At 41.1% G+C, this 72,089-nt stretch overlaps 1 protein-coding gene across 1 annotated transcript; it reads left to right on the forward strand.

Moving 5' to 3' along the window:
• The first annotated feature begins 13,072 nt into the window (after window positions 1-13,072).
• Window positions 13,073-60,341, forward strand: zgc:171482 (zinc finger protein). The gene is made up of 8 exons (XM_019260848.2): window positions 13,073-13,852; window positions 26,837-26,953; window positions 29,808-29,900; window positions 35,543-35,720; window positions 38,150-38,215; window positions 38,577-38,834; window positions 45,516-45,612; window positions 56,715-60,341. Exons 1-8 carry the CDS (start codon window positions 13,808-13,810, stop codon window positions 56,734-56,736), a joined length of 876 nt encoding a protein of 291 aa, XP_019116393.1. The 5' UTR covers window positions 13,073-13,807; the 3' UTR covers window positions 56,737-60,341.
• Window positions 60,342-72,089: the final 11,748 nt, after the last annotated feature.

Below are 72,089 nucleotides of genomic sequence, written 5' to 3' on the forward strand. Positions count from 1 at the left end.
TACTATGTTAAATACTATGTTCAAGTACTATTTTATGGGGCTTTTATTGTGAAATACCATAGACACCCATACACCCACTTAGGCTCTTTTCACACGCTCTCACTTGGCTCTATATATATTCTTCCATCAAAAGCAGTGCAGCACTGATCATTAACATTCTTACATTGAAGGGCAGTTTTATCACTCCAACCACACGAAGCAGCCGCTCCCTTTGAAGTCGAGTTATAGTCAGCATCGGGTCTGTGTTCGTGCTAACTGCATGTCTATCTGCAGGATGTCTAACTACTGGTAATCTAATGAGAACTCCTTTCGCTGTGTGCAATGGGCTCGATCCAACAAGGATGAGCAAAAGTAGTTGAATCAGGCTGTTTGAGCGCAAAAGAGCCTCCGTGTATCTGCTATGATTTACACCCTGACTTCTGGATAAGTTCACTCATCAGGTCATACACATTCCTCAGATTCTTTGCTGAATGGGGAAAACCCACCGCATGAAGACTTCACACAACAAAAGGAGAATGTGCAAATATCGGTGACACCTACAAATACATAATACAAAATAAGACAGTAAATATAATGACTTTATCTAAAGAGGTACATGGGTGCCAGTCAGTATTTGTTTATCCTGCACATGACCGCCCTCTTCTGGTCTAAGTCCTTTTAAGGGATTTCTAAAGTGTATGATTTACTTTTGGATTTTTAAGCATTTAATCTCAAACCTCAAATCTCCTCAATTTATTATGATGATGCATGACGGTTACAATCCAGAGAAAGTAATTAATTCAATCATTTCTTGATCAGGATTTCATTATTTGACAGTTAAAGGGAAAGCCAGCCATGGCTTTGCTGTGATGAGGTGAGATGAAAGATTTGGGTTTTATGAGAGGGAGGGAAGAGCAGTTTTTTATTTATTTATTTATTTTTATCTTGCCTTAAACTGCAGCCCAGTGGCTCAAAAAGACTCCCAGCTCTTTAAGCTCTAAAAGGGAACAAGTGCTACTGCTCTGACTGCAGGGACTAGGTCAGGCATTCAAGTGACACCAGCCCAGAAATCCTATTTTTCACTGTAGCCACTACATGCAACAGTGCACTGGTGCGCTGCAGATCTGTGCTGTTGCTCCACTCCCAACAGGAAATGTTTTGAATTTTAAAATTGTACTCTCCTCCCTGCCATCAGAGGATACAGAACTGATTTGGTGATTATTAAGAAAAACATGATTTTTATTACAATAACACAGCTGTAGGCTACAGTGTTTTGGATTACTTAGGAAAACCCGGCGGTGTTACACAGATACTGTATATTTGAGGATGATGCAGGGCTGAACAGGCTGGTAACCTGTGCATGTCATAGATCACAGACACTTCAGGTGTACATAAAAGATCAAGTGCTATGAAAAACTGCTGCCCCTCTTGTGCACTCACTGGCCTTTGGCTTTCCTCCTCACCCCCTCCCTCCCTCATATGACTTCCTCCCCTCTCAGGTGCCTGCAGAAGGAGAGAGGGTCCCATGTGTTCGTTCATCTGTCCCTTGACACACATTCCCTAAACAAGCACTCTCCAAAACACTGCTGGTTGCCATGGCAGTGCTCCTGGCCTGAGTAAATAAGAGCAAGGGGAAATAATGTCCTTAGAGGAAGGGAGTTCTGAATGCGGTGGGGGGCAGGTGTGTGTGTGTGTGTGTGTGTGTGTGTGTGCGTCTCTTTGCCACTGTACTGCCGCCATGGGAGACCTGCCTGGCAGAATCATTACGGTCTGTGCAAACACATACTGACGTCTTAACTTAAGTCAGCCCTGCGGCCCCTGCCACACACAAGCATATGCACACACACACACTTTCATATATACATCAAGAAATGCATATGTACACACACATTTTCCTCATGTCCACCACAAATGTTCAGTTAGGTGGTGTCAGTGGTCTGCAGATGCTCACTACTCGCCACTGTAACCGAGCCACATGTGCTCATTACTCTAATTGCACGTTTCCTCATGTTTGTTTACAGAGTAGCAACTTGTAGATCTGAAATAAACCACATCTACTGTTTCTGACTGTTCATCTTGTTTAGTCTGACGTGCAAAGGTAAAGCACGTTTAGTCTGGTTTGTCATTTTCCTTTTAATTTCCTCCAAATGCTACACCGCTTAAAATAAAAGTAGCTTGGAGCGTCCAGTTGTCCAGAAACAGGTTGTGAGTCAGCATCGGGTAATCACTAATTATGATGCATCTAAACAAAGACACAGGCAGGCACACACGTTCACATTGCTAATCTAAGGCATGGATACTGAAATTTCAGATGATTCATTTGTTGGGAAATTATGTTGAGGGTAAAGTAGTGCAGCAGTAATCAGACAGGGACAAATCCATGTATACACAAACACACACTTATTTGTACTTCTATATCTGTGTGGTCCCCTATTAAGAAAGCTGTAAAGTCTCCACACTTTCCACACTCACTACAGACTTACACCACACTTCTTACAGTCCACAAAGACAGACATTAATGAACACACACACGCACACACACCTACACACAGCAGCACTGAAGCAGCTAAATGCCAATTAGACACCGATGAGAGACACGAATAGAGGAATGTAGGACTAAGTGAAAGTTTAGTCCGGATGTGTCCACTATGGGTTCCATCTTTCAGTCTTAGATTTGGAGAACTTACTGTAACCTGCGCACCCTCCTGCCACCCCTCACTCCCACTGGTTGCATATCACATAGTCCAGCACTAAATCTAGCTGGGGTTTCTTGATATATCCCTGTTTTAGTTGGCACTACTCTATGCGTGTACATGCACGTGCATTTATATTTATGCGTGCGTGTAAGTACAGTATGCTGCCGAACTGTGCACACAGTGTGTGTTTACAGTGCATACATCACATGAGCATACTATACAGTAATGTGGTCTCATGGCTTTGTTATTGCATACGGCATACAGTATAAACTAGTGATTGATGGAACTCAGCACTGCAAATGAAAAAAAAAAAAAACGTCTAGTCTTTTAGGGATTTTGCTCATTTGTGATGTTGCAGTATAAAAGCATTCTGCCAAATACTAAGGTTTCAGCCGAAATAATCTTTGATTTAACTTGGCCTCCGTTTCAAACTTTTTCGTTTTAGCTCTCTTAATCTCCTCAATTTTCTAAAGTCCCAGTTCTTATGCCAGCCATCCTTAAACTTACATGAATATCATATAATTTAAAAATGTCAGCTTCATCAACATACAGCGACGATGATAAAGAACACCTTTAAGAGATTTACGGCTCTTGCAAGCATATGTGAGCTGCATGTACAGTTTTCTTTTTATGTACGACGCATAAATGAGAAGATAAAAAAAAGGGCTAGAAATGAAGCTAACCAGTTCCTTGGTTACCGCAAGGTAACTTAAAAACAATCCATAAAACACACCTCAGTGCATTTTACAGACACATAAAGCATAGTCGGAACACCCAGTGGACCAATTCACTTGCATGGCAGAACTGCCCATTGCATCAACAACGCCATCCTGGTCTATCTAAATCATTTGACCTTGCCCAGCCCTCACTTCAAGCCCAGTGGGGGCCCCTGGGTAGACACTAGCCAATTCCAGTTGGTCCTCCATTACGTACCTAATCATCCGGGGTCCAAAGACCACATCTGGAGCTAACCAAGGCCTGCAGGCCTGAGGCAATCCAGAGTACAACCCGTCATGGTCAACACATGCTGCGGCAGAACAGCTAAAGCACCTGGGTTCTGGATACCAGATCCTAAAGCCTGCAGGCACAGGACACATCCTAACTGTTCTGATCAGGACTGGTAACATTTTCGTCATCCATCTGTGGCTAATAAATTAATTAAATATATTTCAACCCTCCCTCTCCCTGTCTGTTAATTTAAAAAGTGTTAGTGTTGTGTAGACAGAAGAATGGCAAGGCTGTCTTCTCTAAGTATTTGGGAAATAATGTGTTTCTATGTGTGTGTGGTCCAAGGCGAGTGTGTGAAAGCTGTATATTATAATATAATTTGCACATGCGTACCTTATGTATGCATTGGCCTGTGTATTGTATATGTGTGTATGTTGGGAGGTTCTTGGCTATAAGTGTTTATGGTTATTCTTTATCTGAAAGCCTACATGAGCATTAGCAACATGAGTAAGTCTTGTGTCAGTCTCAGCACCCCATAAATCTCCTCCCCACCCTGTCCCTGGCTGATGACACATGTCTCTGTCTCACTAAGCATCTTGTTCCAAAGCGTTACTTGTTCCAAATGCCACGTCAGTAAGGAACACATTTTCATTAACAGACCAGAACACACACGTAGCACTTTGCTTATATATACAGTATACCCACACAGAGGAACACACAGAACCATGTCCATGTGCTCATGACACACACGCAAGCATGAGAACACACAATACAGGGAAACAAAGCATAATAGGTAAAATCCGAAAATCCCTTCTTTATGTAATCAACTTCTTTTTTTTTTTTTTTACAGAAGTTACTACAGTAGTCCCACAGTTAGAGGAAACTTCAGGGTGGACAGACAAACAAGGCCTTCTGCTCTGTTATATAAAATGCACTGGGAACAGTCTCAGAGGGGCAGATGTGAAGCAACGGGAGACACAGGGCAGCAGCCAAACCCAGAGAGCTCATGTGACGGTGCGCTCTGCCGCATGATGGATCTCCAGGTGCAATTAAGCAAACAGCTCGTTATCAGCAGCTATGATGGATGTACAGTAGAGTAACAGGAAGGCAGGCCTTTCCCCTGGACACCTTAGGTCCACACTCACCTGAGAGACATCATTGAAGCATAACACACACACACAGAAATTACATTGCTGATCTCTGTATCATCTGACATTTTCCCCAGGATGCCTAAGTGTGTGTCCATGTGAGAGACATAAATCACTGACATCGGACCTATTGAGCTGGGGCCAAACACACAAACACACATCAGACAGACCTGCCTTGGCACAGCTGTCAATCTAGTCTTGGCAAAACACACCAGAACTGGAGGAGAAAACTGTAGGAAATGATGGATATTGAATTAGGGGAATAACAGTCTTCGCACTCACACAACCAGACAGGTACACACTCTTCACACAAAGTACACATACAGTGAGGTTAGCATATCCCTCACAGGTAACTCTGTTTGATGGCTTTAACAAGCCACCACTTCCATTTCTCTTAGACTGTCTGTTTAAACACTTGCGGTGTAATATTAAGTTTTCTGTTTGTTCAGGCCAAATTGGCCATTTGGCTGGCTAAAATATAGGAACAAGGTAAGAAGTATGCGCGGCCAATCCCAATGTGCAGAGCAGGGTGGAGCACTCCTCAGGAGTGATATTGTCAAATTTACAGTATGAATATTTGAGGAGTGATGGAAGAAGAAAGATTGAGCACTGGTTAAAATAAACTAAGAAAATTGTGCCTGCATGGATCTTTTGGTGTTATTACAGTAGTCCCTTTAGCACCTTCAATTCAGGGTTCAATAGTTAGTTGGTCCATGTGTCTAACAGATCTCTACATATCAAATTTCTTTTCATCAAGAACAAATTTTTGCTTCTTGTCCTAAAAAACTCTCATATCTCATGACCCACCCCAAAAAAAAGCCCATTAAATGTTTTATTTATTTTTATTGGAGGATAGAGACTGATTTGCAGCTAATAGTGCACTACTATGTCTTCATCAGAGCCAAATGAAGTCAAATCAATTGTGTGTGTGCTTTAGTCTTTTTCTTTTCTCTTGTAACTGATCTGAAAAACATCTGCATTGCTGAAAGACAAAGCTTTTTATCTCCAAAATTAATATTCTCCACTACTCCACAAAAACAAAGCACATTACATTCCTGCAATACCACCATTAAAACATTCATCTCATAGTTTTGACTGTTACTCTTGAACCGTTCCACAAAACACATTTTCCCACATGTGTCCAACATTCTGAATTTAGTCAAAAACACGTTTTGTTTTGTTTTTGTGTCCTAAACAATTAATTCAATCTACACCAGATGTGACAGGAAGCATCTTGTGGATCCAGCTTATCGATACACTTTGGATACTTTTTAAACTGGCTGACTTTTAAACTGCACACATGAACTTGGCACAAAGATAGAAAGAGGAAGTAAGCCATTAATCTGCAAAGGTGAGTGAGTGTAGAAACACAGTTTTTACCTGTGCGTTATGTTCTCCTTGATGCACTTTGCCTAAATATTATTGTTTGCAGCTGTATCTGCCAGTATGCTGTTCTTGGTTGTGAGCACAAGTTAGTGGGTGGCTTTGTAACATGAATTTATTGACTTTTTTTTTTTCCATTGTTTTGATTTAGATTACACAAGTTTCCCCCCTAACACACACACAAACACTATATACACATACACACTCTGCCCCTGGGAGCCCTGGTGTAGGACACAGGTAGATCCTAAAACCAGTACTGTAATCTTATCATCTACTGGACCGAGGGCCTTCTAGAGAGGAAATACTGAACACAGGTCAAAACCTCAGCCACACACACACACCCGTACCCTGCATACGGACATCCATGGACATACACACATGCACACATACATGGCTGTGACTACACAGACTCTGCAGGATACAGTCCCTGTAAATGTTTTCGTTCTGTTCCAACCGCAAGACCATGAGTTCAGTCTTGTTAGCTGGAAAGCCGAGTCCCTTTTGTTTAGAAGAAAGAGAATAATGGCTTGTTGGAAAAGGGTCACCCTGCTTTACTTTCATGCCGGTGGTTGTTACGGATTTCTGGGGATTTAGAATAAAGCCATTTGAGGATCATGTCATTGTTCAGAGCAGCATGGATACACAGGGAATGGAAATTCACAGAACTTAGGTAGAGCTTATAGTTCAAGATGTTTGGAAATAATGATGAAGTGATTAATATTTTAAGTCAAAGTCAACTGTTGGCATGCCGATGTTTTACCATGCAAATACATCTATTTCAGTGTGTGTGCGTGTGCATGTACGTGGGCATCTCTATAATCTGATCCTTGTGGGAAAATACATAGCCTCGATACAGTATTCCTGCTCAAGTATACCAAAAAGATCTTGATCCTCTGGAGCGAAGGGAAAATTTGGGAGAGTTCTTCGTTGAGTGGAAGGCTGGGATATGATTTGGTAGAAAGTGAGGTTTAAGGGATTAGGATGACCCCACCTTCCAGCAAGAGCCAGAGAAGGAGCTCAATTATGAGTCACAGAGTGTTGGCCCGGGAGCAAAGTGCCATTCATGGCTGAGAACATTAGTGACACAGTGTAAAACATGCTCAGCAACCAGCACGGAGAAACAGATATACCACAATGCACACAGAATGTAAATGCATGTATGTGCTGTAACATAATTAAATTCCTCCAGGCACACACACACACACACAAGCACATGAGGATGCAGCAAGTCAACACAAGTGTTTAAATTCCAGGGAGACATCTGTAATGAGGACTGAGTCATTTGGATCTAATTATGGGCAACCAAGTGTAAAAGATGGAGTAAATCAACTCAAAGTGATTTCAGGAAAGAAAACTCTATTCCAGTGTGTAAACTCAATTCGCCATAAATTTAATTAATGTTGGTTTAAATGGAAGCACTCAGTTGATTGTGTGTCATAAAACATCACCGAGGTTTCAACTTCATTCTCTCGCTCCTCTTATCTCAACCCACAAGCATGGAGTGAAATAGTGGTGCTCTAGTGCCATCTTGTGACGAGTTTTTACAAATGTTACAGTTATTTGTTATAGTTTATATTTAATTATAATGTTAAGTATGTTTTGATTATCCTAATGATAGTTATATTGATTAAATATCACAGTGTAATATGCCAATTAAATCCACAACTGTTTCCAGCTGGAGTAACCGGTATAAACACTGCAATGGGGCAAAATGAACACTCCTGTTCACTTCAGTTCTATGCAAGAGAAGTGAACAAAATATTTGCTTCCAATGGCAGAGCAGATTCACATCCTCTTCGCATGGATTTCAACTCTGGTGAACTTTGAGAAAGAGAGAGTTGCAGCCTCAACCAATAGCAAAGAAGTGTCTGTCGTTGACCCCACTCGCACTACCCACATTTAACACAAGACATGACGACCAGTGGTTCCCAACCTGCAGGTCAGGACCCCTTCAGGATGTCGTCAGGAGAGATAAATTTAACAGCTTATGTGATGATTAACAAGATTAACAAGATATTAAAGATGCTACACAATTCTGTTCTGTATTTTTTTAACTATGTTTTTCATAGGTTTTATTTTGACAGTGTCAGTAGAGAGAGATTGGGAAGGTGGGGGAAAAGGGCGGGATGACATAAAGTAAAGGGCACGGACCAGACGCAAGCCAATGCAGGCTGCTGCACTGCTGAGCTACCAGGGTGGCAGACTGCAAATTTTTTAAGGCTGTTCTAATCTTTTTTTTCTTTTACATCATTTAATCTCTTCTGGCCTCTAAAAAGAATTCATATCAGAGAGAAGAGTCATTTATAAATCATGTAACAGCTTGTATATGAGATATATAACCTGCAACAAGGGGTTAGAAGTAGACATAGCTTCCTTTTAGAGGGTTATTAGCTAATTAAGTTTGGGAACCATTGGTATGAGGCACTGGACATTGCACTGTGTTCATTTTTCCTCTAGATGGCCATAGCTACCAGCTTCACAATTGAGGAGCAGAGAAGGGAGGACGATATTTATAGCGCACCAGGATACATTTAAAATGCTCAGAGGTGAACAAAACAAAAGTCCTCACTCTCCAAAATCAGCTGATGAGGAAAGTAGAGCATTCAATGGTTGTGACTGCAGACTGGTCCCAATATTTGATGAAGGAAAAGAGAAAAACATTTATAAAACGAAGATATGTTACAGTGATACGCTAAATGTTGCCATGAAATGTGTAGAGTTTGAATTATAATCAAGTTGTGTTACAAAAATATTAAGATAGACATTCTTTCACAACTCTCCAAATAATTTGTTTCTCACACATCAACCACATACCGGATCTCATCTCATGCATATTCCAATTCTGCAGGTGTTGTTAGTGCAAAAAATACAGTCCCAGACATCTGATGACAAGTATCATGTTTGTACAGTGGGGCTGACATAGATCTGTCTGCAACCTCTCCATAAATCATGTTCACAGTAAAGCAGTCACACAAAGTCACTTTTGTCTACAATTTCTCGTTTTGTCATAATGAGGAAATGGAAAGGTTGAAAGTTAATGACTTCTGAAATGAATTAACAACCTGCAGTGTTAAATGTACTGACATTGTTTGCAGAATGAAATTGAGTTTAAGAAGAGCCGCTTGTGGATAGAAATGTCCCAGTGCATAAAGAACACAGATTTCATGCCATGTTGTAATAAAAATAATAGCAGGGCTTCATATTTGAGTTGTTTTAATAAGGTTTTGCTAAAAAAAAAAAAAAGGAAGGCATCAATCACATAGATGAATTAGTGTTTGAGACTCTGTAGATATCAATTACACTTCTGTCCTCGCTCGGTGTTCAGGGTGGTGACAAGATGACGTTCATTTTGATTTAGCTGCTTCTGTATGGTCTCAATGTCAGCTGTCCTCTATATGCGGCTGCTTGTAAGTGATCTGTGTTGTAAGTGTAAGAGTTGCTGATACTCCTGAAATCAAATCTTCATCTCCGGATTACCCCTCACCTGTTACTAATAAACACTTTATTGGAGAGAACATGGACCCATATTTGTCCGTATCCTCATGAGTCCATGTTCTCTCAACTCATTACACAAACATGTGCTTCACACATTCAGGCACTGTCTGTGTCCCAGTGGTCCAGGTCTATTTCTGTGTCTCTGATGTGTGATGGACAAACAAAGGCATATCAGTTTTGTAAATACTTTTGGGACCGTGATTCTTGGAGCTGGCTTTACTTTTTTTTTTTTTTTTTTTTTTATTATAACGTGGCAAACCACCCGCTTGGGCTAGCCACCCAACTGCCTCGCCAGCAGGCTGCCCCGGACCTTGGAGCACTATCAGCCGCCAGGCCAGTATCCCAGCAGCCAAAACCCAACCAGATGACCGATTGAAGACGACTCACAAAAAAAAAAAAATCAGGGGACTAACATTTGAAATGTTCTCCCTCACACATAAACACACACATATTCACATCTAAATATAAACACTTGCTCAGCTCGGGAGTTAGCGGATGAGTGGAAATAAAATCTGGTGTATTATTTTAATCTCTGCTGATTTCTCTTTGTCCTTGTAGTGTCTCTTTCTGCACGGCTTTACTTTCCATCCTTTGTAATGGAGCAGGTAGGGCTATACAGTACTGTACTAGATTTGGAAAGCCAGTAGTAGTAGTAAGTAGTAATATTATCATTATATTTAAAGTTTGCATTTGCAAAAAGCTGATATTTTATGCTGGCATTTGGAGGCGTAGCATGCTTTGTGTTTTATTAATAATTCAGTGCATCCTCAGGATTTTTTTTCCCTGTCAGCAGTGTGTTACACTTCGTTATTTTATATTTAAAAACAATTTTTTGGTGGATGAGCAGCTCTTAAAGTCATTGTGATCCAGATGACACTATTTCCTCAGCACTGAAAATCTGTACAAACTTATTCATGAAAATCAATTATTAATCTACAAAATAATCAATGCTTAAGTGAGTGAACCAAAGAGGATTAAAGGTCACTGCATCCTGTTTTTGCTGCAGCTGTCATCCAGAAAAACCCTCCATCACATCACATTCAATATTGGCTAATATATTACATAATACTGGCTTGTGCGACACATCTGTCACAGTCAAATATCAAGTTCAAATTAGATTTTTATATCTTTGTGTCTGTCTCCGTCTCTGCCTCGCCCCTAAAGACAAATAGTTTCAACACAACTGATAAATGCCATACTTACACAACTACATGCTGTGTTAACCCTATGAGATGTTCAGAGACAATATATACAAATGTTAGACACATTTTACTGTTGTTCTTTTTATCATTTAAGCACTGCTCTGTGGCTCTGTCATGCAGCTCTCTAATAGTGGATTAGTTTGGCCTTGTAAATGCTGTAAAGCTCTGAGAATGAACATTGATCTTTCAGTTTAATGAGAAACAATACGGGAATCCAGCACCATCTCTCCCCCTTTCTCTTTCGCTCGCCACCACTTTCTAACAAACCAACACACACACTCTTCTTTACACCAAAGCACCTGCCATAAAAACTATACATTTTCCTGTCGTTCAGCCACGTCAGCCAACATCAGCGTTGAAGGTAATGCTCTTTACTTGGGAAAATTACCTTAAGGCAAACATGCACGTTTTGTTAGGAGAAACAAATTAACTGTCAAGACAAAGTTAAAAAAATGTCATACACACACACACACACACACACACACACACACACACACACACACACACACACACACACACACACACACACACAAACAAACACAGAGCACATCCTGCCCTCTTTCTCCAGACCAGTGCTGGCACTATACGTCCTCAGGCCTGCCTCGGCTGGTGGTTTGATAAATTGGCCCTTTCATCTCGTCGATGTGCATTGTGTCAGTGGGTTTGTGTGCATTTGGATCTGCGAGTGCATGCTTGTGTGTGTGTGTGTGTGTGTGTGTGTGTGTGTGCGCGTCCGCCTGGGTACATTGTCTGAGCTGTGAAGTGTTTGGCTTCCTCACTGAAGGCTGCTGTCACAGCCTCTGAAAGCGTGTAATAGGCGCTCATTCTGCTGGAATGAATACACATCCATACACTGGCGAGAAAATGTGGCATTTCAAAAAGACTTGGGATAATCGAACAGAAAAATTATAAAAAGGGGCATGGCAAAGTCATTCTTTTCAGCTAAGCTCTAAATTTGGTGCATGTGATTGCTTTGAGAAGTGTTTGCGGACCACAGTGAATTAATGCCATTTTTAATTGATCAAGGGTGGTTACTGTTGGCTTATGGAAAGCAATTTGGCTCCAAACATGAGGTTTCTGTGAGTTGGACTCTGAATTGTGGCTGTGTAATGTTGTCTTGGTTTGATTGGGATTCAAAGGCAATTCTTTGTTTATTCAAATTCCTTAGAAATACATCTACCTCCTGAAATATGGGTTCATTTGCAGCAATTTGGTTTTGCTGAGATAACGATTTGTAGAATCTGCCGGTTTTAACAGGAGTGTGCTCTGCTCCTGTGGGTGTGTGGTTGGAATTAGACCTACAGCAATATACTGCAATCATCCTCATATTGTAGCTTGTCTGTTGACTAGTCAGCATCTTGCTGTCAGCCCCTGTGTACAACATCGACATGTCTGCAGAAGAAGTATGAAGAGGAAAAATTGAAGCCATAGGAAAAGTGAACTTTGCAAATGTTGGGTTGGCTGGGTACAATAAGCTGCTGCAACTAATGCTTATTTTATAAAATCTATAAAAAGTCAGGAAAAAGTGAAAAATGGCCAATCACAACTTCCCTGAGCCTAATGTGACACCTTGTCTGGCGAACTGTCCAAAGCCATTTGATGTACAGTGACATAAAACTGAGAAAATCAACCAGTTCTCACAATTTATAACTTATAAGCAGCAAAATGTTAAATCCATCATTCAAACACACAGTCACACACCCTACAAGGTGCTTGTCCTAACCACTGGGAGCAACTTTAGGACCAACAACTCTGCAATTACTGGACAACCTTTTCTACCTCTGGAGCTGCGATGATGAACACTTTAACAAAGTCTTAAAGATTAATTGTACTGTTGACCCAAATGTTGAAGAAAAACAATGCAGGATAATTCTTCATATAAATCCCTGTAGGAGTACTATAAGAGTCTCTGGCAACCTGTGCAGGTGTTTCCCTTCGTGGGTCTAATGTATGCTGGGGAAAAAGGTGGAGAAACGTACAATACCTCGACCAACGCATCCACAAGAAGTAAAGGGACAAGGGATTAACTATCGCAGTGTTTCCTAATCTTTATTTTAAAGGTCTGCAACCATTTTTAACTTGCCACACCTCATAACAGGCTGTATTATGTCTGCACCTTCCTGTTCATTTGAGCAGATGGAGCTAAGTGCATCACAAGAACAAAGATTGGAAAGAAAACATGATTTGTGTCTTCTTTACTCCCATTTTATCAACACTCTTGACACTCCTCAGATTTATGTGGATGACCGAACCATCATTTACAGCGTGGACATATAAGAGGAGAGCGTGACAAGGTGGCTGTAGCATACATGAGTTGCACAAACACTTGATCAGGCTACTACATCAATTATCACCACAATGAATTTGGCCGCTCTTTCCGTCTCTGTTCATTTTTTTTATGTAAGATGATATTCATGTGGGTGCACTGTGCGGAAACCTACTCACTCGACCAGTGCTCCCACTCACTCACTCACTCACTCACTCACTCACTGTGCAAATCCAGCATTCAGTGTGCACGCATGCACACGCACAGTGTGAGCAGATTTCTGTCTTTCATTCATCCTGGTGAAGGTTGCTCACACTTTCTTCTTCTTCTCTTCCTCCCTCCTTCCTCCTCCACGTCGGAATAAGCTCACTTTGTTGTTTTTTTCCCTCCCCTCCGCAGTGCCTTTCGGTCGGAGTAGTAGTGGATGATATCAACAGAGCTTCGTCCGTTTCTTCTTTTTACGGAGCAGAGAGGAGTCGCTAGAGGACACGCGCATCACGACGGAGAAGAAGCAGCGCGAGGGAGTTTTTTTTGTTGTTGTTGTTATTCTTGGAGGGGACGACGTGATTAAAAAAAATAAAATAAAGAAAGAAAATATCTGTTTTGATCAGCAGCGTTGCTGCCAAGACTCCACTTGAGGGATTTTACTGCACAGGTGCGTTAAAGGATTAAAAACCGGGCAGTTGGCGGATGGTTGTCGGTTTCGTGGAGAGGAGTCAGTGCCTCTGCGCAAAGGTGAGTGATGGACTCTGGAACTGGATGGGATATACTGACTGTCGAGTTTGTTCAACAGATGATTTATTGACATCGATATTATCGACCTCGTCATTTCACGTCTGGATCATTTTTCCTTCATCCTGAAAGTTTGGCCACCTTAAATCACTCAATATTTCTATGGGATTCCTGCTGGGACAGTGAGTGTCAGTAGAGTTTATACAAACTTTGTGGTAATATTTGTTATCTGTAGATAAATCGGGAGCATGGTATTGATCTTCATTTCCTTATGCACAGTATCTACCTGCTGCATGATATTCTAGTTTTCCTATAATGCTTATAATATCCTAATGGGCGTTTTATAGAACAATTACTTAAGTTATCTATTAGGTCAGTGCTAATTGTTTGGTTCATCAGATGTCAGAAAATAGTGGAAAATGTCCATTATAGTATCCCTGAGTCCAAGGTGAGGTTCCTAAATATGTTGTTCTGTCAACAGTGCAAGGATATTCAGTTTAACGTTACATTGATGCAAAAACAGAGAGCTTACTGGAAAAGGTGAAACCAGAGATTGGTTGGTGTTTCTGCTTATTAAATGACTTCAAAATAGATGCAGATTCATTTTATATTAAAATCAATTCAGCTCTAGTGTAGTATGCATGAATTTACAGAAAGTTGGCAACCTGCTATAGCGTGAAGTAGAGGCTGCGATGGTTTCCAAACTTTTCAAATCCACCTTCAATAATGACCCTCTGTGAAATATGAAAATGAGACACATGTCAGATAATATATGGATTAGCTCTGATACTTGCTGCGTCTAGTCTCTCTGGCTCCTCTCCATCTCTTTGAGAGCCTTCTCATTGCAAGTATTTGTCACTTTGGGAAGAATGTCCAGTCAGCTTCATACTGGACATCTGAGGCAGGATGATACCAGCTTAATGCCTTTATACAGCGCTCGCCTGCCTGTCACCAAGACTGACACCCACACCCACACACCCAGAGTGCAGGCTATCCCCAGATATCGCTCATTCATGTCATAAAGTTAAACAGTTCAATATGTCACACGTGCTGCCATCATTTCCGTCCTCTGAAAAGGACATTTTATTTACCCCGAGCTGCACTGGATGCAGGCATTTTATTTGAACTGGGTCTATTTTTCCACATGTAGCCAACCGTCTGAGCTGAGACTTCACGCTCTGTTTACATGCAGTTATTGATCAGCATACGCTGACTGCTACTGTACTTCAGGTCACTGCAGCAGGCAGGGCAGCATGATGTCTCAGAGCTAGTCTAGAATAGTTAATGCTCCTTACACACCATATTAGAACTGTAACATGATTATTTTCATTATTGTGAATCTGAACAATTGATAATTGTTTGGTCTATAAATTGGCAGAAATTAGTGACATGCAGGCAAGATGACCTTTTCAAAATGCTTGTTTTGTCCAGACAACAGCTTTAAACTAGAGCAACGTTGATTAATTGATTAAACAACAAAGAGAAAATTAATAATCTGTTTTGAAACTGAATGTCTTTGGGTATTTGGAGCGCAGTCATAGACAACAAAATATTTGAAGACTCGTTTTCTGACATTATCAAACAACTTGTCAAACAACATTAAATATTCGCACATTGATTAATAATGAAAATAATCATTGATGGCAGTCATATTCTGAACCTCAAAAATGGTTATGAAATCAAGAAATCATATTTAAAAGGCCTGAACCAGCGAACTTGGAACATTTTCTCTGAAAAATGACTATACAACCATTAAATTATTGTTGCTGGGTATGTATCAGTAGATCAACTGACTTGACACCATGTTCCATTAAGTTTTAATTGAATTTAATTGAACTGAATGAGTTTTGATTACACAATTTACTGTTATTATATTACCTATCAAACATACAATATTAGGTAAGGGCAACCCCATCATTGCAATGTATTAACACAGTAAAGGTAATGTTATAAACATAACTGTAGAGCTCACACCATAAGCAAAGATTTTAGAGTAAAAAAGGTAAGAAAGAATATAAAATAAACAAGTTCATTAGCATGTTCATAATGTGGAACATATGCAGTATAGGTCTTGGCAGGTCAGAGCTATCTAGAACTACAAGAGCCAATTTTATCGTCCGTCAAAACTGCATCTGGGGGAGAATCTGATTAACCGACTGCCATAATTTAGCCCGGTCCTAAAGGGATAAACAGAGGCGATTTTGTTCTTGAAAAGCGCCTGCTTTCTTTTTATATATACACAAATTAAGCATACACACACTCTCACACACACACTAAAAAAAAAAAAAGCACACTGACACACATGCACACAGTCTGAGGGCAGTAACTGAGGCAGTGATGCTGTTGCAAAGTAGCTGCAACCTTCTCAGGACAAGAATGGATTGGGAGTGCGTTCGTCGTGTGTGTATGTTTGCTCTACTTTCTTAAAGATTGATAGAGCGTCATGTGTAGGTGTGTGTCTTTGTGTGTGTGTGTGTGTGTGTACATTTTCTCTGTGCTCCTTAGCAACAGGCAACATATCCTCTTCAAATGTCTTTTTCTCACACACTGTATACTGTGACCTTTGTACTGACTGTGTGCATGCCAGTCTTTGCATGGATGCATCTGCCTCTATTAATGTGTGTGTGTGTGTGTGTGTGTGTGTGTGTGTGTGTACATCAGTGTGTGGGCCATTTGACCTTTCTTAGTGTACATTCATTAATAGCTGCATAATAACTAATATGGAACCGGCTGCTCTCTACATGATCAAGATATTGAATCTGTCTGTCTCATAGCAGCATCAGCCCAGTGCCAACCTTTTCCAAAGGGCTTTTTTGCCCTTCTTTTTCTCTCAAGCAAAGCAGATATCATAACAGTTGTGCAGTATTGATAATGCTTTGAACAAGTGGCAGTTTATCATTTTTACACTATTTCATGTATCTTTCTGCAGGAACAAGAGACACGAGACGTCTTTAATATATTTCTTGACACAGTTGTCGTGTTATGTTAATATCACTGCTAGACTAATAACTGGTTGCATATTTTATATCCGGGGATAGCAGACAGAGCTCTTTAGAAATCAATTTTGTTTTGCTCCATCACCATGTTCGGAAACTGGCCTGTTGCCAGATAGGGAGGGAATGACGGAAGGAGAGGGCGATATTGTGGGTGCATTAGTGAATGAGGGGGGAAAAATATGCTTATCAGATGCAGAATTCATATTTTTATGTCTTGAATTGGTCAAAATAAGTTATTGTCCTTCACCAAACTTCATAAAAGCCCCCCCCCCCCCCCTTCTTTTTCTGTCTATCTGTCTCTGTCACACACACACACACACACACCAAGGAATAGATGAAGAAGAAGAAGCAGCACAGGCACTTGATCATAGCTTCCTATTTATATAGGCTAGGAGCTGCAAGGTCATGCCCTATTTAGTCCATGCCTGTGCGTGTATGAGTGTGTGCATGTGTGATCCACTATCACAGCAGGCAGTCATATATATCAATAGCATATTCCTTTGTGCACGCATTTAGTCATAATTTACACAGCATGTGAACAAAGCACAGTATGAGGTATATGCTCGCATGCTATCTTTGGAGATGGGGGTAGTGTGTGTATGTGGAGACTATATAACTCGCATAACAAATAAGTAACCTCTCCATTGCAAGCTGTCGGCCTCTCTAGCTTTTCTTAGAAATATTTCTAGTAGAGAAAATAAACAAACACTACCTTCTCATTTTCAATTCCCTTATCAAACTCATACTCGTGTTTAAAAAACATTATTATGTTCTATGAGTCAAACGGCAAAGGAGGCATAGTTCATGTGACTGAAACAGGCAGTAATTTGTAGGGCGGTATGTCGGTGAATACTATTATTTGAAACTTCTACTAGCTCTGCATGTTGCGAGTACTTTCAGATGATTCTTTCTTGTTTGATCTGATTTGATTTAATGTAAGCGTAATAAAATAAAAACAGCTAAGAGTTTTAGTTACTTTTCTTCAACATGGACTTTATTGCCTTTGTTTGATCATTTCATCAAGTCAATTGCCATGATCAATACCTTCGACTGCTTCCTTGTTTGCTGGAAGCACTGTTCTCTAACACACACTCAAGGTCCAAGAAAGCTCTAACAGTCAAACCCAAAAGCTAAAATCAATCATTTGAATGTAAAAACACTCACACTGTCTGAGAGAACAGAGCTGCCGGCAAACTGAGAAAACAAAAATCTCTACAGTGCAATCAATGCTAAGGATCATGTGGTCAGTCCAGCATGACAACAACCAGAATTGTCCTGTAACATTGTTACAGTTGCTTTACTTTACCCTGAACCTGACCTGCGTAATTACTCCTGCACAGTTACAGTTGGTTATGCAGCTGCCGTATGTAAGCGTTCATAGAAACACTGAAAGGAAATATTTTACTCACACACCTGCAGAGAGACACACACATACACACACACACACACACCTCATACAAAAATTGCATTAACAAGCTGTTTTTTCCATACCTCTGGCTTATTGCGGGGATCCCTGCAGGCAAACTTACATTTACTCAAGCAAACGCACACACACACACACACACACACACACACACACACAGACACACATAACACACATATATAATCTAGGTGCCCTGTGATTGACAGTTTATCCTACAAGGATATTTGTGTACATGTCCCCTCAGGACCAAAATACATCATCAACTCCCAGCCGAATTGTGCTGAAACTGTTTATATGAATGCTTTCCAGTTAAACTACTACATCCTGTAAAATTCGTATTGCCCGAGCGTTTTGTTCCATAGAACAAGGAGTTTATTTTACTAATTAGTAAGAGGGAAACTGTCATATAGTTAATTAGCTGTTTGCAGTCCTATCAGTCTAATAATGAAGACAAAGGGAAAGCAAGTGAGAGAGGACTGAGAGATTTGGAGAGGAGAAAGTCATTACAAAGCATTATTTGGCTTGTGTCACTTCAGTTGTTCTACTTATTGCAATTTTATGCCTGATTTCTCTTACACTTCTTATTTTTCTTTTCATTATATTTTGAATGTATTATTTGTATGTCTCAGCTCGGTCTCTTGCTTTAGGTAATGCAGTCTTTCGTGTTGAGGATGATTGCTCTAATCTGCTGACACATATTGTACTTGGAAATACAGCATAATATTGCTCATGTGTGAGGCTTTTGTTTGCATCAGGGAAACATTAATGAAAATATTGAATTATAATCATATTTTTAGGTGCACTCCCTGCCTACCATAAGTGGTCTATATGTTTATTATACTGAGACGACTATGTGCTTCAAACAGCCTGAATCCTTGAAGCATTTGTGCTCAGTACAATGCAAAGTTTAAAGTCTCCCCTTTTTTTGGTCACATTGTTGGATACTCAAACCATGCTGTAACATCAGTGCAGTCGAATTCACTTTGTATTAAATCTGGGTTTTTAGTGCAAAAACCAAGACAGTGTTTAATCTATAATTGCTCTCTTGCTTTCAAGTGGAAAATATGGAGATGAAAACAGTGCCGGGAAAGTTATACTACACAACAAACAGGACAAAAACATTTGGACAAATTGTGCCAGAGTATAGAAACAGTGCAATTAGTTACTAATGGAACGGATAGACCCCAACAGTTTTGTTGCCATCCAGCATAGCATCCTCCATATGTTACAGTAACATAACGACCCCCATTCAAACTTCAGGTCGCCTTTTGTTTCCCACCATTAACTCGGTTTGCCTAAGAGTCTGTTACTAAACACACGTGCACGCACACACTCCGAGACATAGGAAGATGTGCTCGGTTAAACTGGGAAAACCTAACTCTGCCCGGGATAATAGTCTTCATTCACCCTCTAATGATTCCATATTGTGGCCTTAAGCGGTAGATCTGCTATTAATACCATTAACAAGTAATGGCCCAGAGAGAGAGATTCTCAGAGATAAAAGTACCACAGTACCCTCATGAATAAAAAGGTCTGTTAAAGGCGGAGAGGTTGTAAAGTCTACAGAGAGCACTAGCAGGGACCTCATGTTAAATTTCATCTGTCCTGGTGGACAAATGGTCTGCACTGTGGAAACTCAAAGAACCAAGAAAAAACTTGTTTCAATTTCATTTCATTTTTTTTTTTACTGCAGTAACAAAAGAAATGCTAGTCAAGGTTTCAGACAGAAAATGGTTTAGCTGAGGTTATAAGCAATTCAGACATGAATGTATTTCATCTCAATCAATCACTTCATTTGTTCTCAAGGATAATCGGTTGGGCAGCAGCAAGTTAGGTCTACAGTTATGTTATACCAGTTGGCAGTACAGCTGAATTTGATAGGAATGTCATTATTTTTATAGACATTTAGTCATAAACCAAAATATTGGACAAATTAACATGTATACCTGGTGAGATCAAAAGTCATATGATGAGCAAAGTTATCGCAATTCATCCTGAGTGGGACCTGAATTAGGGCTGAGTGATATATCAATATTTTAATCTATATAGATATATTTTAAAACACGATCTAGCACAAGACCATATCGTTAATATCGATATAGTTTATTTTGCGTTAAAATTACTATACATTTCTTCCCTTGAGCCGCCAATTCACTTTTATTTCTCCTCTCCCTCTGTCCAGGTCTCTGCTCGTTGACGTTGTCACGTCAGTGTCTCTAGTAACTCCAGAAAAAGTCGCTAGATTTGTCGCTAGTCGCTTTTTGGGAGAAAGAAAAAGTCGCTAAGATGTCAACACTGGACCACTGATTAGTGTGTAAACAACCGAAGCAGCGGGGTTAGAGGTGGTGCATAGGTATTGACCTGTGTGTCAGCTGTTCCAGTGCATTGTGGGATTTGTAGTATGAGTGGTGGGATTTACCCGCGGGTCATTAATAATAGACGTATGAAATTATCTGGCCATGAAAAAAATAGTATCGCCATTCAGCTAAAAAATATCGAGATGTGACCTTTGGTCCATATCGCCCAGCCCTAACCTGAATGCATGTACCAAAAATGCATATCAATCCATCCAATAGTTTTTAAGATATTTCAATCGAAATCCGCCTTTCAGAAGCAGAGCGTTTTGAAAGAAAGGAGAGCTGATTCTATCCTCGAGAGGAATGAGTGTCTCTTTTTTTGCAAGCTGATTCTATCCTCGAGAGGAATGAGTGTCTCTTTTTTTGCAATTTACTTCAGTAGAAAGGTGCTTAAAACAGTAGCTTATCTGCACTGCTTTCTCCCAACAGTAAATAAGTCTGTCTGCACCATCCGTTATGAATAATCCCTGCCCTCAAGGCCATATTTTCAGCATTTGGAAAAAAAGGAAGTAGAAAAGATTGGGAAAGAGGGACAGGGTAAAAAACAGGCACACATATTCACACTATGCTTTTCTATTTCTCTGTCAATAACAAGATGCTCCACACATAGCTCAGAGAGCAGAATTTGGTCCAAAATAGAATTTTGGGCAAAACAAGCTGGTAAGAGAAGGGAGAGAAAGAGTCATAAAAACACAGACACACATACACTGACTCAAGGGGAGGTGTGTGTGACCTGATCTCAGCATTAATTGTGTGTTTTTCTGGACCACACTGCTTGTCTCTTTCCAGGAAAATGTTCCCTCCTGGTTTGACTACGTTGAAATGTACAACGGAGAACAGACACTACCCTAATCACATATTTGTGTCACTCATTTTGGGATCTTTAGCTTTTACCTCTTGGTTTTATATTCCACAGTGAGACTGTTTGTACCCTGGCTGTATTTGAGCTTGTGTATGTTTGCAGTTCACAGTATTGAACAAAAATAGTACAAAGCGAGTCAAACTCGGGTTCCGGCTCCTTTAAAAACTTTATTCCCTTAGTCTCAGTCGACCTTTGATAGCTACTGTACAAAGGGGAGTGTTGTTAATCTTGGAGCGAGTTTGAGGGGGGTGGGGGTGGGGGTAAAGGGAAGGCCGTGTTCAGAAAGATTACATTACCAAGAGTGAAACAGGGAAAAAAAACTGTAGTGTGGAACATCAGAGTGACACGGCAGAGTGCCTTTGCGATATAGGGTTCCATATTATTAACCCGGCAACCTTTTCTCTTGTTATTCACGCTAGGGACTCATTAGGCAGGTCATTGGCTCACACGCTGATGTCAATATTTTATCATCTGTATGCATAATGTGACAGTTAAATTAGTGCAGTGCTTTATTTCAAATGAAATAGGGACTATAAAAAATTGAAGTGAAGAAAGGGGTAGATACAGTCCAGTTCACAGCGGACACCATCCTCATGGAGAACAAATGGAAAGACTGCAGAGGGAGGAAAAGGAAGGCAGAGACTTAAAAGAAGCACTGCTGCCCAAACCACCTGCTGTTCTCTCTCTTTATTCCTCCGTCTCTCTCTCTCTCGCTCTCTCTCTCTTTTGTCCTATATTAAGTGCGACACATTTTTCATCCTCTTGTTTCACATCTAGTGAACTTTCACCAGTTCATCTTCAGTATATATCTTACCAATAATGTGTGTGTTTTCAGACCATAAGAGAACTGGGAATGCGTTTGTAACAGAAGTGCTGTCTCTGAAGCTCCCCATTCGGGTAAAACATTACAATATATCTTTGTCTGTACAACAGGGCTTTCATTTAGTACAGCGCTATCTAGTTACAAGTAATATTACAAACTAATTAATATTCTAAGCCCAGGCGACAGAAAACAATCTAAGTGGTTGCATTTATTAGAAAGGAACAAGCCATATCCAATTCAATGACAGCTTTTTAATGAAAGGTAGGCCAGAGGCTGAGATTTGAGGGAGCGCTCACAGTTCACATCCACATTAAATACTTCATGTGGTCTTAAAAGGGAATCCCCTTAAGGTTCATTCTGGCTTCAGATGCCTCAGGCTTTCATGCTCTTGCTAAGACTTATCTACTTTTTTTTACTGGGTTTATGACAGCTTCTTCATTTTATATATATATATATATATATATATATATACACATTACACACCCACACACCCCACACACCAACACCACACACACACATATATACATATCTATAATAACCAATAAACAATCTAACCACACACACACACACACACAACACACACACATTACATACATACATACACACAGACACACGCACACACTACTACTACTACTCACTCCTCAGAAGAACATCCTTAATTATGATTTATTAAACTGGCATTTATTAACACTGGTGTTTAAAGACTATGCTAATCTGCGTCATGAAGACTGCGTGGGTGTAGTTTAATTTGATTGACAACGGCTTGGCCACATAAGCAGACAGCCCACCAACTGTCATCAGATTGTGAATCAAATATTGTGATTGGCGCTGTATGTAAAATTACCATTTTTTATTTTTCCAGGATCGACTGATGGGCACCAGCTGTGCGGTGAAGCATTCTTCACAATTGGTTCATGCACAGCTGTGTGGCTTGTAATGTCCAGTCATATTTATGAAGGCGTACAACATGGTCAATATAACCTGACACACTAACACCACCTGCTGCTGCTGTAGCTCCCCCCACCACCCATATGTGCGTATTTTTGGTATAACTGGCCATTTAATAGTCATGTATGTGTATTACGTGGAGAGGAGAAGCAGAATCCCAGATTGAAGTTTGGACTCTCAACACTGAATGCTCTGCTATTTTTCTTTTTTTTACGGACGTGAGCCTTGAAACACAGCATAGCTGTTCACTTGATGGAATCAGATGGACAGACAGTTATAGTGATCAAAAGTGAAAAGGTCCAATATTAATGTGATCAGAGCAGCAAAGCCCCCCTTCAATGGGTAAAAAAAATGGCATGTTACTGTACATTATAACCATAATTAGCATCACAAGTCTAAACCATTATTAAACTGTCTGTTGTGGAAAAAAGATCAAACTGTTTTCTTTTCTTTGTTTGATTAAAAAGATTTTCTTCATGACTGGGCTTCCATCGTTCATCTTCTAGTTTAACTCAGTGGCTCTGTTATAGTGCAGTTTAGACAAATCCAATGTATGCATGATGTGATGATGCCATGGCTGTGAGTCTATTACTGGCTGTAAATTCAGCACATGTACAAACTAGGAATAAAATCCAAGATTAAATAATAATGGATTAAATCCAAAGCCATAAGATAAAAGAGAATAAAAGATCTTCAAGAGATCCCTGAGGAAGCAGAACCATTTTCTGCCAAATCTAACTATCATCTTTGGTATAAATGGCCAACTCCTTGACGTAATCATCTCTGAATTTACTGTTCCAGCTTTGGCAGACTCATAGTAAAAAGCTGATTTAGAGAACAAGTTTTTCCAAACTTTGATCAGCCTCCACACACATTTTCTATATATAAACTCCCTTCACTTGTTACATGCTTCCGTCATCATTGATTACATAGTTTCCAGTGACCTCCAAGTGCATGTGAGTGAAAAATAAGATGCAAATTATACTGTAACTCTAGAATGCTGAGCTATAATGAAGGAATCGAAAGATGAACTGAAGTTAAACTGTCCGCTGAATACTAAATATAACTCTGCTTATCTGTGGTTCCTGCTGGCATTGAAATTGATGCCAAAGTTGCAATAAATTAGATTTTCATGAAACATAACATACGGAAAGAGTCGATTGCTGTGGTCTGATACGGTGGGAATGAAAATACTTTTCTATTAAACCCAAGTAACATCAAAATATCATGTTCAGTGCACCAATTATAAATCTCCCCCTCACTCCACACCCTCTCCTTTTTCCTGTCTCCTTCCCTCTTTCATTATTTTTCGCCACTATCTGTCTCTCCATCTTTTTGCTTCGTTGGGCCTGCCATTCCATTAATCTCACCAACAGATTGCCTCTATTAATTAGCCTACATCTCTCATCTTGCATATAATAATCAGAGGTAATAGAGATATTAGGAAGATAAGGATATTTCTGCAGTCAGAATCACTTTTAATTAGCCTGAAGATTAAAAGATAGACTCGCTACTGCCTGGCTGACATCCAGACTGATAGCGCAAGGTCTTTTTCTTGCCACAAAAGTCCAGGAGGAGCAAATCTAATGTGTGAGCTTGCAAAATCTGCTCCATTGTGCCGTGCCTCTAGACAAAACAAGTTTCCAGCTTGTCACCAATGACATTTGAATATTATACCTCACAGACACGAATAAATTACCATAGTCATAATCTACATTAAATGTACCTGCAATGCCACTTCATTTTAATGTTTGAGGTCATACTGTAAATTCAATTAGATAATGGCACAACTACATTTAGATAATTAGTAAATGTGAAGGTCCAGCTTTCACGAAACAGACAAGGAGAACAGACAGGAGTAATTACCAGACTTGTGTTAAAGTGTGTGTAAACACAGGCATTGAACATGCATGCAAGCGCACTGGGTAAAGGTAATTACAGCCTGGATGTGAAATAAACAATACCAATTCCTGTCACTGCTTTTCCCTGTGGGGTAGACTGTGTTTGATCTCGCTAATCTTGCTATACTTAGGAAATCAAGCTGGACAAAAGTTATTAGAGCTGACCTCTGCAGCATCCATGTGTCTTGAACTATGAAACACTTGGCCCCTACAAGCACCATGTCTCCTGTCACTTCCTTAGAGCAAGATGCTCATCCAGTTTAATGGCTGATGTTCCTGGGCCATTCCCTGGAGACCCCTTACTCATCCTAGCCCTGTCAAAGCGGTACCTACAGAGCACACATAATGAAGAGAATAGAAAATTGAACACAAGACCCCAGAGCACATCATTAAACCATTTTTTATTACAGTACTCAGTATAAAAGTGAAAGAAAACACTGCTGCCAGGTTGTTAAGAACCTGGAGCCACAGCTCCCAGTGGGATGCTTAGGTCTCTATGGTTTTACTGGTTGGGCAATCCCAGCACCGACAAGGTTTTAAGACACTGTTTCTCACCAGGGAATCTTGCTGTAGACCTTTTAACAGTTTACTTCAGAGACTGTAATCCTCACTAAGTTGGCTCTTGGCTATGCTGTTTGCTTTCCTGCCAGTGTTCAGAAAGTTTATGTGAAGTTTTAGAAAGGTTCCTGCTCAAGTATTTCTTAGCTTAGAAAGGTGAATGTCAATATTCAGATCTTCAGATTTTGGTTACTAACTAGTTACGAGTGGACCCACAGAGTAGAGATACCAACAGTTTGGAGTAGAAGAGATGAATATGTTTAGCACAAAGAAGGGAAAACGAAAAAATACAACCTGTTTTATTCACTTATGTTGAGAATAATTTCAGTACATGCAATGGGTGTAAAAAAAGACAAGGAAAACTAATACTTCAACTGCTCCTGTCTATTTCCAACTTTCAAAGGATAGCAGCAGCTGATGAAGTTGGCTGATGATATTTGGTTTTATAAGTTGTCCAGAAAGCTAAATAAAGATGGCTGATAATGTTTGGTCTTAAAATCCAAGTCTCCTAAATATTCCTAAACTTTCAAACAACGTTTCTGCACTTGAACTTATTACTGAAGGTGTAATGTTTTAAACGTCTTGCGTAACATTATATATTTTTTTACTTTACAGCACAGTACATACAGTTACACTAATTATTATTACAAATTATGATTTTACATATCAAACATATACACTGCTGAAAAGTGATGTATTCCAATTAATAAAACTCCCAGTGGTGCATTATATAGTTAAGATTAGGACCACCTTGAAAAACTACAGTAATCCTTATGTATCCATCTGCATGTTGATAGATAGTTGCACATCTGCAAATATATATCTTTAACGGTTCATTGCCAAGTAAAATGCAGCTACTTCAGACAGAGCTGGGAGATAGGAGATAGGAGTCAAAATAATCTATAAGAGGATGTTCTGACAGAGAAGATCAACATATTGTGGGCTGATCTGTCATGATGAATCCATCAGTCAGAAGGAATACATTTTCTAAAATGAGATGAGATACATGCATGCTCATGCAGCTCTAACAAACACTGTGAGGTTCACTGACATTTTATTCGGTTCTGCATTTTAATCATATTCATATTTGCGTATGTTTGGGGGTATGTGTTTGTGTAGTCTCAGATGAAGATGAAGTCGGCGGGCGTCGTGGATGGAGGCTTGTTCACAGAGAGCTATTGTAACATCTGCAATGCCCAGCTCATCTCCGAGTCCCAGCGCACCGCTCACTATGAGGTGAGTCTGTCTCTGCTCACACAGGAATGTTGGCACAAAACAAAAGAACAGAAAAAAATGTTCCGACGCTACGCTCACTCCTCTGACAAGCAGATCCCTGCACTGTACACTTTGCATCAGCCTTATTTGTACCAATTTGTGCTTGTGCCGTTCAAAACAGTGCTCATCCATTATACATAGACTTAATGCAGCATGGTAATGCTACTCACTTGCACACAAACAAACACACATTACTCCCTGAGAGTAATTTGATGAATGGCCATTAAATAATCAGCCTTGTGCATTATTTAACTAGAATGTGTGTGCATGTGTGTGCACAAGCACATATGCATGTGCTGCACTGAGGTCGTCTTTGATTACAAGGCACAATTGGGATTAACAAGTAGACTAATGAGGACAAGGGCCTTATCTGAAGAGAATCAAGCAAGGACAACAACAGTGTGTGTCTGCATGCAATGTATGCCAACTACATCCACTTGAAAGTAATCTATTTCTGTCTCGCAGTCTGACAAAAAACACACAGCCTTGAGTTGTGCAGACAAACGGGCAAGTTGATTCACAGCGTGTCCTGACTGTCACCCTTTACAAAAGGTCTCTGTAGAAGTCAGTAGATCAAGAAGACAAGAAAAATAAGTTGGAGTCAGGCTGTTTTTATGTGGTAGATTCAATAAGGATAGAAGATAAGAAAAGGCAACTTAACTTGTGTATTCACACTTGTATTAACCTAAAGGGGCTTTTACATAAGACACAAAGATGACAACAACAGGCTAAAGAAAGGAGTATTATTATAGGGATGAATTATTAAGGAGTCCAGAGTTAAAAGGGGTGGTCCACAGATTTATTACAGCTTCATGTACACTTTGTGTTTACACATATATGCATCTAGATCACAAATCGGATCGGAAACACCTTTCTAACTATCCATAAAAACATGGATGACTGGATATAGGTTGATTACGAGCAAGACAAAAGTTTTAGCCTTCCCAAATTGTTCAGGGATCAGTTCAGGTAAACGCGGTTTACACCGCACCCCCATCGACAGTCACTGCACAGCACAAAGTAGCAGTTGCAACAAAGTAGTGAGTTTGCCTGTCAAGGATGTAAATCTGAGCACTTGCGAGTGAGATACATTTTGCACATATACACACAAGGATGATGTGGCGGGCAGTTTGGTGGGCAGTCTTCCTCTGCTCTGTCTGTAACTTGATTTGATGCTGGGCAAAAAAAAAAAACAGAGAAAGAAGAGACATGTATAGTCCATTAGAGCAGGGTGAGCACTGAGGGTCAGTGCAGGGTAACCATGGTGACACAAGGTTCTGCTTTTAGCCCATATCCCCGAGCCAATCTACTGCATGACCATTTAGACACCTATAAACACAAATATACACTGAGACACAAATACGCGCGCACACACAAGCACTGACAAAATGCATTAAAGTAGTCTGACAAGTGAGGAGGCATGTGAGGTAGAGGGACGGAGCTGAGGGGGGGGTCTTGTCCCAGGGGCAGAGGATCCAATCTAAGCACTGGAGCAGCAAGTACAGTGTCTTGTCAGAGTCTCCTATTCACTCTCGTTTTGTCTTGTTGAGCAGCAATGATGGAGACTCAAACTTACAAGTACATTTTCATCTACAAAATGAAAAGTCATATGGATTAAAAAGTAAAGTGATTCCTTTCTCCACAGAGAATACTGGAAAGAGACACCTGAACACATTTCACAAATAGTCTCACTCTAATTCAATCACCTCCATCTCTCATCACCCAACATTTTCCTACCATGATGCTTTTCACAATCACAAGTTTGACTCGCAACCCCCGAATTCTCTATTGTCGTACAATTGCATGTATTTGACTGCATATATGGCAGTAAAGATTCAGACCGTCAACACTTTCCTCTGGGAAATTGCAGCAGCAGTTAAATTTATAGACAATAATAGATATTGTGTAGTAGGAAGGAGTGAAGGTCAGAGAATGGCAATAAATTGCCTTGTGTTGAACACATAGTCTGTCTAAACACATACACATGCACTAATCTTTACTCTCCGGCATGTCCACTGACTTTTATTGTGCTCCATTAAAGTGACTGTTAGCAGCTTCCAAGGACAGCCCACTGTCATATAAACAATATTGTATATGTCTGCTTATTATAGCTTAGTCAGAGGGAGTGACAACAATACAACAACAACAAATGAGAAAACAGCACAAAAACATTACATTATGTTACATGAGCCTTTGTTTTTCCAAAAGCATTACATATTATGCAGATGAATCCCAATCTATTATCTGATTTTTTTGATAATATATTAATATCTAATTTTATTAATGGCAGCACGATAGTGTGGTGGTTAGCACTAGGCCCTTTCTGTAGCTGGAGCTGGTACCTTTCTGTGTTGAGTTTGCATATTTTCCCAGAGTCTATGGGAGTGTGGGTTATCACCTGACACCTTAATCCCACAAAAAAACTAAGGAACCAGGATATCATCATTACAGTCTTACTTGAGCCAAACCAAATGATTCCCTCATTATTGCTTTAGTGCTTTACGATACCAGTGTGTACAAATTAAGTTAAGCCTTTAACCCTGCACCACTTCCCCAGCCTAACATCTTACTCTGGGCTTCCAGAAAGCTTGCCCAGACCATTAGTCACCTAGCCGAGGGCAAAATGTCTTCTAGCATCATCAGCTGAAACAGAGATAAGAGCTTGGAGCAAGTTGCCATGTAGAGTGACAGTCATTGATTTTTTTTCCTCCACTTGGCTCACTTGATAAAATAAAACTCACTTGCTGACACTCTTACTTTCTCTTTCTCTCTCTGTCTCTCTCTCTGTCTGTCTCTCTCTCTGTCTCTCTCTCAGAGTAAGAAACATGCCAACAAGGTACGTCTGTTCTACATGCTTCACCCTGAAGATGGAGGACCTCCTTCCAAGAGACTGAGGCCAGATAACCCAGTATGCTCTCACTGTGTGCGCATGTGCGTGCGTGTGTGTATATGTGTGTGTGTGTGTGTGTGTGTGTGTGTGTGTGTGTGTGTGTGTGTTAGTGTGTGTGTGTGTGTGAATCTTGAAATGTGTAAATTTGCAGAGAGTTGTTTTTATGCCAGTTGATGACTGAAAAACCTGAGTTGGCTTGCCTCAGTCTAATCTTTTATTAGGCCTGTCCACTCACGGCTTGGCCATTGCACTGCTCATGGGAATATATGTTTTGATCTGTTGTGTGCAGCTGTTGGGCTATAATTGTGGCTTAGCTGTGGTGTTTCTGGTAAGATAGACACCACCAAGCAGCTCTATATCTGACTATTGCAGGCCATGGTTAGAGAGTTTAGGACATTATAAATGTGTGTGTCTCTCTGTATGTGTATGCCATAGTTGGCCCATTGTGTCTGTATATCTACATGTTTTGCATTTGTAGCAAATGCTGCAGTTGCATTTGCATCCAGAGCGAATTGTTGGGCTTCGAACATGAACCACAGCTATTTTGCTGCTGATTAAATTTTCTCTTTGTGTTTGTGGGTCATGTGTGTGTGTGTTGTTGTGTTCTCTGTCTTTGTGCACGTGCGTCTATGAAAAGAAATGCAAATGTAACTATTGTGAAGGGTGAGTAGTACATCGTATGCCCCATTCATCCAGCAAAATCTATAGGTTCCACATGGGACAATACAAACACGCACAGAGAATACATACAGAGCACACTCAAGGACACAGCTGGTGGAAAAATAAAGCCTATCAAACTAACTGACAAATCTAGCTGTGCCAGAGAGAGCGAGAGAGAGAGAGGACAGAGAAGGAGGAGAAGAGGTGGAGAGGCTCCAAAAACAGTGTAGTGTCACAGCCAAGACCCTGATACGTAGTGCAGAGCCAATTAGCTCTGTACGGCAATAACCCTCTGTCCTCCACTGACAAAAAATTCTCAATGAAAATAAAGGAAGTGAACTTTTTCACAAGTCCCCGGTGTATTTGGTTCCAGGTTACACTTGATGAATGAGCAATGCAAAGTTTAAAACCCTGAAAAAAAATGAAAAAATAAATGTCTGGGGCAGAGAGCAAACATCTTCAACAGACTATAGATCAATCATAGCTCATGTTTGGACAGCCCTGAAAATTATTTATAGTGATGCACTTCTTTGTACACATCAAATATGACAGAAATAGTTGCGTAGATGACCAAAGAAGAACAGCTTGAGAATGAGACTGGGCATTCGTGGGTTAAGTTGGTGTGAATGTTGAATTGTTGAATGTTTCTTTATGCAAAGCTGTAGGGTACAATGTTAAAAGGTGATAAATGTGCATCACACTGCAGACACTCAGGAAATACTGTAGGTATGTCATGGTCGAATGGGTTTGCAAACACGCTCACACATACTGCAGAAATATACACACCTGCGTCTCCATCTGTCTCGCTAAGTGAATAAGACGTGACTCAGCCCCTACTGGCTTTCGCGTCATGTGGGACACTGAATACACACAAGGAGGCCGTGCACACGCACTCACCTCATCTGTCGTACTGTGAACGCCACAGCTCGCACTTAGTTCATAACCTTTTACACAGAGATGTGACATTGATTATCTGACAATGCTGAAAAAACGTACTGAAGATAGGAGAATTTCTCCAGAGATGAAATTCTCACCATTCAATTTGAGATAAACTTTGTTTCTTTCATATCTTTGATTTTCTTTTTGTCTCTCAGGGGAAGTTTTGCTCGTCTTTTCTCTGCATTTCATCGTAGTGTTTTTTTGCCCGTCTGTGCTCGTACTGATTGACATGGTTTAGTCCAATGGGAACAGCAGAGAAGGTTTTTCACAAAGTGAATCACATGCCAGTGTCTGCTCATTGTAAAATGCCATGCCTTGAGGTTTGTCTATTTGTGTGTAGGTGAAAGTGTTTGTCACAGAACAAACATAGTGAAAGTAGGTCGAAAAGGTGCTCCCAGATGAAAGGGAGGGGGGGCTTTATCCTTTATTCTCCACCCTGCTCTTTCTCTCCGTCTGAGCAGTTTTCTGCACAAAGGGTTAGAGATAACAAAACGGTTTTTTTCCCACTTGCCTTTTATTCTCCTCTAATGTTATATTTGCACCGTTGCTCCTTTCAATTTACATTTTCAGCATTTCTTCAAACTCCAAATGAGAGTATCTGTTTCTGTGTGCTGCTTCATGTGTATATTTAGCAATGTTTCCCACAGCGCCTTGACACAGAGCAGTAGGAGAGGTAAGGAGGAGCGGAGAGAAAAGCAAAACAGAAGGAGAGAAAGATTAACACAGCTAATTAGGAGTCTATTGTTAGGTGCATGAGCAGAATGAAGCCACCAAAACACAAAATATTCCGCGATACAGACGTCATTGTCAGGCCCACATGCAGCACGTGCACACACAGAAACAGAAACACTCACTACAATTAGGTCGCATGTAAATCGATTCTGAACAGCTGTGTGAGGATCGACGGGGTAGAGACGGTGAGGGATAAAACACCAGACTGAAATGAGCGACAAATCTAGGAATCAAAAGCGAAGAAACAGAAAGGTTGCTGACTTTCAGCGGAGACAGACGATGGAGGAAGGCAGTGAGTTAGAAATGCTGTTTATTGTTTAAGGTGGTTCAGTAGAGTGGCAGCTGTAATGAGCTGACAGTTATTCATATGTCAGATACCCACACACAAATACACTCGAGACTGTATAAAAACTTTCCCTGCGCTGTCACTAAATCCCCAGTGAAACGTGTCAGTGAGGGACAGGATTTGCCTTCCTCTTTGAAGTATACGCTTCTTTGTGTTTCAGTCCCATTTCTGTCAACTGCTTCCTTTACTTTCCGGTGTGTTTTGACAGGTGAGACCACGACTAAGCTTGCCACAGAGAGTCATCCCAGCCCTCTTGTCCTTAGTCAAAAACCACACAGCCGTAGGAGATTGGCTCAATGCGGTTGATCTTCCTCATCTTGGTACAACAAGGTTTGGGTAGAACAAGATCTCAGCAGCGCTACCCATAGGGAGGAAAGACGCAGACAAAGTAGGCGAGGCGGGAAGCGGAGGGAAAGAACAATGAGGATGAGTAGTGGAGGAGACGAGAGGAGGAGCAGCAAGTACACATTAGGGAGGACCAGAATGAGAAGAGGTGGTAATGAGGGAGCAGGGGAAATGTAGGTAAGAGGGATGGACGGAGGAGTGGAAGGGAGACTTGTCCGTGTTCCAATGTGTCTCCTGTGACACAATCATGAATAATGATCATGTGATAAATATAAATAAGCCGTGGCTGCTTTACACAAAACACACACACAAATATGGACACTTCCATTTCTCATCCTTTGGCAACACGAGACTTCATGCACTAATGAAGTTCAAGAAGGAGAAGGAGGTAAGTTACTGTTGGAGATGGAGATGGAGGGGGGGGTATGGACAGTTCAGAGAAAGCCGTTAACATGATCACAGCAGGGACAGACACGGGGGAGGAGTGGAGGCGAGGCGATAGAGGAGGAGGAGGAGAACGGGTGGCGTGGGCCTGCCAATACAGATAAATATTTCATCCTACAACACACACGCAGTCACTGAGACTGGTGCCCAGAGGGGGGAGGGAGGAAGAGTAAAAGGCTGAGAGTGAAGGCAAGGGAAAAATACAAAAAGCAAGAGAGGGAGAGGGGGAGAGAGAGAGAGAGAAAGAGAGAGAGAGAGAGAGAGAGAGAGAGAGAGAGAGAGAGAGAGAGAGATGGGACAGCTGAGAGACAAAGCTAAGCCTGGAAGGTAAAGGTGTCCTTAACTCTCACATCCACTGTCTGTGATGCTAACCAGGGTTGACACAAGACACACACACACACACACACACACACACACACACATATCCACAGAGAAACACAGCACACGCCCACACTCTCAGATATGGTGTCGCAGACACTTTTCTATTATTGTCCTCCCTCTCGCAGAGATGGAGGTTTCTATCCTCCAGCTCGACTTGACACCTGGACTACAGAGAGCTCTGGTGTGAAGAGAAAAGAAAGAAAGAAAGAAAGAAAGAAAGAAAGAAAGAAAGAGAGGAGATGTGCGACACAAGTAGAAAGAGAGTTCAGAAGAGGGAGGGGAAGAGAGAATAAAAGTGTGGATGAACAGACAGTGCGAAGGTGGAGGTTCACTGTGAGCAGTGAGTGGAAGAAAGAAACTAGGGACAAAGTTGTGAAAGTGTAGAATTTACAGCTGCACTGAAAGCATAAAATATTACTGCTCTTAGACGACACTGAAACATATTTGATCTATTTAAATACCCATATGATTGAATAAGATCTCACTACAAAACTATAGACAGTAATACACTGCTATAACAGTCTTCTCTCTTCTGGCAAGCCTGTCCACAAACCTGGATACAGGAATTTGATCGCATTCAGTTTCAAGAGCATTAGTGAGGTCAGGGGCTGATGTTTCATGATACTGTAAGGCTTGGCTCACAGTCCAACTTCACCCCAAACGTGTTGGAGGGTGCTGAGGTCAGGTTTTTGTGCGGCCTTACCAAACTCATAAAAAGCATGTGTTTCTAACTTGCTCCGTTTGCACTGTTGAAACTGTATAAAACATGGGCATAGAATACGTGATAGGTTTCTGATGAGTTGTTGTGAATCTCAGAGCGGCTACCGTCATCTTGGCAGTTCTGCCTCTGCCGGATACCCACTTATCCAAAAATGGGCAAAGACGTGGATCGTAGGTGGTGCCGATGCGGGCTGAATGAAACCTTGGGTGCCCAAACAAGCCACGCGTGACGGGGTTTATTTTTACTGTGAAGTTGGACATTTTAATATGGGGGCTTGTAGAGACTGGCTCATTCTGTAGCCGGCCTCAAGTGGCCACTCAATTAACTGCAGTTTTTGGCATGTTTCTGCTGGCTTTACTTCACAGCCATGGAGGTTGCTGCTTGGCTGTTGCCACAATGTTGAAAGCAGACAATATATTACTGCAGCAAAGACACTAAAGTATGTGGGGACACTTACAGTGGTTCAGTACCACAATCTCACCAACCATTACTACAATTCTGGATGTTTTCTAAAACTGGATTGAAGTCATTTTTCTGACATGCAGGCTACAGTGTTTTTTAGTTTTTCCTTTAGTTATTTGTCCCATACTCATGGGCACAAACAAACATAAACACGCTGTGAAGAAGGAGTAATATTGTTTGTATTCTGTGTGCGTGTGTGTGTGCATGTATGTGTGTGATTGTGTATCTTGTGTGTGTGTGTGTGTTTATACATTTGTGTCAATCAGGCGGTTGGTCTTTTTGTTTGTGTTCCCTCTCTCCCGTGGGGAGCAACTCTCCCTCATCATTAGTAATGAACCAGCAGTGGTGAAAGGGCCAAGCCACAGTCTCAGCCCAGAGACAGATGAATATTTGATCAGCCCTCTCTTTGCTTCTGTGTGTCTGTGAGTGTGTGTGTGTGAGAGAGATCATCATCTTATCTCCCTCTGCCTCTCTCCTCCTCTTTTCTCACCTTCACCTCTCTCTGCCTCTCTTTTCTTTTTCACATCCCTTACCCTCTCCTCCCCTGTGATCTATTTTTTTCTCTCACAACACCTCTCCTCTCCCATCGACTACTCTCTTTTACCATCTGTCCTTCCTCTCCCCCTGTAGGACTGTGCAGAGACAGAGGTGGACCGGAACAAGTGCTGTACCTTGTGTAACATGTTCTTCACCTCCGCCATTGTGGCCCAGTCGCACTACCAGGGCAAAACCCACGCTAAGAGAGTCCGTCTGGTGCTGGGGGAGCCGCCCAACTTACCCACAGCCATGACCAGCCCGACAAACACAGGTATCTCTCACCTTGAGTGCATGGCTCACTATCTGGCTTTGATTTTAGCAGATCAAACTCACACATCCAAACATACACTGCTGGAGCCATGTGTCTCACAATACTGCAATGTTTTGATGGCAGACAGCTAAAGAAGTCAAAGGAGTAACTGAGTGCTAACAAAGAGAATAAAGTATTCAACTGATTCTTTCAGATAGCTGGTCTGTCTTCAGTTTCAGACTTGAAAGTGAAAGCTTGACAAATCCATTATATCAGTTTTCTAACCATGAACTGGTACTCTGGTAATCAGCCCTTTCAGCCCCAGCTGATTGATACCTCTATTGGATTTCAATCTTAATGCTTGCGCAGAGAGCCTGTCCTCACTAAAGTCTAAGGTAATTAACTTGGTTGTAAATCCATACTCTCACCTCTGCTCCAACGCGCCCACATCATCCAGACATCCACTTTTTCGAAACATGTATTACTGAACTGAGACTTATTTTTAGTTCAAAGCATATATTTTTTATCTGAAGTGGATTTGGAAAGCTTTAGTCATGCTTCAATCAAAACGTCTAGTCTGGATGTCAGAGAGGAAAATTTGCAAATTGATTTTTGTTTGTGCCCATGATTGTTTAAGATGAGCATTTGTCAGTGCCGCTATGTGGTCTCCATGGGAGCTTTACATAATGTGATTCAAATTGAATTCAACGTGAAAATTCAAAAAGAGCCGTAAACACACAATCGCTGCAAAATGTCTTATAATCAAACCCCTGGTGTGACTTTTGCTAAACTTTTGGCCTACTTTGGAAAAGTGTCGCTTCTGTACAGCCCTTACTGTTGAATTTCCGCGGTTTTGTGACAGTGGGACCTGGAGGAAAGGAAACAAGTGAACAAGAGCGAGCGAGATCAAAGAGTGACCTGGGAGAGAAGAAGAAGATTTCAGGAGAGATTAAAGTCAAAAGTAGCCTTCATGATCACTCTGAGATGAGTGCTCCGCAGAAGATGCACATCCAAGCTGACAAGCTTGAGCGCACATGCACACACAATCATCAGAAGTACACATAGGCACAGTGACTGATGCCTGCATGTTCGTGTTAGACATTCACTGGCATCTGAAGACACATACATATACATACAGAAACACACTCACACGAACCGCAGAGTGAGGACAGAGAAACCAAAGGCCATGTGTGTTGGTAAAGCCCTTGAGAGGTGGAGAGCAGACCTGTGTTCCCTCCCCTTTCTCACATCACATCCCAACACACTCCAAACTACCACCACCACCACCACCACCACCACCGTCTCCTCCTCCTCCTGCATATACACCATCACACACACTCCCTGTTCCCCATTCCGTGAAAAACACTTACTTCTGCTCCAGTGTGCAGAGATCACAGTCATAAAAAAAGAAAAGGGTGGGAGAACAAGGGACTGAGAGAAAAAACACATCTGAGGATCTCTCCCTGTTGCTGCCCTCCTTCCACAGAGCCTTCAGAGCCCAGGAGTTTCACTCATGCACAGCCGCACGCAAAGAGACACACGCACCTACACACAAATGGTACACCAGAGATTACACGATGGCCTTATCTTTGAGATTAATGGCAGCAGAACAGGGTTGCGTTTTGTAAGTCATATGATAGTGTGGCGAAGGCGAACGCAGGCGAAGAGAATATGAGTGGGTGTGGTTGGTGAGATGAGCGGAGACACAGCCTTAGATACAGTAACTATGTGAACAGAGCCCGAAGACACATAAAGGTACGAGCAGCCAATCAGCTCACGGGGTCTAGTGTCGAGTCACAGGCGCACACACGAAAAAACACACATGAACTAAGACACTTCACTGCTATGGTCATCGGTCACTTCATGCACACTATCATTTGAGTTGTTGTGAAAGAAGTGAGATGACTCATTCTGGCTTAAAAGCATGCGTGAGTGGGCTTTTGTTCGTGATGAAATGTTTTAAACGTGCGGCATTGTGGCTGTGTAGTCGTAGTCGGTATAACTCTAGAGTCATTGACACATTGTAGATGGCGAACCGGCACATTTGGACATGCCATCTGGCATTAGAAGCTTTCTCGCGCAATTTGGCTGCGGATCTAACACCTCCTCCCTGTGTTCAAATAAACAGTTCGAGCAGAGATGATTTATCTGCACCTTGTACGCACACAGGCACGCAGCCTATTCTGGAGCTTCATTCATGCACACACATAAACGTGGATTATACATTCAACCTGCCACCCAAACACCCATATGCGCACACACACACACAGACACACATGTAGCCACACGCAGTCTTCGCAGCATGAGCCACAACCGCGTCCTGTGGACATGTCAGTGGCTGTTGGCTATTAATGGGCAATCACCATGGTAACCAATGTCATGTCACGAGTAGCAGGTCACCTGGAAGTCTGCCATTTCTTTTTTTTTTTTGTTTTTTTCATGTCCCTCAGAGGAGAGAAGAGGAGAAGAGGAGAAGAGGGATGAAGGGGGAGGAAAGATGAGAGGAGAAGATTTAGGTAAATATGATAAAGGTTCAGGAGCACAGTAGATGTGAGTAGAAAGCTAGTTTCTAACACCTGCTGACTGGTCCCTTGAGTGCTGAACGGCTTCTTCCTGACCCTCATCTATGCTCCACAGATGTGGCCGAAAGCAATCTAAATCTGGAGCTGTGTGTGTGTGTGTGTGTGTGTGTGTGTGTGTGTGACATCTGTGTCTGTGAGAAAGACAGTTTTATGTTAATGTAATTTTAGGAAAATATTTTCAGTTCAAGTCATTTTCACCTCAAAGCTCCATTTGCATTTGGAATTATGTTAATAAGCTTCCTGACTCTACTGTCTGTAATCCCACGCCTCTGCTCCTGTCCACTTCTTCCCCCAGATTCCTCCCCTTCCACCCCAGTTCCTGCAGACCCCGCTGCGTGCCCCCCTCCTCCCCCTGCCCTGCCCTGGCCTATGGCGGTGGTCGGCGGAAACGGCGGAAGAGAGGCAGGGAAGTACTGCTGCCTGTGCGGAGCCTGGTTCAACAACCCGCTGATGGCCCAGCAGCACTATGAAGGCAAGAAACACCGCAGGAACGCAGCCAGGGCACGCCTCCTGGAGCAGCTAGCGGGCAGTCTGGATGCCACGGAGAGCACAGGTCAGCTTCTTGGCGCCGAGCCCCACAGAAGTGACAAGTGAAGGGCAGCGGGGGTGTTACGACTTTGTACGAGGAAAGACGATAAGGGGGAGATCACATTCAAGACCTGTGGCAGTGAGGGTGGACTTCTGAAATGCTCATATGCCTTTCAATGCGGTGTGCATTTCACAGATATTATATTGAAGTAAGCTACACCAGTTAATCACGGATAAAATTAGCCCCATCAGCCTGTTACTGTTTAGATCGGCTTATTCACATTCGCCTTAGATGTTGACACAAATGTGGGCTCTACTGACTGTCTACCTGTTTCTTTGAAGCATACATGTTTCCATTTAATCTGAATCAACCCCCTGTACTGCTTAAATATACAGTAAACAACTCATGCTCCACAGATAGTAGGAATACCTTCTTTTAAGATCCAGAATTATAAAGTTTTATAGTTCTGCAGGAGAGCTACGATGACTTAAACTATCCTGAATTAAAGGGTCACTTCACCACTTTTATGTGCCAAAGCCCGTCCATAAGGTCAGCCTGTTAAACCAGTTGTTTAATGTCATTTGTTGCTTTAAAAGAAGTGTTGTCAAGTGTGAGAAAATACACACATATCAGCTGGTAGGCTACAGATTTTAAATTAGAAGTCCTATGTTACAAACTGGGGTGTTAAGCTATCCAGTTGCATTATTTTAACAGCAGCAGAGAGTGTTTTTGGAGCTTGACCCACAGCAGAGACACTAAGGACTAAATCTAGGTGTCTCTGCTGATTCAGCTCTGACCATTGCTTTTTCTAAATCAGTCCCCAAATTTATGGTGACGTAAACTAAATCACCACAGCACTCTTTCAAAAGTGTTTACTGGGTGAAAAAATTTAAGGGTAAGACTTCAAGACAGTAAAAGACTAAGCTCATTCATCATCCAAAGCAAATGTTTGTCTCTCAGTCTCTCACTAATTAACTGTGTATCTCAAGCCCAAGTGAAATCTTGACACATCGTATTCATCACCTGTTTGCCACAGTCTAACCTTTCCATGTCAGTTTGTCCGAGGTCACAGCCTCCTCGTGTTACAGCATAGCTTTAACACTTGTTAGTGCAAGCATTGCGATGTGTAAAACTGTCAAACAAAAGTAATAGGACCTCTGTTGGCATGCTGCATGTAGCATACTAAAGAGAAAATTACACAGTGCAGGAGCTCAGGCAGCTTAATAACAACACGTTGTATGATAACATTTCTGCTGAGGGTTGAAACTTAAGTCCCACTCAGACTAAGGGGTGAATCAAGAACTTAAGAAACATACTATGTATTATTAATTGGTAAAAGTGAGATAAAATTACTGCCTGGGTAATTACTACGCGTTTCTCGCCCCTTTTATTCCTCCCCTCTCCCACGCAAACACTTTCATGCACAAATGTAGCAGTAAGAGGACACTGATTCACATGCTTGCACACACATTTTTGCCAGAAGGGTATTCTAATAAAATTATTAATAGTATTTGGCACGCAAAGTGTTTTCTGGCTCCTATGAGTGATATAGTCCAACATCATCCCACCAGCATGGACACGAGTGTCACACAACACCTCTACCGTACAAATACACACACATGCGAATCCTCTAGAGCCGAAGCCGTGCCATTCACCTTGTGCTCCAGGTGCCATGACACAAACCATCATCTCAAGAAGCCAATCATATTAAAAGCATGAGTCATGTTGCAGCCTACACTGGCTCAGAGGCTTTAGGAGGTGTCATGTTAGATATTGTCCTGCATCCACACACTGTGACCTAGATCCCACAACATCAGCTTTTTTGGGGAGATTTGGACTATATATATATATATATATATATATATATTTGATTTTCCTTTTGTTCAAAGTAAATTACAGTGCAGTCACGCTCTACTGCAAAATCTATTACCCGCCTTTTCTTCAAGGGCAACTGGTATACGTTTTCTAAGTGAGCTCGTAGCTGACGTGATCTATTATATGTGCCATCAATCAAGTGTTTGTTCCAATGCCTTCAGAAACACTTTGTTCATGACAATACCACTCCATTGTCACAAGTGTGTTTGCTCCTCATTTAGACACATTTCTATTGGTGCAAGTTTCTCACATTTGATTGGTTTTTATCACCACTTCAGGTGTGAAGTCACAGGTGTACCAGGTGTAATCTCAGAGGGAGGATCGAACACGAGGCGGCAGCTGAGAGGAAGAGAGAAAAATAAGGAATTAAGTCTCAGCCAAGTGCAGATTAATCTCTGCCTTTTGTCCTTATTTCAGCTTTGTGGAACAGTTTCCTCTTTACATTCTTTTTATCTTTTCTAACCCCCCTTCCCACCGCTGTACTCTGTCTTGTATCCTTGTTTGTTGTTGCTCTGGTTGTTTTGTGTGTAAATGTGTGTGAGCGTACACCACCAGGGGCTCTGATTTCTCGTCATGTCTCATCTGTCATCCTTATTAGCTCCCCATGAGGCACAGGTGAATTATTTACACACCAATATTCCCTCTCTCTCTCCAAACTATGGCCACACAGTCTCCCTTTTGTGTATTGTCTGGTCCTCTTGATGATACTGACCTTTGCTTGTTCTTGCATATTTTCTCTTAGTTACTACCTCTTACTGCCCCCACTTTTACACTCTCAATACCAAAACATATCACAGAATCCTCCTGACATTTATATCACCACCGTTTCTTACTCTTGGATTATTCTAGTGTAATTGTGCAGACAGGGCACAGGGGAAAATGTCGTTATTTTCCAAAGCTAGGTGCCAGACAAAACCCTCAGAGATGGATTACAGAGGTGGACAAGGGAGTTGCAGTGGGGGTGGCTACTGACATGGGATGGAGCCTGCCTGACTCAGCTTTAGTCTTTACATAAATCACAACAGGGTTAGAAACCCCTCAAGACAGAGCCGCCGCGCTGTCTCTTCTCCCTGGAAACTCTTTAGGGAATTAGAGCCAATGAGATAAGTGTCTAGGACTGGAGTTTGTGTGTATGTATGTGTGTGTCTGTCTGTGTGAAGACCCAAGAGAGGGTGAAGTACCAAAGCAGAGAAAATTGTGTGTAATTGATGACTGTGCCTGTGTTGGTAGACAGAGCTGACCTCCTCTCGCATGAGACAGCACACTGTGACACAGTCACACAAGCAAGCTTATATTATATACTGTGTATGCACTCATAAACAAGATATACTCTAGGCACTGTTGATCCACATATGTAGTACCAACATAAGAACTAAATACTGAAAAGTGTCAAGAAAATGTCTTTCTCATTCTTAGGCTAGTATTTAGTCTTTGATCAGATATTTCCTGATTTAAAAACATCAGTTATGAATATTTGCTCCAGGAATTGAGAATATTGTCGTCGTCAGGCTGGTCAGAAATAAGTAGAAATCATTGTTAATGTTGCATTGTGTCTGCTACATGTTTTAATAAGAAACGGTTTGCGAACAATTTGACTTTTCTTACATCTATTTTTGTGTTTACACCTTGTTTATGTGGCCACCGAGTTTTATTGAAAGGTTTTTTATGAGTTCTGAAAGGTATTATTTTGCCACTGATATCAAATGTTCAAACAATACCCAGCCTGAATATCAATGCATTATAAATTACGGTTCATTTACATAATTGAGACATAAGACAGAGAAGACAGAGAACAGAAAGCACAAACTAATGAGCCGAGCTATAGAAAAAAAAAAAGCAAAATAATCAACATTTTATTTAAAAACGATATTTCCAAAAGATATTCTGTTTCCTGTGTGTGATTATTCTTCGTCTAAAACAGATGGTCTTTCCAATTACTGTCGCATTCACTGCAGCACTAATTAGTCTCTTTATAAGTCCTTCAAAGTGTGTTGCTTGGAAAAATTCAACTTGGATTCAATCTGACTCTCACCCAGTGCTCAACCCCTCTCTGCTATGGTATTTGTGATATATTCCTGAGAGACTTACTGTCAAGCCTTTGCTGCAGACTTTTGGTTTGATTGCATCTCAATGGGCTTCTTTTTGGATCCAGTTCCTTTTTAATCTTGCGAAGCGCATGATAAACTAATGGTGTACTACTGCACAAAGGCTCTGGGGTAGTAAGAGCTCTGTAAACTATTATCCTGCCTCCATGGTGAATACAATTATAGATGAATACCGTACAGTGAGATTCTCAGTTGCAGTCGTCCCATAGGAAGGTACTGGAAAATAGGGGAAACTCTACCTTGAAATGATCCATAAGTAACCTGATGTTCAGCGGTGGTTGTACAGCATGCTTATGGCTCATTTCCTATGCATCTTAAAACCATCCGACTGTGTAACCAACAGTGCTCATGCAACACTAGACTTAGCAATCTTCAGCACTGACCACTACCTGCAATTCCTTGGAGGCTCACAAATAAAAGAAGTTGCAGTTAGAGCTTGGCAGAGCGTCGTAATAGAACGAGCCACGAGCATTACGCTCCAAATGGGTCATGAAATATCGCTTTAACTGAGCCCAAGTTAAAATATATCAGACTTTGAAACTGCAGGAAGATGTTAAATGCTCCTGAAAAGAACATAATTTTCTCTCTCATTACATTTCTGACAAGCATTTAGGCGTTTCCATACCAGGGGTGCCAGCAACACCAGAAGACTCTGTGCATTAAACGACAGCCACAAACAGCTCCCCACCCACTGCCTTAGCTCATCTCACCCCCTCTTTTCTCTCTCCCTGGCATATCTTCTTGTGTAATTAACAAGGCTTAGAACACCCTCACAAATACTGCTCATGCTCACAAAACACATTCACAACCCTTAGCTGCATGCTGTCACTCACATTGCACATGCACTTTCCCTGCATGTAATTAACATGGATTAGGGAAAAGTGTTGTGTCTTGTGCCAGAACTGCTTTATTACCAAAACAGTGTGTGTGCATGCGACCATGTGCGTGTACATTTATGTGTGTGTATGTGTGTGTGTGTTTGAAAGAACATTTTCTGGCACGGGCACAAACTGCAGCATACTGTGCATGAGTGCTACTCGGCCAGGCAGTTGGGAGGTAACATCAATCAGGCGAAAAACAGGGAAGATGCCTTTGTGTGCGTGCACATACACGCATGCACAAAAAACACACTTAATCGTGTACACAAGAAAAGACTTTTTTGTGTAATCCTTGCGGCAGTATAGAATTATGAGGATGAGAAAAGGGAAGGAGAATGAGAGACTTATCATTTCTTTCTTTTCCAAATTATCTCCTCTCCAATTAATAGCCTTTTCATTAACGGAGAACAGAAGTAATGACATTTTGGCAGAAGAGGATGTACTGTATCTCTTTTTCTCTCTTTTTCACACAGACATAGTTATTAGCGCCTAATAGATGCAAAACATCAACATTTAATCCAAGACAGTGCTTACTCCAGGCAACTAATTCAGTCATGGCTTTCTTGTAAATGACTGCTTGTCCTTAATCACCCCTGAAGCAGACAGAGCGACTGTGAGACAACGGGGAGTAGATATGCCACATTATGCAGCTCTAGCCCAGTATAAATGACCTCCCACCACTCCTAACTATATTACAACTTCATCTCACAACATACTTCACCAATTACCGCCACAGAAGGTCAAAAGGTGATGGAAAACACAGACAACTCATAAATCTCAAGGACAGTAATGACAGCAAAGAAAAGGCCACCCACACACAAGCAAGCATCAAATGATTTTAGTCACCACTCCCAGAATTATACATGGTTTGACAAAATATGAAAATGAAATAAAATCACAGACATGGAGGGGAAGAGCATGGACAGGCTTGGGTGGATGGGCGGGGGGGCGGGCAAATGAATTCATTTTTGACTGTTTTGTCATGCAACCCTGAAGCGTCAAGGTTGTTCATCTCAGTTCTGCAGTGACAGCTCTGCAGTGTGCGAAATGTGAAAAAATAAAAATAGCATTTCATTGCATCACTGACAGAGAATACACAGCCAATTATGTCATGCTGCTGAATTCTCTATCCTTCTCGACACAGAGAGCATTTCCTCCGCCCTCGTGAAAGAAAGAAGATTTTTAAAAATCAGTGCTGCCGTGCCGTTAGTTACCACACGTGTAAGAGCCTCTTCACCCCACTCTGTCAGTATCTCCATCCTCATCCATCTATTTTTGGGTGTTCATCTCGACCACCTGCAAACCCTCTAATTAGTTAACATCTGTGTCTGAGCCCCACCATCTCAAGCATGCATTCACCAGTACAATACAAATGTGCACGCGTGCACTGCCATCCACAGTACTACACATGTACACACTGTTCTTTTCTTACATGTCGTGTCACAATTCTTCTCACACTGTTCATGTTCATGTTTTAAAAGGCACCTACACACACACACACACACACACACACACACACACACACACACACACACACACACTAGAAGAAAGAAAGAAGAAGGCAGGGATCTAAAGATCTAAAAATGTAACTGGCTTTCCTGCTAATGATTCGTCTAATCAAATCTTTTTTCCAGATGCACTCTAATTAGGAAAATTACCCTGCACTTCAGAGTATAAAACAAGACAGTTACTTGGTGTCAGTTCAAATTTTTATTGTTGCTCATGCCGGCCTTTGCTGCTGCTGCTGCCGCCAACGATAATGGCAGCTTTAAAGGATTTTTATGAACCTTACTTATGGAGAGTGTCCTCACAGGAACCTCTGTATCTGTGTGTTTGTGTCTCTCCAGGTTTGCGAAGCAGTTACTCCTGCAGTGTCTGCAGTGTGGTCCTCAACTCCATCGAGCAGTACCATGCACACCTCCAGGGCTCCAAGCACCAGAACAAGTGAGTACAACAACTTTGCATTTCCTAAAATTCGAAAAAAAAGAAAAACTAAGCGACTAACTTCCTCAAACAGACAATTCGACAGCCACTTCATTCAGCGATTGGCCAGGTGTGTGGAGGTGTGAGAGTAGGCAGGTTTTCTTTTCTTTCATTTAAACACATAAACTCATGTTCACAAATGAGTGCAGCGCCATAAATACTGTATCCCCACTTGTACAAATGTTGCATTGAGACTATAAAGACACACAAAGGCAAGCACTCTCTGTGAGATAGATAAGGGAGGCAGTGTGGTGCAGGAAGGAGGTGGCTATGACAACAGACAGATATTTTTTTGGCCTTTTTGAGCTTTATTTGACAGAGACAGATGAAGAGTGACAGGAATGTGGGGAGAGAGAGATGGGGAATGACATGCGGGAAAGAGCCACAGGTTGGATTTCAACCCTGGGCTTTCCTATAAAGGTGATGTATATGATGTAGAAGTCCCCACTATCATTGTCCGCCAGTGTGTGTTGCCTTGCAATCAACTGCACAAACAGGTTGAGCAAGAATGAAAGTCTAAGTCTAAGACACAGCATCAATAAGATGATCCAGGTGGCGTTGGCTAAGCATTTTTATTTGGTGGATGTTACCAAAAGAAGAAGACTAATTGACAACGCCACTGGCAATTTACAGAAGATAATGTTTGTATATTAATGTGTTGGATGTATAGGGGATTTAAAATTTTAAATAACCGGCTGTGTGAAATGGCACAGGCGACATACGCTGGATGAAATTAATTTATAATGCACATATAAGCCATGCAAAGCTATGTAGAGCAGACTGAGACGGTTTAATGGAAACAGAGTTATTTATGGTAAAGTATGACAATCCTACACTGAGGTTTGGTCATTTCCATTACTGCTTTTAGGAGATCTAATCAAATGTGAGGGAAATTACCAGCAGGAAGTGAGTGTGATATGGAAGAGATACATTGCATGCCTTTACCATGAGATGGCTGTAAGCATGGCTATAGGCGGTGTGGGTGAGTGTGTGTGTGTCTTTGTATTTAAAGCACTGTAATGGAAATTAAGTGTGTTTTGAATGGAGTATTTGTAAGATAAAACGTTGCTTTAGGATATCACTTTGTTGTTGCGGCTGTTTTTACTTTCCCTTTTTTTTTTAGAGAGAGAGAGAGAGAAACTTCAGCTGAAATGTCTGTATTTATCCACCCTAGAGCATATCTTGTCTGGGCTGCACACACCAAACTTCTGCAAACAAGTTAACTCTTAGACAGAAAGTGGTGGGTGTAGTGAGAAAAACAATGGCAATAACAAGGATGAGAAAGGCAGCGAGAGAAGGAGGACGAGACAAAAACAGAATGTAAATAATAGGAAAGATTTTCTTTTGGCCAAGGGTAAATTCATGCTTATATCCAGTAGTGACTCTAAAAAGTAGAAGATATTTCTATTATTTTCATGGGAATCCTCATGTATGCTGTGTAAGCTATACAGACTATACAGTGTGTGCAGTATGGACACTAGTTACAATTGTCCTGTTTCACCTATGTAGCACTCTCATCTAAGCAATTAATTAATAATTAAGTACTACACAAGCAGCCATCAAACAAGACACCCGTCATATAGTCAGTTTCAATGGTTACTGTTAATAAAACAAGAAGGTCACTATCTTGATTTTTATTGGAAATAAAAATTATATTGTAAATCTAATTATCTCGTTGGTCAAGTTTACTTTCTCTTCTAACAGCATTTGTGGGATTCATGTAGATTAACATTTAGCATTTTTTGACATACATCCTTTATTTCAGACTCATTGAGATTAAAAGCTCTTTTTTAAAGAGTGACCTGGCCAAGAGAGCAGCATAAACATTGTTAAAACGATAAACCCAAACAATACAAACATACAAATTGAACTGTCTCACACTGCAAATGACTGAACACAATTTCCAGTTAATATGCAATACAACGCCAAGGACAAAAAAAACAAAAAAACAGTTGCTCATGTATCACATTGTCCACGAGTATTATGAAAAATGGTTTGTTTAAAGACAATTCCTGATATTTAAAGGGCCAGTGAGTAGGATTAAGTGGCATCTAGTGGTGTAGGTCATGACTGTAACCTGCTCACCACACCATCCCCCTTTTTAATGTGAAAGAACACTACAGTGGCTGCAAACATGCAAACAATTTGAAAGGTCTTGTGTAGAGCCAGTGTTTAGTTTGTCCCTTCTTGGCTACTATAGAAACACGATGGTTTAATATGCAGTGTCTGTAAACATAGAAGGCTCATTCTAAAAACCATGACTCTTCTTATTTTAAAAGGTCAAAAGCTGATGTAAGTTGTTTTTCCTTCTTAGTTTGGTAGAAAAATTTTAACAAAACTTTTAGTTTAGGATTTACTATAAGCAACTGCAACATACATTTGCAATGACATGTCGTTTAGTGAGAGGAAAATATGTTTTATTGTGTTTTTGGATGAGACAAGAAGGCCATTAACTACTACATGCCACTAAGCAAGATACTGAAGGCCTAAATACAGCTCTTCACTCACTCTAAGTCAGCCTGGATGGAAGCATCAGCTAAGCTCCTAAAAGTGTCATTGCTGAGATGTATATCATCTACAGAAGCTGTAAATCATTGGAAAATGGCGGCTCATAACTCTCTCTTTCTGTCAGTTTTTCTGTTGTAAAGCGGAAAAGAGGGCAGGCACACTGAGAGAGTCGTCTTTATGAGAGAGAGAAAGAGAGAGCAGCGAGCCAGACTGATCGACACAAGAGGCAGCAATGCAGACACAGAGAGACAGATGGGAAGAGAGATGTAGAGAGACAGAAAGACATATCGTGGATGAGACACAAGCAAAACAAATAACAAAGGGCATAGAGATGTCAAAAGACAGGGTTGAAATTGATAATAAGAGACGGGAGGAGTGGATGTGGAGAAAATATGTAATACGGACAGAAATGGTGCACACTGGAGAGAGAAAGGTGCAAAGAGCAGAAGAGGGTAAGACAAAATTAGAGAAAAAAAAATCACCTTGAACTGAACTCAAAGGTGGAGCCAGCGAGATAAGGAGCAGATTTGGCGTTTACACTGAGGTCAACCCAGTGTTGCTGACAGCTGCAGGGCTTCACTGCTGAGGATTGACAGGGTATCCATGGACAGAGGGCAGTGAGAGGCAGACTTAGAGAGAGCTACCGGGGGAGATTTACAGGGGTAGTACTGATAAGTCACTGGATAGAAGGGGAGAAAGTACCTCATCCACCTTATCAGACAGGCTTACGGGAAGTGGTCTGAAGTGGAGGAAGTTTGGAGGTGGAGCGTGCAGATCTGGGCTTGTTGTATTTCAGTTGAATTTACCCAGGATTGTTTACGGGGTTGTCAACAGAAGGAGAGGAACAGTTATTTGATGTATAACAGAAGAGTTTGATGTCATTTTTTATGAGATACATAAAGTAAGGTTTATAAACAGATTTCATGATACCTCTGTAAAAAGTAAAAAGGTAAAATATGTTATTAAATGGCTTCCTGAAGAGAGAGGACTGCAGGATTGTCAACTTTGTAATGAATTTGACAAGTCCACCCTAAGCTCTAAACCCTGAAGCCTCACAAGCGTCTCTAAAATTCAAATTTCTAAAGCGCTCATAGAATAACTGCTACTAATAAATATTCTATTTTTAATGCTACAATGCGGTGGATTGCAGTAAATTCCCTTAAGTGGCAGCTGCAGGACTGCAGTGGGAAGAGGGGAAAAGTTCGTGAGAGAGACCTCAAAGCATGAGCGTTTTTACAGTGCGACAGCTCTGAGCCCTCGCAGACTTATTGCGGACGCACACTGAATTCCGTGAGAGTGAACACTGGTACTGGAAATAAGTCTTGCCAGCTCTGTTGCCCTGCTGTATCGATCCTCTGGGAAACATTGAACAAGACCAAAGGTTCCACCTCATCGACCTCACTTCCTCTGCCTTCAGTCAGTCAACTCAGGTGAAACACAATACGTGTACATGAACGTGTCTTAGAAACCACTTTAGACCAAGTCTCTCTCCCTCACTCGCCACATCCAACATCAGCGTGTATTATATTTTAGCCTTTGCGACACTAACTGGCATGGGGGCATGATATGATAGCAAATAATGTCCCTGTCACATTGTGTTGGGCAGCACATTCTGCAAAGTGTCACTTTTCTGCTGACATGGGAGTGTAAACACTCTCATGCACACACACACACACTATGGCTGCAGCACAAATATGAGTCTAGACGACCTCTAAGGCACAGCAAGTTTAGAAATAAGAGGACATAAGGGCCAATGAATGGGGGCTATGTGTTTGTGTGTGTGTTATCTGTGTGTGTGTGTGTGTGCTCCCAAATTAGCCTTGGTTTATTTTTGCAGCACATGGCATGAGTACAAACATTTTTTACCCAATCTACTTCCTTTAAAAACAAGCTGTCTGATTATGGTATTTATATTTGTGTATAGCTGTGTGTGTGTGTGTGTGTGTGTGTGTGTGTGTGTGTGTGTAAGTGAGGCTACTGAGATCTGTTCATATCTCAGGATCATTTACAGTGTGGACAGGACTGTGCCAAAGTGACGTCTTCCAACCTAACTTTGAGTGTGTGTGTGTGTGTGTGTGTGTGTGTGTGTGTGTGTGTATATTTTTCTGGGTCATGTGTGTGTTCTTTCACACACAGGATGAGCTTTGGCTTGTGTAAGGAGCTTTCAGGAGGAGACGAAAGCATGGCTGACAGCGGCAGGGGATTAGCCCTCACCGAAAAAAATATCCATGAAAACTGTGTATGTGTATCTATGTCTATTTGTGTGCATGTGTGCGTGATGTTTGGCATTAGAAATGTGTCATCATAAAACAACAACAGATTTTTCTGTTCTTTAAACAGCTGGATGCATCTATCTGCCAGCTCTCCTTATCTGCTCATACATCTGCTGTATACACAGTCAGCTGCAGGTCATTTGAAACGCTGCAGACCGGCTGCTATAATTGGACCTGTACAGGAAGATACCAGCACAGATATAACTAGAAAAACTTGGCAGGAGGTTTTCACTGTTTACATTGCATTGCAATTAAGTCAATGCACTTAGCTGGCCAGCAGACAGGGACACAAGTGGGCAGCAACTGACTTCAGAGCTCGTCTGGTCTGAATAGTATTGTCAGGTGATCCATCAAGTACAACAGTATTATATTCTCACAACTCACAGTCAGCATCACTCCTTCAGCCGCACAGTAAATGCCACATACTAGAAAAGTGGCGAATATAAAACCATAATTATTGATGACAGATTACGATAACTGCAATTAAAACGCCCCTCTCCCATTGTTTCGGCTATATTAACCCAGGCTCTAAAGTTTATTAACACTTTATTTTAGTAAAAATACATCTGCAACGATTGTGAGTAAGTTACTAGGTTAACCTACGTCAGTATTTCTCATTCTCATTACATTACAGGCATATGGATTTCAGTCTGTGTGTCTTCCAATGAAAACATCTGTTTTATCAGACCCTCCAGGAATTCGTGATGTTGCGATTTGCAACTTCAGTGAATTCAGGGCGGTGTTGCAATTTTAACAAATCACTGCGATTTTTCCGCAACTTCCGCGTAGTCTGCCCGTGGTCTCGCCCCCGACGTGACTATCGAATCGCAACTTATCGCAACTTTTACTTCCTCCCGCAACAAAATCGCAACAAAAATGTAAAAAGCATCGCAACTTTCACTGCATTTCTTTTTTAAAACCTCATGAAACATCAGGCATTTTAGGCCACAACTATCTCAAAAAAGGCCCGCAAAATCCTGGTGGGACTGTTTTATTAGTTTGGGTTCATACAGCTGTAGTTACAAATAATGTCATGAGATTTTTTTAAGAAGAACCTTTGAATAAGGAGGACTGGATTCAAAGTATCAAAGTTTAAGTTGAATTTAATATTCTTGTATAAGAAGGAGCGTTTAACAGTGCAACACACAAGAGGGTTACAGAGAACAAGGCTCCCTGTGGAGCTCTGTCAGGTAGTTTTTATACAATTCATTCAAAATGGGCTGTCTCGAACATCATCTACTAACGATTTCCTTTTTTGGTTTTCCCCTTAGTAATGAACATTATGTTTCTTGTCCAAAATGACACTTCCTTTAGTCTGTTTCTCATGTCCTTGAACATTTTTAATTTCCTTTCCCAGGCAGCTTCAACAAACACATGCTAGATAAGGGGAATACACAAAATAAACAAAAAGACAAAACACACATACACTCCCTCTAAGAGTTAAAACACCTGCAGCCCAGTACAATCCTAATTTTTATAACAAATAAACACAAATCATCTTGCAGTATATAGTACAAATCTGGCATTACTGTTCATGCAAGTTCGCTATACACTTTTGAGGACATTGTAAGGCTTGTTACATGTCTAACTGTAAACTATTTGAATAGTGTCATTGCACCGACAGTGGGAGGAGGTGGACATCTATATGTAACCAGTTTTAACACATTTCTCCTTTAAAAAATGTAAGAATGAACATAAGGCTGTGGCAGACAGGAGCTGTGCCCTGCAGTTATATACAGCTGACAAGTGTTCTCATGATGGCAGGCTGTTCACAGCAGTGAGGTAATTTCTAATAAGTTTCAAAAGTTTTGTGTTTAAGCTTCTTTTTGCTTGTTTCTTTGTTGTTTTTGTAGTTTTGTTTCCATGGAAAGCAGCATAGCAATAGTGCAATAACCAAACAACGAACTTGATGTGTTATGTTGTGGTGTAGCTTGTTACTGTACTGACATTACTTGAACATTTGTTCAACTTAGGTAAGTAATATATTATTTTGCAGTTTTGATGTGAACATAAGGCAAACGAGACAGGAATCTCTTAGTAAAAATGGCAGTAGCAGCAACCATAGAGCATATTTTTAAATAGTTCACCAGGTCTATAAAACGTTTATGTACTGCAATTGCTTTTAGTACATTTGCCAACATTATGCCAATGATATCTGCTTATTGGCATGTAGATTGATCAGTCAGGCTCTATTATATAGTTCATTCTCTTTCTTGTTCAATATTGTTCCTATTAACAAAACCCAGCAGTCTAAAGCAGAAAAAGTGCTGTTAGAGACAGTATTCACAGTACAGAATGTCCCTCAAGGCTATGATGGCTTTTATGCAGCCTAAAAATTTTGGTCCAAGTGTAGAAGTATTCAAATAAAAAAATAACAATGAAAACAAAATAAAAGTAGAATGGGCTCTAATTATCTCCAAACAAAGTAACCAGTAAAGTGCAGTTTACTTGATGGGACCTGTCAGCAGGGGGGCATCTCTAACTAACGACACTGAGCTGCTTCAACTACCCATATAATACTATTCATGTTCACATCGCTCACACTGTACGCCCTTTGCTTTATGGGGCTTTTTTTTTTCATTACACAGTTACGACCTCTGACCTCGCTTTATGTGCGTTCATGTGTGTGCTTGTGTATGAGAGTGCGTGTGTGATGTTGATGCTGATGTTATCATACGCCCCAAGGGCATGATGGTGAGGTCAGAGACAACCCATTTAGCTTACTCACCCTGGTAATTATTCAGCATCAGTATCACAGAGAACACACAAACTACGAAAGAAACTGATGCACCTTCAAGAAGGAAAAGCACAGAGATGGTAGCATAGAGTGGGAGATATTACGGTATTTAGTGTGGAGTAACTATCAACATACTTGCTGTATGTATATGTGTGTATCCTCTCCTTGCTTGAGGCAAGGTGAAAGGTTAATTCAGGACTGAAGCCGGGAGTTCTCCTCTTACTAACATGCCTTCTCTGTCACACTTGAACACACACACATGTCGGCTCATGCCTTAGGCTCTCCTCATCTCCCCCGGAGGCACTTGTCCTTGTCTTTCCTCACACCTTCCTTTCTAAAAATCGCACAAACACCGCCACAGACAGCCTTGTGTTTACACACATACACACAGCCTGCCTGCCTTGGGCATTGCTGCCTGTGATGGTAATAAGGTGAGGGCGGTGATGGCGGTGGGGGAGGTGGGGAGGGGTCATGCCTGAATCATGACTCACAGCTCCACTCCCTTAAAAACTTGCCACTGCCGGACTGCGTTTACCTGGCGCATGAACACACACAGCTTGCCAAGGTGACCTTCACATCCCCACAAACACTTCCCTCGGACACAGAGGCACATGCACCATGTGCTCTCTCTCACACACATACTGGTCCTCCATATATCTCACATCCCACATGTGTGACCGTGGGAGAGATTATTGGATTAGTCTATTTACAACCTCCTTCACTCACCGACCATGACCTGTTTTTTTAACCACATCCGCTGCCTCACCTTCTACTTTCCCTTTCCTTGGCTCTGTCACCTTTCCTGTCCTCGTCCCACTAATCCTCACCTTGTATGTCCTTGCTCTGACATCAAAACACTAGGCTAATAATAGTGCGTATGATGCTTTACTGGTATGTGCAGTGTTGGTGTACAAATTTGTGTGGAAAAATATGAGAAAGAAAAGAAAATATTGGAGATGTACGCTGCCTACACAGTCAGAACTGTCATGATGTTTTGTTAAATTTATGTTTTTCAACCACTTCGTGACAAACATATGGTTCAGCTGAATCTAAAGATAATGCAGTGTCCTTCAGCAAGATACTGAACCCTAAATTGCACCTAATGGCTGTGCAGTCGGTGTGCCGGATATGGCTGAGCTTAGTATCATGATAAGTGCTTTGGATAGGAAGCACTGTATTGCTCCTGATGAGCCATTGGTACTTTGCAGCCTCTACCATCAGTGTGTGAATGTGTGTGTGTGTGTGTGTGAATGGGTGAATGTGACAAGTGTTGTAAAAGTGCTTTGAGTGGTCGGTAGACCAGAAAGATGTTAGAATACAGTCAATTCACCATCTGATATCGTCGACTGTTGGTTGGTCTAAATAAGCAATTTGGGGCAAACCTGGGCATGTCGCTCTATGTTTTGACATTTTGAAATCCAAACCTGTGGCTCCTAACCCAAGGGGTCCATTGATTAACCTGAAAAGTTTCAAGTCAAACGATAATAAAGACAAACTATATGTTTTTTTTCTCTCATGAGAAGAAGTAATTATTCAAATAATTAATTGCATATAATGTCAGTTATAAAGAAAAATGCCAATCATTCATTGGTTGCAACTTCTCAAATATGACAGTTTGGTGCCTTTTTATAATATTATGTACTCAGTATAATTTGGTTTTGAACTGTTGGTTGGTAAAAAAAACAATTTTACCCTGGTTTATTTTACGGAAACCTATAATAATAGCTGACTGATTGACAAAGAAAATAATGATTAGTTGCAGCCACACCAATCATAATTGATGCTGATGCTAAAGCCTCATTAAAGGTCACAAGTCGTGGTTACAAAACAAGAACGATGGGAACCTCTCAACAAAAATAAATTTAAAAAAAAAAAAATCAATACTGAAAATAATCTTTAGTTGCAGCTTTATTTCTGTATGAAAGTCTGTCTAAAAGGTGCCCAGGAACATATACTGCAATGTCATACGCAAACTACATTACATGTAGAACATATTAATAGTTCAGATACAACTACTGGACTAACTGCTTCCAAATACTAGGCTAATAATAGTATGTATGTGTAGTGTTAGTGTACAAATCTGTGTGCAAAGTATCATAAAGAAAAGAAAAGAATCCCCAGAATGGACATCCTGGTGGCCTGGACCTGTCTCTCTGCTCCTCACTCATCTTGTTGCTCTTAGCCTTCCTCTTTGCTGCTACCTGTCCCAAAACAACAACAATACAGGCAACCAGAGACGTGCCCTCCCACTTCTTAGAGGGGCCAAAGAGTGCTCGATGAGTCCTGACTGAGCAGACAGGGTGTAGAGGCCACAGTTTTAACAGCCATTACCGGGATAGGTGCTGACAGCCAGGGTGCCTGTGCATCCCTCCCTCCCATCTCCATCTCTGTCTCAGTGTGTGTGTGTGTGTGTGTGTGTGTGTGTGGCACCGCTCCAATTAGGACATGGTGGAGGAGTGGCACTTTAACAAGGGCTGTGATGAAAATGGTGGAATTTGTTGTGCTGTTTTGGGGACAGGTCTCAGGCATGTCAGACTAAGAGCGATGGCCACGCACGAAGATAATTCTCACTTTACTGTATGTGTGTCTCATTGTGTTTGTTCTTCAGAACAAACAGTAAAAGCAGACACGGGTATGGTCACGGCGAGACAAAAAAAAAAAAACCTTTCAAAACTGCGCCGTGAAACAAAGTTTAAAAGCTCCTCAAACTGACAAGAGGAACAATTATCCAAAAAGCTGCAGAGATGAAAGAGGTATTGTATTACTTTCTGTTGTGACACTCAGGAAATTGAATAACTGTGACCGACTCTGAATGTTAATTTAATTTTGTCATTCCAGTTATACACAAAGATCAGCTGCCGGATTACAAAAAAAATGCTCTTTTGGTGGGTGTTGCTTCAGATGAGCTTCAGCTCAACTTATCTTTTTGTTTTAATTAAATGTGCCGTGTTTGCCTCAGGAGTTGCTTTGTTTCATGGCAATAAAGCTACAGAATGCAGCCATAGCGCCTGCCATCGTGAAAAACAATCAACAGCTCTAGATAAAGACCAAATCCACAGTAATTATTGCACCTTAAACACTAGGGTTTATGCTCCTATCTTTCTCCTTTGTTTTAATTTGGGGAGCAGCCAGATAGAAGGCATAATAGATGGCTGTAATTATGAGAAGATTGTGAAACAGGATTATTGGTTAATGCTTCACATACAGTAGAGCTGCCATTCCTCGGTAAAATGAAATTGTTTTCAGTGCAGCGGAGGCATGAAAGCAGTGCTGGGTTACAGTATTACATCTCTGCGCATTTGTCTTGATACATTACCAATGATGACTTTGTTTATTGTGCTATATATTCTATATTAAGAATGGCATTAGACATAGATTTACAGGTAAATGAGATTACTTCCCGGGGACCAAGCATGGCAGAAACAGATTATCTTTCCCCCAGTGGGCTTGATGTTCCCTGTGGTTAAAGAGCCCTGTCTTGTCAGATCTGCCTGTGTCAGAGACAAAACAAGACTAACAAATTCTTTCCTCTGTTTTGTTTTCAGCCTGAAGCAGCACCAGCAGTAAGCCACAGAGACAGACCACTCTGGAAGGAAGAGGAGATTATTGGAATAAACAACTTCAGAAAAGAGGACTTGTATCAGAAACTGGAGAATATGAGAAAGTAGTGCAGAGTAACTTTAATATGTGTGCGCGTGGGTGTGTGTGTGTGTGTGTGTGTGAGTGTAGGAGTGTCATGGGCATCCATGCACGCATCTGCAGTATGCATGTGTGGGTCATTGTGAGTGTGTTTATTTCTATATTTGATCTAAAAATGTATCTCTGAGATTTATTCAGCGCCTAAGTGTTTGATATGAGTTCGACACCAACAGCCGTCAGAAGACTTGCAGGTGCATATTGCCATATAACTCCTGTGTGAACCACAATCCTAAAATTGAACTGATGTCAATGTGTTGCCCAGAGTGGTAATAACCATTACAATGATCGTCATAGAGCAGCAGTAATAATAACTCTGTAACTAGCCGTCCCCCAAGTGCTCTGACAGTGATCCAAGTCTGAAGACATTGGTCCGTTTCTACATCCATTTCATATACTGTAACACTGATGGTGGCGAATGCATGGCTCACTTTCAGACCACTTGACACCTACTCAGGCCCAGACTTTCAAATCCAAGGATTAGAAAACTCCCAAACGACCTCAGCCATTACAGATTGCATGAGTTTCCATAACTTAAAAAAAAAATATATATATATTTTTGTTTAAACTCTTCTGTTGACTATAAATGTAGTGGATTGGTATGAATCTTTTTCTCATCTCTTCATATATTCCATATAATCAAAGTGTGGAGATGTGGCATGGTTACAGGACAGAAGGCGGTGGAGAAAAGCAGCACAAAGACTTTTAAACTCCTGCTCTGAAGTGAGGGTCTGTGCAACTTTGTGAATCATCTACTGCTGAAAACATTCCCACAGCACTGAATACTGATGTCAGGTGCAGTCTGAAGGTGACAAAAAAATCCTCTTCTCTGTTGAGATGGGCGACATGTAGATAATATTTTTTTATTTTTCTGTTGCTATGACCAGAGGAAAAAAAACAAAAAAAAAACTTCCCAGTCCATGTAGCAGCAATGTACAATACAACTGGGATATAATTCAATGCATGCAAAATGTAAAACGTTGCATTCACTTGCCTTTTTGAAACCTATTGCTTGCGCGTTTTGGCAATAGCGCTGCTTTCTAGTGATAGCTTCGTAATGCATTACTGCACATGCTTGTACCTGAAAGAGGTCACCTTTTAGTACTGAACTGGCTTCTTTTCAACGTATAATTTATTCATCAAAAGAGGAAAACCTTTTTATACCTAGAAATTAGACCAGTCACCGCCGTATAACACCCCTCTCGTCTGTAGTGTCTTCAGAGTGTCGGTAAAGTGAGTTTCAGCAATGGTTTGTAGCATCATAGGATGAGCAAAGAGAAGACACGCTCCACTTTTTCCTGTGCTGGCACTGAGATCAGCCCTGAGCAGTATTTCTCTGTAAGCTGGAGAAAGGACTGAAAAGCACAGCACTCAGTGCTTAGCTATCCTCTGTTAGTTTCTGGTTCGTTCGAGCTGTTTTTTGTGTGCAAACACATTAAAAAAATATATTTTATGCTTTGTTTATTTCATGGTGAAGAGAGTGAACCACAAATGACCTGGTTAAAAATTGGTTTTCTTCTGCAGACATATGGATGAGCAATGGTTTTATGCAATCACACTGTAATATTAACAACCATACAATGTGGGTTTGAAGTGAAATAGTTTAACGAAGCAAAAATTTAAAAAAAGAAGTGGTTTGTGTAAATAAGTGAAGTTTGTGTTTGAAGAAGTACAAAAGTTTTGTATTCGTAGTGTTTATCTGCACTGAGCTACAGGGTGATTTGAGAAATACATTTCTCATGGATATTATTGATAAATACAAATATACTGGCACTGAAATGAGAATAAACTGTCTGTCTTTTGGTGGGTTGTGTTCTTGAATGGATAACCATGAGTGAAAATTGTCGAGTCAGTGGAGACGGACCAAAATCCAGCAGCGCATGGAAGACAGTGAGTGATCGTACTCACTAAGAGGGATTTTGACAGCAGTTTTGGTGAGGACAACCCCTGACCGTCCCCTCAAGAGAAACATCTGAAATGTGACTGTTGTGTCAGTGGATTTAAAACGACGACACGGGACTACAAACTGTTCTATTTTAACGTGACATCTGAAATGACCAACCCTCTGTTGTCGGCAATGCCATTTGAAAAACACAAAAAAGTCATTTGGCTGTTTGTTGTGCGTCATGACTGTTTTGATGACTATTTACACTGACTCCTCTCTCTCTCTCTCCAGCACTTGTGTATTCACAATAGAAGCAGTGTTTGTGTGTGTCGACATCACAGCGTGTGCAGGGGATGACTGTGCCATGAGTCACATATTTTAGCAGATGTTACATAATATATGACAGAGAAGTATCTATGGGTAGGAATTCTGTGATATGATGCTTGCGGGTGGGTGTCTGTGTACGTGAAACTGTTAACCGCACTGGCAGTGGGAGACTCGCTGTGAACTGTGTACTGTGAGCACATTTGTAAAACACACCTGATGATGAATACAATGAAGACGACAACTATATCTATTTTCTCTTGCAAAATCCAGACTTGTGTTTTTCATTTCTGTTTGTTTGCACCACAGTGTAGACGTGTGAAGTTACTTTTACTGGAAGCAATCATCTGTTTTCACACATGCATAACCTTGAGTTTGTAGCAGCACCCACTCAATATTAATTAATCTCTGTTTCTTGTCGTCCGGAGTTCGAACAGACTTTTCCAGGTTGGAAAAATTTGTCATAATCGTTTAAGTTTTGCTGTTTTTGAATCGAACCCTGGCTGCTGGGGTAAGGACTCAGCCTTAGTGCCTGGTGTGTTGCTCTGCCAGGTTAGCTATCAGGCTGCCCCCAACTTTCATTTTTTAATGACAATGAAACAGCATTCAATTTTATAAAACAACAATATCCAGAACTCTGTGTGGTGGACAGGTTTTCTTTTCACGCTTGGAACAATGGCTACATGCCGAGATCAACATCTTATTCCCACTTTCCTACAACAGACATAAAACATTTCAAAACTGTGAACAGAGACACAGTGAAAGCATGGTGACTTTTCATGGTAACACCACACGAAGCAGATGATTCATTTTTACCTCCCTGCTGCCAATAACTTCTCCTGTAACAGCAGGTACAGCTCGCTTCACCTCATGAATCTCTTGTTTATTAACCACATCGCAATTATTCAGCTTCCAAAGAAACTACAAACACCCACAAACGCTGCCATGACATTCTGCCACAGCAAGGATAGCAATATAGATTATTAATGTGATGGCTGAAGCAATGAAACAGAAAATACTGCATTACAAGCTGCACCAGTGATATGAAATGGTATATACTTATAATATCTCCTTGACCCCAATCTCGCACCTCGTTTGGAAGTGCTGTAAACGTTGTGTGAGTGGATGATAGCAGATAGTGTGGAGCCAGACACTTTTCAGAAAGTTTTAGTAAAATTGTAATAGATCATCTTTGGTGAAACTAGACTGACAATTCAGCACCGGCACAGAGAAGAGATGTCTGTGTTGCCAGATCTCATGAGAATGTTTTTCTGCAGAGACAGAGACAGGTTTGAACAAATTGAATTTTCTCATGATGTGTGTGTCTGAAAAATGACAGTCTACTGTCAGAATGTTTCGGAAGACGTGCGGCTTGTGAAAAATGGGTCCAATATTTACTTCAGTGACTTTGGGACAAAAGAATTGGTCATAACCTGTGCTCACGTTCACATCTCCCATTGGTGTGAGAAGACTCAGGACCTAATGTTAGCCTCCTAAAGGGCAGCTGCAGTGGCTAAAGCCACAACACCGATACAAGAAATACCGTACTACCGTAACTACCGTACCTTTCTAAACTGTCTCTGGCTAAAGCCACACGAGGTCATGCATGAGAGATAAAAGACAAGACTACAAGACAATAGCTAATTGACCATCAACAACTGCACAAGGGAGTCTCCTACAGGTGATCAAGGTTATTGTGTTGCATTGTGAACTGGGCAGAATATGGCAGATGACTCTCAGTGTCAACTGGCATTCAGATTTTTCCATCATTCTTTAAAAAAAAAAAGCAAGCAGGGATGTGATGCATTATGCAGTAACTCACAGTTGTATACATAACATACATATGTATACGTAAGAGATGTGAAATGCAGAATATGAGATATAGTAACATTACAAAACGCTGTAATGTATCAATTTTATGAAAACCAGAACTCTATTTTTGAGATCAATATCAATATGGATATTTAAGAGTTGATTTATAATTTGGTTATTTGATAACTAATGCATTTAGGAATGACATGTTTCCAGGCTGTGTATAAAAGCACAGATACAGAAAATATTATTGTGCTTTTATAAAAAAAATAATAATAGTATGAAGCTTCAAGGAAAACAAACACAAGGCACTGCTTCACACAGAAAAGGGCACACACCATCATGTACCATCATCTGGTAGACAAATTGATAACAAGGTAAGATGCATCAGGATCAGTCTGAATCATCTCAGCAGGGGACAGTGATTGATCGAACACATCGCACATTTGCTTCATAGTAATGAATCAAAGCAGCACAGTACAACAAAAAAGAAAGCTTCTAAATTCTTGCAAGCGGGAATCAGAGAGAACAGATTTCCTTTATTAGTTGTTTTATTGAAGATTTATTAAAGGTAAGAGCATTCTTGTCAGTGGTGAACAAACTATTTATTGACTAGACTGTTTCAATGACCTCAAACATATTTTTGGAGTTTAAGTAATACCAATATATCTGTACCAACCTAAAATCTGCTGATAATACTTGATGTTTCTTCAGGTTTACTGCCGCAGGCCCTCCCAGCTATGTTCATAAACCTGTCATTGTACAGGTTCCCACACATGCTTAGGAGATGTTAATGTGTCTGCCAACCATGCTACACACACACACACACACACACACACACACATTTACAGTTTTACCATGGCAACAATTTGTCATTAATTCGTACAGAAGTAGCACATGAAATGTGAAAAGCACAGAGGTGTGATCTGAGTGTTGTTCTGTGAACTTGTGTGGAATAAGCAGCGAAAATGAAAAAAAAAAAAAAAAGGAAAAACAGACCATTTGTTACGATTAAGCAATTAGCTTCAGAGCTTAGCTCTCTCAACAAAGTTTCCATAGTAACATTCCTGTGCCTGCAAGCTGGAAAAGAGACACAGAAAGTTTGTGGTAAACTAAGAGCACCTTCACAAAACGCACACGCACACCTCCCCCTAAAATCTTGTTGAAATAAATGAGCATAATAACCGGCCGACTTGCCCAGCGAGTGCATGGGTACAGTTAGACTGAGCTGCGACTGCATCTCTTCAGTGAAAAATCACCTTTCTAGTCATTTCCTCAGATGAAAACCAAAGTCGTTATTTACAAAGAGGCGGTGCAGTGAACGCATGAAAAAAACAAGAGGGAGAGAGAGGCAAAGAGAACGCAACAGGAGGGAGAGAAAATCACTGCGAACGGGAGACGCTGTGGGCCCTTAATGGCACGCTGTAGTCAACAGGAGAGGAGCTAAATAAAACATTAAAGCTGCACCATCCAACCTCTGTGTACCATAAGTCAGTGGGTGTGAGAATACTAAGCCACCACTCCACTTAGCCCTCTGTATAGGGCATGTTATCTTGGCTCATCCATATTCATGACCCTATCACTGTAACCCCATGTTCTACTGAGAGGTGTTTCTGCAAAGGTAATCTCACTACCGTAGGTGCAGTTCACAGCTCGGCTTCATGAACCTTTGAAATGTTAGAGTGGCTCCGCTTTCCCGTTATACTGAATTAGCGGTGGTAATTTATTGTGTAACCGACGGATCAGCGAGTCGCTGTAATGGTAGCCAGAGAAGCGGCAGAATGGAAGTTACAGTTTCCTCTGTGTGACCTTCGTACAACTGCATCGTTAGAGAAGCGTTTATTGAAAATGTCAAGATGGAGATACGTCTCCAGTTGACATTTGAAAGGACATATAAGGCAAAGAGGTCACACAAAGCAAAATCAGTCTCCAGACAAGACGGGCAAAGTGAGTGAGGATTTCATTACTGTACAGCACTGCCTCTCTTTTATAGTGTGAAGCTATTGTAAACACTGAGCCTCGCCTCCTGATAACTGGTAAATGAACAAACAAAAATGACTTGCATGGGAAAAACAACGGTAGCTGTTAAAATTTCTGAACTTCTCTTTGATTCAAATGTTCTTTCATTTAGTAAAAACAGTGTCTGTCTGATGGAAAAGGTCACACTGGTGGTATAGGTGTAGCGGGAGCGTTATTAATTTACAAAAACTTCAAACAAGGACAGATAACAAGAACAGGAGATTTTGTTCTTTTGGTCTCACTGCATAAATACAAAAAATATTAAAGCCTTTTAACTAAATACAGACATCAAAAGAGCAGATTTATAATTTAGGCTTCTCTCACTTCACCTGTCACATGTTGTGACTGCATGCTCCTAACTGGCTGTTTCCATCAGCAGTGGCGATGTGACCCCAGACAGCCCAGCAGCAGCAGATTTCCACTCCGCTGCTCTGCTCCATGCAGCAGCCTGTTCATTGTCGAGCCTGTCAGTGCTTCCCTGTCAAAAATCATTGTCGCTATCACAATATTCAGCCCTGCAGCCCCCGCTGGCATTTTTAGACAGTGGATCACAGGCTGCCAGGTGATAGCAAGACACATACGCAGCACACAGCATATGAATACATCTGCAATAACACCAAAGTACCAGTGGGGCTAATTCTTGAAGACAGAAATGAAATGTTAGTCAGCAGCAATCTAACATCTCTCCAAAGATACATGACCTGTCCAGACTGATTTACTCTCGTAGGGCTGCAGGCTGACCTTAGACCTGGCACACATTAACCGTCCTTTTAAAAGGTCAAGACAGCTAGACCACGTGAGAAGGGCCAAACCAAACCATGCATGCACATAGACAGAAAGAAAGAAATGTGCAGTTCTGGATAGCAGATTAAATCTTATTAAACTGAATACTTGGTATATGTTGGTGTCAACGTGTCCTGGAAGATTTCAACGTCATGGACAAATGGAGACAAAAGCCTGCTAAAATATTGTCTGTATTTATTGATTTTTTGGCAATGTGGTGCCCCTAAATTGTGCAATTATAGACTGCTTTGTAAATATGGAAATGTGTATTTGTCTTTGCAATCAATCTAATAAGACAGTATAAAGAGCATACAGCCATGCTAGAAGCGTTTTTTACCTGCAACACAGACCAGCTTCACTATGTGCATTTTGAGTTTTGTGATAATGTGGTTGGTTATGCAGGGTTCGGGAGCAAATAACAGCGAAAGCTAGATTAATTGGTACTGAATTAATTAACTGGATCGTTTTAACTACAGGATCATGAATACACATGAATACACATTGATTTAATTTAATATGAAATGTAAAAACACCCACAAGGTTGCTCTGTTGCGTTACATTGCCTGTGGTACAATGAGGTATTTATTTTTATCATTTTTTAACAATTTGTACTCCCTGTGGGAGGGCATGTAGCCACGCACAGACAAAAAAAAAAAAAAAAAAAAAAAAAAAAAAAAGACATCAAGCCGTGCAAAAATAGAGATGAGCCACATGTCCGTGTAGCATCTTCAGCTGGTTGTAAAGGACACGCTGTGTTGTGGGTGTGCTTCAGCTGCAGTGTCCTGTCGGATCCGTACAATGTATCTTGGCCATAGCACAGCGCTACTTTAAGCTGATGTTAATATGCTGATGTTAAGCAGATATGAGGTTTCCATGGTCACCATCTTAGTTTAGCCTGGTAAAAAGTACAGCTGAGGCTGATGGGAATATAATTAGTTTTGCAGATATTTTTTGTTATAAATTGAAGTACTGGACTAATAAAGATTTTGTCTGGAGCCAGATGAAAATTTTAATCCAAGAGCAAGAATGTGTGTACCACATTTTATGACAATCTATCCAGCAGGTGAACACACATGTTCAAACATTTAGGGTTCATCCTTTGGGGACCATAAATAACAAAAATTTCCCACCATTGCCACCCCAAGAGGCATGCTGCCACATCTCCTGTCTCAATTCAAGCTGTCTCAAAAAGGCCAAAAGAAATTCTCCATCTCAATCGTTTGATTCATACATTTACATTCCGGCTGTATCCAAATGAAACATTAATGTTGTGTAAAGTAAAACCAAATGCCAAATGCTACTAGTGCTTTATGCAGATGCTCCTGTTGAAAATTTGTGTCTATCTGCTTTTATGACAAATGCCAAGTTACATAATAATAAAATTCTATCATGAGTAACCCTGACAGATTAGTCTAGTATTTTTAGCCTTGTTTTAAGCTAAAGACAACAAGGCTGTAGCTTCATTCAAGCAGAGACATTGTTTTGGCTTCGGCTATAATCCAAATCTGTCGCTTGCCGTTTTTCAAATGGGAAAGCTTTGCCGTGCCAAACGCTCCTCCAGTAAAAAGCTTTTTGCTGTTCCTGCTCCCGGCTGGCCTGAGAAGCTTTAATCAAAACGCTGATCTGATTCAGTGTTTTAACCCCTGACTGCATATACATATGTGTCTGTGTCTGTGTGTGTGTGTGTGTGTGTGTGTGTGTGTGTGTGTGTGTTTTACCGCAAACTACATGTATGAATGTGTGTGTGTGTGTACATACAGGTGTTTGTTTTGTTTTTTTTGCATATCTATGTATTGACTAAATTTGCAGGTTTATTCATTTGTGTGTGTGTGTGTGTGTGTGTGTGTGTATGTGTGTGTGAGAGAAAGAGTGAGCGTGAGAGTGAGAGAGAGAGAGAGATTTATGTTTTGGCAAATAGCATTTGCAATGTGTGTGCACCCTAAAAAATTCATTACAAGATGCACGCTCTATCTAAATTCTATTTCACCATCTGGACTCATGACAAATCAATCTTGCTCTTTCACAGGAAAAGTCATTCAGTTTAAATAAAACAGAAACTCTTCACAAACTGCAGACGACTTAACATTTAATGCAAAAAAATACTGAAATTTCACTCGTTGCTGCTTTGCTCCATGTTACAGTTGGCACATTCTGGCACCAATAAACAAAAGAGACAGAGTGTAGGAATGTCACAGGGATGTCCCACACTACCTCTCCCAAACTAGGCTGCGCATAAACTGGGCCAGTGAGGCAGCATTTGGCCTAATACTGTATGTATCTGGGCCTCGAATCCGGGGGGGGGGCACAGACAGTGTAATAAGTCTGTCTGTCAGCTGACGGCTACATCTGATGGTTTCCCCCCTGTGACTGCTGTCATCTCAACATCCTGCTCCCAGCCTGCACAGCACACACCAAACCAGGGATCTAAATCTGTAACCAGCATGCAGACATACACACATATACATGCACAGACAGCCTGTCTGCAGCTGAAATTAGGTTGTCAAACTAACAGGCAGTTAGGCGAGTGCTTTGTCTCTCTGTCAGCCAACCGTCCCTTCTTTTCCATTTGTCATAGATGAAGAATCAATAACCAACACTGCCGAAGCCAAAGTGCAATGGCCTAAATATGTCTATGAATGCAGAGAGGGAAATCAAATTCATCTCCTAAGACACAAAGTCAAGATTTGTTCAATTTATTTTTGTTTTCCATTTTTAAAAATATCTGTCTTTCTGTAGAGTAGAAGGCTTTTTTTTTTTTTAGCTTTGACTGTTTGTTTACTCACCACTCTTCAGCTCCATTTAGTTTACACATCGTTTCCTAAATTTAGCTTTCTGTTTTCAGCTTTCTGACAAGACGGCAGCAAGACTGTGTATCACATCCAGACTGTTATTCAGTACTACATACCAATTTTTGTAGTTTCATGTTCGAGCAGTTAGTATTTTACCACTGTATACAAATAAGATGTGCAACAAGAGACTCCAATCAAACATTCTTTTTGCAAATGTGCTGTGAATTTGACTTAAAAGAAAAGCAAATGTTTTTCCAAAGACATGATGTTTGAGCCTTTAATTTTTTCTGATCTTTCTGGAGCTCTCACCACTGTGCTAATCCTTTAGCCGTAAGCAGCTGCACCACTTCCAGTCTTAATCACATCATGGGGAGAATAGCATCAATCAACAGCCAGTATGCATACTGACATCTTTAAGTACACTTAATGTTGTCATTATCCAAGTGTTAACACACTGAAAGCTAAATGCCGTGAAACTGGAACACAGCTCCAACACTAAAAAGTCCCATTAAAAACATACAGGTGATGTCAAAATGCTACGCGTCCATACTTTGTATACCTGGTGCAAATTATACATGCTACATCTACCTAATGATGATTACAGGTGCAATCATTAGTGCATCCATGTCTGGTGCTTTTTTTTTAATGCAAATTGTGTAAGATGTCAGATAAATGAGACTAAAGCACCAAGAAACCACAGTTTCAATTAAGAGTTTCAGCTAAGCAGAAAATTACCTTACCATTATGCACACAGACCGAATAAAAAGGTGTGCACAGTAACGGAGCAAGGCACACGCTTTGTTAACGTCAGCAATATGTAGGAGAGAAAAGGAAAAAAGGGGAGCTGCCTGGAAGAGAAAGGAAAGGAAAGAGAAGCATCTAAGACTTCTCATTAACAAACACACTGTCAGTAATACATTTTCTATTGTTTGGATTTTGTCCTCCAGCATGTTACATTTAAAGTTGAAGAAAAACCTTGAAACAAAGTGCTGTCTTTCAGTTTTAAGGACGCTGACGACCTTACTGTGTGAACAGTGCATTTTTATACTTTTTTTATTCTGTCAATTTCTATTGATTTCATACAACAAAAGCAACCAAGCCGCTTTCAAGGCTGAACTGTGGAATATTTATGATAGGTCAACCAGTCACCTGACCTAAAACAAATGCGTTTCACTTTGCTGAAGACTGAATAAAGAGACCCTGAAAAGAGCAAGAAGTAGAAATGGTTGCGCCAAATGTTGGTGTTGTAGACATCAACATTTTGCATTTTGTTTATATTTAAATGTGAATGTAACATAAACATATTGGTGATCTAAAAACGGATACAGTATGTTAAAAATGGTCATGATCCAAACTCATCTAAAGTGGATGTAAACACCCTTTATTTAAAGCTGAAAGTACAATTTAACCTTTTATAGTTGGGTTGTTCTAATTTTGAAACCATTCTCTGGAGCACACTGTAATGTCCATAACAAATTTAGAAAATAAATCATCACAGTGACTCACTGCGGTGACTCACTACGGTGGGTGTAAAGTCCCTAAATATATGGTTCATGTGTGTAAGCCCTTAAAAGTTGCATGAAATGAATAATTAAACACGGAAATGGATGAATACTAGTCACCCTCTAACGATACACAACCCCTCTCCTGTTTAAAGCTGAATATCAATGGGTCTTGGCCTTAATCAGCCAATGTTTAAGTGAACTGAATGAGACAGAGTATAATGCACAGCCATTAGAACACTAAAACGCACTTAGCCTTCATTAGAGGAGGGAAAAGTGGGAAGTGACTGCGTGTCTGCAAGCAGGCTCATCTTTTGTGCAAGTAAAAGTAAAAGGCTGGGGAGTTAACTGGGCTGTGCTCCCCATGAGGAGAGATATATAATCTTTTAGGTCACACACCAGAGGGCGGCTGTCATCACAATCACAGTGGGATGAAAATCACTGCAAGGATTTGAATAGACTGCTAATATATCTCAGATCCCTTTTGGGTGGATGATGTCATTCCCAAAATCTGCGGCTGTTTTGATGTCTGTGCGAAGGCAGTTGACAGTCTGCACATGTGAGTCACAAGCGTCACTTCTTGCTTGTCGACACAACAAACCAAAACAAGAATGATGATTCTGTTTTTGGACTAATCAGAATGTAAATGACTTTATTAAACCACCTGGAAAAGTTTGCATACGATTTTTTCCTTTTTTCTTTCAAAACAATGACAAGTGACATGACTTACAACCTGCACAACGATAAACATATTGCTCATGCACTGGCATTCACACTCCTGTCATCAGATAAACACACGCGCACAAACACACTCCGTGACAGGTGCCATCTTTCTAAGTAAAAAGATTCTCAGAGACTAAATATGAACACGTCAGCTTACAGGCATTACAGCTACCTCAGTGAACAAAGCTGCAACAGGGTCAGTCTGACCTTGAACAACAGCTGCAGCAACATCAGAGTTGAACTGAATCTCATGTGTGACTGATTTTAACTTCTCTTGTAAGATAAAGTAGTTTCTTACTATCATGTGTACCATGACAATAGTAAAAGAGCTCATCAGCGACAGCATGTTTGTGATTACATCCCCTTTCCGGCACACATAGGAATAATTGCGAGCATCTTTTGCCAATCAGGCCTTTCATTTAAAGATAACTGTTTGCCAACAAGCAGTAAACGGATGCATAATCTGGTAGCAAAATGAGCTGCTCATTATTCCGGTTTTTGCAAATCAGCCCCGTCTGGAAATCTGCATCAACTCAATCACCAACACAACGTCCAATCAACTTCTCAGTCATCCGCTTACTTAAAATTCTGAACACACAGTTGTTAGAAATTGCATCACAACTGCATATGTGACAGGTGACAGAGCGACAGAGAGACGCAGCGGGCAAGACGGACAGACGGCGACTGCAGAGGAACTGTTGCTGATTGGACTTGTTACCCTGTGGGTACAAATAGCAGCAGTGAGCGAGCGCGAGAAGGGAAAGTATGTTTTCGTATTTCAGTTTCGACCACACACAGGTTTTCTATTAGATGACAGATGACACGCTTCACACCCTGCACACTGCAGATATCGCTCAGCACAGCCCTTACCGCCTCCTCCCTCCATCCTTTCTCCCTCACCTCTCCATCTGGCTACTGCCTCATCCAAATGTGTTACCCCCTGCCCACCGCCGCCACCATCCCCCCCTACATGCTTCCATACATTGTCTATTTCTCTGTCAGTGTGTCTTCTTTTCCAGCATTGAATCTCGAGCCAGGTATGTTAATGAAGTTAATCGGATTGTCGCCTGCGGGGAAGCAGCACAACTCTCTCAAAAGTTCCCAGTTCATTTTTACCTTAATTCAATCAGCAGTTGTCTTGTCTTTTTGGTGTGTGTGTATGTATGTGTGTGCATGCAGGGACACAAGATGCGTGTGCGTGTTTTGTTTGTGTCTACGAGTTTGGATGCGTTCTTCTCCCTCAGCCGCATTACCAGCAGTTTGGCAGAAATTAGCCATAATCATATTTGCCGCTCTCCCTCCGTCTGCCGCGGGCATAAATGTGGGACCGAATTAGCAGCTACAAGTTTTCTTCCCAGTTGTCTCACGCCCGTGATCAACTCTCCTGACAATGGCTGTCGCTTAAGTGTTGACAAAGAACACTTCTTAAAGGCTCTGTGGCTGACACGAATCTCAAATTCAATGACCTTGGGTCAGATTGTCACGGTAGCTGCTCAGTAATGACATGAACCAAGTGTCAGAAGTTAGTGTCGAGACAGTGGCATTAACTCCACCATGCTGCTGTTGCTAAGAGGGAATCCCACTGAGGATCATGTGGCCCAGAGAAAAGGGTGATACATATTTCACCCGCTCACAAGTCACCAACACGTCCAAAATGCATACCATGGTCCTTCACCCTGTGGCCTTGGTCCCCACTGTGAGTGGTTATGGACATGACTGAGGCAGTTCACTATGTGCCACAGCAGAAGCAGATCTCTCCATATTTATTCTACCCTGAGAGTGACCTTGCTGTGCTGTCTCCACACTGTCTCCACCCCGCTATTTCTGAATGCCAGTGCTGCCAATCAAACAGCTTCCTCACCTCCTCCCAGCACCACCTTAGGGACTATTCTAATGAGGTGAATGTTGGCATTATGGGACAAAAGGCTGCCTGAGACTGTTTTATACAAGAACAGCCATTACCATGTCTGCAGAGAAAATAGATGTGATAGCAGCTTTAGTCCAGCTGTTTGCTAGATAACCAAGGTTTTTTATAGCAGCAGTGCAGTACAGAACATAATGCAAGGGCTGGTTGTCGTTACCTATCTGCTTCCAGTAGTTGACAGTTTTCACTTGATGCTGCGGATACATTTGGGTCATACATCGATAGCCTGACACTGCAGTTAAACATTTATCTCAGCTGTCCATTTTCAACCATGCAAAGTTTAATTTGTTGTCACTTTGCCTCCTTCAAGACTTCAAGACTGCCAATAGTTGCTCAGGAAGACTTGGCATGAGTGTGTGTTTGTGAATCTGCAGCAACTAACAGCGAGACAGTGGTGCCAGCTGTTTGCAGTCCAAAGATACAGAAGAACAGACTTCCTGGGAATTGGTGGTCACACTGGTATTCTCTACGCACGCACGCGCACACACACACACACACACACACACCTTCACCTCTTAACAGAGTCTGAGACAGACAATCAAAGCGGATTTAGTGTTGCAGTGTTGAACCTTCTCTCCTGATTTCCCTTTTTTCTCGTCGTTCACACACATGGTTCATATGCATCCACACACACACACACACACACACACACACACACACACACACACACACACAGCATCTTAAAAGGTGGTCAATCAAACATTTAATTTTCCTCCAGTGCTGAGAAAGGCCTCTCACCAAGACAAGCCACTTTTATCGACTTGAGTCCAGAGGGTCCCGGCAGCTATTATAGCAGCAATGAGTGACTGGCCTAGTCAATAGACTTTCTATTAGTGGACTGTTCTCCCAGCCTCATGCCAGCACACACACAGTAAGAGTGAGAGAGAAGGGAAGAGAGACCTGGGAGTTCTATGAAGGTCAGGAAAGGAGCAGCAGATTCCCTGTGGGAAATTCATTGTGTGGGCGCGGGTGTGTACGAGAGAGAAGAGCAGGAGTAGATCAATAGCTGGAATAAATAGGCACTGACACCAGACTTAGATATCAGAGACAAGGATACTAGCAACTCCTAAATACAGTACGTGGACAAGTCTTTGCTCATCACACGTGCAAAAAATAAACCGATTACTCAGCTTCTGACACATTAGTAAAGGATACATTTTATCCACCCACAAAGTCATGTTTATACTGCAGCACTCAGTAACACATGACCTTAGCTCTTATATGTAGTACACAGTATGTGAATGTGATGGCAAGGCTTCCGTGACCTTGGTCCTTCCTGCCCGAGGCAAATTTAGACTGATCTAGATGAGCTGTGAGGTGCTTGTGCTGCTTCGCTCTAATAGAGGGAGTAATAGCCAAGGCAAACACCCTCATTCATCTCTAAGCATCTCACATAATACCACCTATCATTAATGATGCTACACTGCTTAAACAGACAAAGATTAATCTGACAGGCCAGGAGA

Source organism: Larimichthys crocea, chromosome III (assembly GCF_000972845.2).
Source record: "Larimichthys crocea isolate SSNF chromosome III, L_crocea_2.0, whole genome shotgun sequence".
Lineage (NCBI taxonomy): Eukaryota > Metazoa > Chordata > Actinopteri > Sciaenidae > Larimichthys > Larimichthys crocea.

What these genes read in the sequence shown, in the direction of transcription:
- zgc:171482 (XM_019260848.2), top strand. Translation starts at nt 13,808, where the DNA reads ATGGTTGTCGGTTTCGTGGAGAGGAGTCAGTGCCTCTGCGCAAAG. An exon ending in GTCAGTGCCTCTGCGCAAAG is followed by an intron (nt 13,853 to 26,836) that starts GTGAGTGATGGA and finishes GTGTTTGTGTAG; the next exon opens with TCTCAGATGAAGATGAAGTC. An exon ending in AGCGCACCGCTCACTATGAG is followed by an intron (nt 26,954 to 29,807) that starts GTGAGTCTGTCT and finishes TCTCTCTCTCAG; the next exon opens with AGTAAGAAACATGCCAACAA.